The sequence below is a fragment of the Octodon degus genome, unplaced genomic scaffold (assembly GCF_000260255.1).
Source record: "Octodon degus isolate 3935 unplaced genomic scaffold, OctDeg1.0 scaffold00082, whole genome shotgun sequence".
In the NCBI taxonomy this organism is placed as follows: domain Eukaryota; kingdom Metazoa; phylum Chordata; class Mammalia; order Rodentia; family Octodontidae; genus Octodon; species Octodon degus.
This window is the reverse complement of record NW_004524658.1, coordinates 8,828,178-8,889,750: the sequence shown is the minus strand read 5'-3', so window position 1 is coordinate 8,889,750 and position 61,573 is coordinate 8,828,178. Positions and strand designations below refer to the sequence as shown.

General features: G+C 36.7%; 1 long non-coding RNA gene, 1 other non-coding gene and 2 pseudogenes across 2 annotated transcripts; 1 reads left to right on the top strand and 3 right to left on the bottom strand.

Moving 5' to 3' along the window:
- The first annotated feature begins 4,929 nt into the window (after positions 1–4,929).
- LOC101576249 lies at positions 4,930–23,451 on the top strand (annotated as a pseudogene).
- A 1,400-nt stretch (positions 23,452–24,851) lies between these two features.
- Positions 24,852–30,272, bottom strand: LOC111818176. Its single transcript, XR_002822233.1, has 3 exons — positions 29,982–30,272; positions 25,009–25,109; positions 24,852–24,928 (listed from the first exon to the last, which is right to left on the bottom strand). It is a non-coding gene; the product is annotated as an uncharacterized LOC111818176 (long non-coding RNA).
- Positions 30,273–36,895: 6,623 nt separating this feature from the next.
- Positions 36,896–37,002, bottom strand: LOC111818185. Its single transcript, XR_002822240.1, has one exon. It is a non-coding gene; the product is annotated as a U6 spliceosomal RNA (small nuclear RNA).
- Positions 37,003–43,508: 6,506 nt separating this feature from the next.
- LOC101575854 lies at positions 43,509–44,858 on the bottom strand (annotated as a pseudogene).
- Positions 44,859–61,573: the final 16,715 nt, after the last annotated feature.

Here is a 61,573-nt window from a genome sequence, read left to right as displayed (position 1 = left end):
AAAAAGACCAGGCCAAGACCTTCCAGGAATTGAAAGTTTGCTATTTACTCAACCAATTTTCCTTTTAAATGATCAACAGCAACACATGCTAGGCTTTGGCTCATATTCATTCAAAGTTTGCGCTGAGTCTTAGGAGTTTTTTTTTCAATTCTACTCTTTAAGATTTTGAGATCTCATTCTAAATTTACTATATCCCAAGAATCATAGCTTTCTGAGATATTCAAAGGATATTGAACTTGATGATATTCAGCTCTAATTCATTCCCTCTCCTAATTCTCAATTAGTACTCCTCTTTCTCCTTACTGCAATTTAAAATTCCAGACGTGTCTCTGTTTTCATAACTGGGAATCTGTGGCTCATCTCTTCCTATTTTTCCAGCATAAACTTCCTTCAAGTAATTTAATATTGTTTTCTACATAGTTCTAAATTGTGTAAGATTAATTATATCAGTTTAGCTCCTTGTCTTTTCCTGAACCATCCATTTCTAGTCTTAGTCTGAACTTACACAGCCCTGTCCTCTCCTGTTGAAGCTTTTATAAGAGCCTTCTACCTGCTCTTCCTCTGCAATGCCACACTGCAATGCCTTGTCTACAACCCCACTTTTTAAAGCCACCCAAGGTTGTTCTTCAGTGGTGTAAACCGTCTCTCTCCTTCTTAATCCATTGGATAGAAAATACAACTATACAGAATATTCTTAGCACAGTACATGAAGTACTTCAGTATCACTCTCCACAAATAGTTATCCATCTTGGAAAAAGTTCCACTTTTCAATATTCTCCTTTAATTTTTTGCACTTCATTCTGTGTGATATCTTCAAAATCTCATTGCCATAAAGTTATACCTCAACATGTACCTTAAGCATTATACTTTATGCCTATAGTGCTAGTTCATCCTCCTGGGTTTGACTCTATGGCTCATATTTGCTTCTGAAAGAAGAAAATTTAGTAATACCAGTGACTTCAATGTTAGACCTTCCTTTTTTATCTCTACAAACTGACAAAATTAAATTCCATTCAAGAAGTACAAAAATAAGCCACCATAATTTTTTATCTCAGGCTTGATGAAAAACTTCTCTGTAGGTTTAATGAAAGCTGTGTTTATATATCTCCTATTATAAAGAAAGAAATATTACAATTTTATTGTTCAATGTTTCTCCAATCATGGCTTTTGATCTAGAAAATTAGTATAATTTATAAGCTTTGGGTGTTAAGGAAACAAAATTATACTCTCTAAATTGTATCCCTGAGGGTGTTACCAGTTATAATTAGCCCCAAGGAGGACAGAGGGAATATTTTTGAAGATCCAGAAAGCACAGGAAGGATACTTCCAAGTGACAAAATGACTATCACACCTAGATTACTATGACACTATGAGAAAGCCCTAGCTTTCTCAGGCCTCAACTCTCTAATTGGATCATGGGTGACACAGTTGGATAGTAAGTGCTGAGTTGAAAGGCATATGAATCAGTGACAGGGTGCTAGACCCATGGTGACCTTTCCATCAGTCTTGAAAGTGGTTTGGGTCAGTGATCACATAACTAGCTGTACCTTGCACAGGACAAAGCTATAACTGTGGTGGCCATAGCTACGTGTCTAGTTTGCTTACCCTGGGTTATGGATATTGTGATAATATCATTATTTTATAAAAATGACAGATGTATTAGAGATAGAGAAGGGGATTGGGGAGCAAGGACTAAAGAGGACTAAAAATGATTGCAGTATGTTATAAACATGTAGCAATTACCCAAAGAGAATATAACTATTATGTACTGCACATGGACACTAATATATTTTTTAAACTATAATTGCTTTTTAAATATCCCCTCACACTTTTTAACGGTCCCAGTCTGGATGATAAGTTTTGTAAATATTGCATGATCTCTTACTTTTCCTTTGAAAATCATTAGAGAAAATATTTTTCTGGCTTTTAGTAAATTCACTGAATATGAGAAAGAGTGGAGTTTAGAGTTGAACTTGACAACTTTTCTTCTTTTAAAACTCCTTTAAAACATGTCTCTTTTTTCTGATTCTCAATTGCTTAATATTCAAAGGATCATAGAGCCTTTAAAACACAATTTCAGGTGTTATTTACATTGGATTACATTTATAGCTTCCAATGGGACCTTTTCTTTCTTCAAAGACTATCATTCTTATTGAACATCCCCCATGGAAGCTTCCTTGCTTAGGGAATTCAGCAAAATATATACATCATCTTCACCATCTGTAGGGGTGATAGCATTAATTAGGAAAGCAAGGAGTAGGAGAGGATGTTTTCAAAGCAGCACCTCAGGTGAGAGGCCCCCTCCCCACTGCTGCTGCTCCTAACGCTTCTGCAACTCATTTTCTGCTCATTGCCTCAGCAAAGCTCCCCCGGAGAACACGGAATTCAAATCAGGTGGATAGATGCTCACAAATTACTGTCTGACATACTGCAGCAGTCATGGAGGGGAAGATGGAAAAGACAAGACCAAGGAAGAAGCAGGCAAATATTCCTAAAAACATTAATTTCTGTGCTTTCCATCACTGCTTCTCATCTCAGCACGCCCTCCTCTCCTCTCTGCCCTAGTGCTACACATCAGGATATCATTTTCCCTGCAAACTCTCCATTTATGTATGCAGAGTTCTTTGCACACAGCCAGACAGGAGTGAGTCAGTGAAGGGCATTTGTTTTCAGATGCTAAAAGCCAATCTCTTTCCCCTTCCCTTCACAATCATAAATCTTATTCTCAGTGGCTTGGAACAAGGCCGTAAGTATCTAATCTTTGCTTCTAGTGGTGGAGGAGGGACATGTTTCAGAAATCAGAGACACTGCGTTCACCCTGAACAGAAATGTTTATGCAACAGGGCTAGTTTCCACTTTCTTCCACTTTGACTTTTTTTTTTCCTATATCCAAGTCACAGGCTTTGTCTCAGGTTTGATTGGGACCATGTAGGTTCACTTCACCTGTATCCTAGACTTCAACCACTGTGTCCCAGTTTAACACTAACCAAAAAATGCCACCTTCACCCGCTTATTGCACCAGGAATTTAATTTTCACCTCGGAAATACTTGAGGCTATCTAAGCTAATGTGCCTAATAATAATGTACTTTTGCGTCAGGAATCAAACTCAGGACCTTGCACTTGTGAGGCAGGGACTTATGCCACTGACCTATCTCCCTGGCCCACTATTACTTCTTTTGAAAACAACTTTTCTTCACAGGAATGGGTGAGAAATACTGCAAAGATTGCATGGTGCACTGCCTTTAGGGATTTTGTCAATCTGAACTGTTTAGCCAAAGTTCACCAGCCAATACTTTAATAAGTATAGTTTCTGTTATATTTTAATTTTTTTTCTATTTTATTCTCCAGTTGATATTTTTAAATGTGCCTGATTTTAATGAAGAATAAAATAGTTTATAATATTTATTGCAAAACTTAAAGAAAATCATAAAAATTCAAGTGTTTACCTGTGTGCCATCATTCTTCATTAAACAATATTTGAAGTGTCCGGAACTTGTTATTGCTATGTAGGTTATAGCCTGTCAGTTTCTGTCTCAAAGAGCCATTCCTCATCTGCCTTATCTGCTTTCAGGAACCTTGATTGTATCCTTGGCCATGTGATCACATGAGGTAAGGTCACTCCTGCTCATCTTGTCAAACTTGCCGTCGCCCAGAGGTGCCACATCACACGATTTCCCTCATGTACTCTTAGCAATTCTACACAACCGGAGTGTTGTATAACTCGATAGGTAAGATCATGTTCTCTAAACTGGGTGGTCATTCCACCCAAATTCCTAGTATTGCAAAATTGTGGAATACAAAAAAATAAACAGAAGAATAAGACAGTGGCCCACTTCATGTATTCTCTTTCAGTGTGCAAAATTCAATTCATAGTAAAGAAAGAAAAAAGTTGCTTTTACCGTGCCGGGGCTGGGAGCAGAGGGAAAATGATCACAAAAGCTGCATTTGCGCTCGCCATCCTGAAAACATCTTTGTTTACCATTGTCGTGTTGCCATGACAACGCTGGCTACTTCTGACATCATGTTGAGATGGCTGTGGCAAGCACTTTAGCACTGTTGTTCAAATGTTATTGTGATTCATGTTCCTTTTCTGTCTTCCCTATTCCTCAAGGGAAAACAAACTATAACTGGTAAAAGAGAGAAACCAGATTATAGGTTATATTTAGCTACATTTGGATCAATCCTATTATTTTTGTCATCAGTAGTGCAAAATTAATCGTTTGGAGGTTGACATGTACAGTTAAGACCCATGCCCTACAATTTCCCATGCCACCTCTTTCCCAAAAATCTCAAAGAAAAATATTACATTTTACATATATTGGTAGAAGAAAATAAAATATTCTAAACTTTTTTCCTGAATCACCTCAGATATTTAGGGGATACTGTGACACATAGGCTTATTAACATGGATTTTTTTCCACTATTTTTCTGGCCTTGGAGCCCTATGACCATGGAAACGTAAGTATAAGAGAATGTAACCCTTAGTATACAGCAGCGTCCATGTCCACGCATTCCACAGGTTTCCCTCCTGTGAATTAGATCAACTGTAGGTTGAAAATATTAAGTTGTGTCTGTCCTGAACAAGCACAATATATTTTCTATTGAAATTAGTACCTAAATAAAATAGTATTTCAACTATTTCCTTCACATTTACATTGTATTTGGTATTATATGCAATCTAGAGTGATTAAAAGTTTATAGGAAGACGTACACAGACCACATGTGCTATACCATTGCATAATATCCAGCTCCTCCATAATAGAGGATAGTTGATGTCCCTAATAGAGGCCATACACAGACACTGAGAGAGTGTCTATTGTCTTTCGCCACTTTCTTACAATACTCCTAAGGAAGACTTCTTGCCCACCTCCATGAGAATCTCAGAAGGACTTCAATTTGCTGCCAGAGAGAAGTGTACAGTTGTCGCGATGCCCACACCTAATACGTGGGACACAGACCTGGCGACGGACAGATGGAAATGCGGGTGGGCTCGGAGCAAGGCTCTGCAAACTCTAGATTCACTCCCCTTCTTCACACAGTCTTTAACACTGTCAGATTGCTTTAGACCTTAGGCACATTTCCAAGAAGGGAAATGTTCATATTCCTACTTGACTATGTGAGGAAGAACTAGTTGGTGTGCAAGAAGTAGTTTTCACAGTAGATTGGCAAGCAAGCTGGCACACCAAGGAACTGGTGTACTTCAGAGACTAGAGGGGAAGCAGATCAGTACTAACCACTCCCTGAGCACACAGGACGGCCCTCAGCTTTCTGAGGTAGCTGCGAGAGCATGGAGGGTGCTCAGCTTCACACAGGGCCTCAGCGAGAGAGCCTCAGGAGCGGCCTCCACACAAGGAGGGAGCATAGGTTCAGAAGCTTCAGACGCAGAGCAGAGACAGGTTTTGAGATCTTCTGGTGCAGCAGGATGATTAGAGTCAATAAGGTATTTTATATTTCACAATAATTAAGAGTATATTTCATGTCTCATTATAAAAACTTAGGTAATAAAGGAGGCAGATATGGTAAATAGCTAGATTTAATTATACCACATACACACCACACTGTGCTTCCAAACTGTGCACAAGTATTTATGAATCAAAAATCATGTGTTTAGTAAGAAAAGACCAGGTGGTTCCCAATGACATCAAAATTACTTCAGATTATTATAAATAAAGAAAACTGCTTAATTTTTTGATAATGTTTCTATAATTCTGATAGGTATCTCTAATAAAGACAGTATGAAAAGTGAAAAGTGACCAGGAAATTTAAATAAGAAATAAAGTTGGCCTGACAGGCATCTGAAACGGAAAATACTACTTCTGTGAGTGGCAGTTCCGGACTCTGTGGCTCCTTGAAGCATGAAGGCTCTGGGTGTGAGCTTTCCCTCTTCTGTACTAGAGCAAACCCCACTCACTGTCCCTCACCACTGTCTTCGCCTAGTGTGCCACGCCCCTGTCTCCCTCCTCTTCTCCACACACTTCTCACCCGAGAGCTGGTTTGCTTCCTTTTTCTGCGCACCGTGGAAAGAAGTCACGGGAGCACTCAGCACAGGGACAGCTGCCCGAGCCTAAGCAGGGAGCCCATCGGAACTCGGTGGCGCTGGCGCTGCAGTCTCAGACTTAGCGCTTCCAGCACTTGGAGAAAATCAGTACCTATTTTTCAAAGTAGCTGTCCTGTAGTACTTGGTATGATAGATGAATAGATGCACACTTCATGTTCTAATTTTGTCAGTCATTCTAATAATGGCCTTTGAATCTCCTTTTTTTCAGTTCAGGGTCCAATACAAGAATATTTATTTTGGGGCTGGGGAGATGGCTCAGTAGAATAAACACTTCCCTGGCAAACAAAAGGGCCTGAGTTCAATCCCCGGTTCCACCAAAAAAAAAAAAAAAAAAAAAAGAATGTTTTATGTCTATGTCGTATCTCTAGTCTTTTGTTTAGACTTTCCCTCTGTCTTTCACCTTTATGACATTTAAAATTTTATAGTCTACAGGTCATTTGCTTCACAGAATATGCCTTGATTGGGCTTATCTGCTGTGTGGACACAATTTAACTCAGGTCTCTTTTGCAGCACTGACGCCAGAAGATGGGCTTGTACTTCTGTGCATTAAAACTGGAAGTATTTGGCATTGGCAGTTCCAGTGTTTACTTTGATGCCTGTCAAGTTTCCCCACTATTTTTTATTCATACTTAATAATTTGTTTGAGATATGTGATCCTTATGCATAAGTCACCCACATCAAATTTTTATTCAGCACACTTAGCATCCACTGAAGATTTTCTAAGGCCACTAGTTCTTCAACATCTATTAATTAGTATTTTATTGCTAAGAAAAACAGCTTTCCTATCTCTATTTGTCCATTTTGAAAATCTAACCAAGAAAAGCCTCATGAGATCTTGCTTTCATACAATGAACTTTAATAATAACTATCATGGTTGTTTTATATTTTGCTGATCAAGTTATTCCCAAATCTGCCCAGTGGAATTTCCTTGCCTCCATGTCCTTTTGCCATGACTTTGTCATTCTTTGGACACTGTGTAAGTTAGCTTCCTGCAAGTATAACAAAACAATTGATATGGTTAATTTGTAAAGCGAAAAGGTTCATTGAGCTCAGGGCTCTAGAGGTAACCATCTATAACCGAGTGGTCCCATGACTTCAGGACTCTGCTGAGCATAGCATATGTGAGGGCTTTAGCTTGCACAACTGGGTGGAGCATATGGAGAAGCAAACCCCTCGTCTCCTGAGCCAGGAAACAAAAGAGGAAGCAGAGAACAGGATCCCTATTCTGTTTGAAAACACATCTGCAAGAGCCAAGCCCTTCCTCAGGGACACTACCCCTGCTCACCAGTGTCTACCCTGGGACCAAGCATTTACCAAGGTGGTGGCTAATTAATTGTCCCTGTGTGTGAAAACCACCAGCTCAATTCAATCAGCATGACTGTGGGCAAGGAAGTCCCACTTAAGGAGGACTATTGTCAGTACAAAAGAAGAACAGGACAGAAGGACAGAAGGATTTCAGCTGATCTTTGTAAGAGCTATGTTCCAGCTGTATGGTTGCTTACCTTTGTTTTTAATCATATGATCCATTTTTTATTTTAAAGATAATAAAATTTTAAAAAATAAAAATGATATAGAGTTTCAAAACAAGAGGATAGGAAATTAATAATGGTTGTTATGTGACATATCATTATCTTCAGAGTAGCTTTTCAGGATTAAAGGGCCACTTTTCTTTAGAGGGACATTCTTCCATTCCCAGTAAAAAAGAAGAAGAATAGAGGTACTCTCGCTATTCTCTCCCTTGTCTTTGCCATTGCCAAAGATGATTCTTCTTCTCTTTGGAACAGCTCTGGTCTTTCCTCTTCTCTTGGATTTTGGCAGATTCCTCAGCCTCAGCACCAGCCTTCAGGCCTTCTGGTGCACACTCTCTAGCCTCCAAAACCAGGTCAGGGGATTTCTGCTGTAAATTGTTCAGTCTCAGCACAGAACTCGCGGGCTCCTGACAGTCTTGCATTGGACATTGTCGTACGCTCCAGGCCTTCTACTGGATTCTTCAAGTCTGTAGCACAGGACAAATCTCTTGCACTCTTCTACATGTGACTTTCTGGGCAGAAACTGTCAGCTGAGCTTATAAATTTCTATGTCCTGCATTAAATCTATTTTGTTTGCAGATATTCACTGCAACATCCTTGGACCTCTGGGAGATACTTACCCAAATTATAGTACACACATCCTTAACTTCTGCCAAGACACGTTATTTCCCATTCAACTTCTAGAATCAGCCACAGCTCCCAGACCCTGGTTCTTTTCAAAGAAGACTGATTAGAAATCTGAATCATTTGGGTAAGATATACTTTTTGCTACCAATTGGGTTTTGCTTTAAGCATCTCAGTAGAGGTCACACACACACACACACACACACACACACACACACGCACACACACACACTGTTCCTTATTCTGTCCATTATTTTTTCATCTTTTCCTTTCTTTTTCCTTTCTTTCTTTTTATTTCTTTCTTTCAGGATTAAAGGGCCACTTTTCTTTAGAGGGACATTCTTCGATTCACAGTTAAAAAAGAAGAATAGAGGTACTCTCGCTATTTTCTCCCTGGTCTTTGCCATTGCCTTTCTTTCTTTTGCCATGTCTATTCAGAGTACTTTAGTCAGAGCCAAAAGAAATGAATCTCTGAATTTTCAGGATACAGAAATCATGTATCTCCTTCAGTGAAAGAAAAGTGAGCTGGACATTGCAGCAGAGTGGAAGTGTCTGCTGGAGGAGGAGGCGACATGCACCCACCAGCAGCCTGCACAGGCTGTGACTCCAAGTTCTTTGCTTTCCAGACAAAAGAAAGAAAGATACTGTTCCTGGCATCTGTGTTTTGTAGTGTCTTTAGTCTGACTAGAGTCACTGCAGCAAAATGAGAGGAATCAGGGTTTAAAATAATAAATACCACTGACCTAAGCCTCCTGACAAAGGTAACCATAGTTACAAATAATACTTCCCATAGGCTGGCGACTATGAAGATGCTATGTATGTAACTGGATGATGTTTAAAGAATAGGTGGAATGATTTCATGGACAGAGGAAGGAGATCAGTTAGGATACTATTGTATTTGTACTCTAAGTAAAAGTTAGATATGGGCTAGGAAGATGGCTTGTGGTCTAAGCCCCTGTTTGGCAAGTACAAGAACCCACGTTCAATCCCTGGTACTGCATGCCACATCAGCACAGTGCTGAGCTGGCCACCAAAACCAGGTGTGGTGGTGCATGCCTGTAATCTCAGTGATGGGAGGCTGAGACAGGAGAATCACTACAAGTCTGAGCTGCATAGTGAGACCCTGTACCAAATACATAAATAAAATAAAAGACTTTTTTAAAAAGGTAGTTATGATATCAACTAGCATGGTAAGTTAGCTGGATTTAGATATATTCTATAGAGCTGCTAGAATATGCCAATAAAGAGAACTACTAGAATGTGAATGGAAAAAAATAAACAGTCATTTATGACTTTTCTTTTTTCTTTTTTTTGTGGAGCCAGGGATTGAACTCAGGTCCTTGCGCTTGACAGGGAAGCGCTTATTCCACTGAGCCATCTCCCCAGCCCCTAAGTCATCTCCCCAGCCCCCATTTATGACTTCAGATTAAACTTGTTTTTGGTCTGAAAACTGGAACAATAAAGTTGCTTTTTATATTAACATATAAAAGGCAATGATAGAATATTTTGGGGAGGAAAGAAATCAAACGAGTTTTGTTGGCTTAACAACTTTGAGATGTGTATTACATTTTAAGTGTATATGTATGCATATCCCAAGTCAGTATGTTTTTTGGTTTTTTTTTTTTTAAACCAGGGATTGAACTCAGGTCCTTGTACTTCCCAGGCAAGTGCTTATTCTACTGAGCTATTTCCCCAGCCCCCAAGTTAGTATGTAGAATCCCATAGAAGGATGAATACTGGGAAAGCAAGCATCTTATGAACAGAATTTTATGACATCAGACTTGAACTCAAAGATACATTTTTGCCAACCATGTAGTGCTAACTATGTGTTAGCAATTATTAGTCATGCCTACATCCATTAACATTTTAACTCTCAAAGTAATTCAATTTGATGAGGAAAACACTTTGATTGTTATTGTTTGCAGAGCTATAAATGAGAGCCAAGAGACAACATTTAATGCACCCAACATTCTATTGCTAGTAAATTTGAAAGCAAAATTGAATCTTGGCAGTCTGATTCCACAGCCTTACACCTAACATTATGCTACTTATTTTAGGTAGTAACATTCTGCCAAAAAGATGTATATGGTTTAGCTGAACAAATGAAAGTAGCACTCATTAAAAAACTAATGATTAGTTAAGAATATGACATAGCACCAACTGGGTAGTAAAGAAGTTTAGACTATGTATGAATTTCCAAGATAATGGGACATAGGAATAATTAACTGCCTCATTGTAAGTAAATTACATACTTGAGATCCAAAAGAACTTACCAAGCTATATAGACAACCAATTTGTAGCCCTAGATTAGCTTAGTAATGGGTATTATCAAGCTCATAATGGCTACTGATTTAGATATTGTGCACACCTTGCCCTATTGCTTGGCACGTTTGTGAGATTTCACTGTCATTTAAGTGTTTCTTAATCAACCTTCATCAAAAAGCACTGTAGAGTGCTACCAGAAAGTTCATTTAATTAACCCTATGTCTTATAAATAGATAGTCTATCTATAGTCTATGAATATGTAGTTCATTCTACATGTTAAGCAAAAGTTCTGGGAACTCCAATTAATGCCAAAGGCATGCATTAGGCTTATATAATGACAACATTAAAGTCTTTACCTTGAGTTTTACAAACTTTATTCCAAATCTTAATTGATTTCCTCTTTTGAATACAAAGGACTCTGACTTCCTAATGAAGAAAGACTGCCAGTTTTCCTTACTTGAAGATGATGACCTAACTTCTAATTTCTAGAATCCTACTCAGTGTGCCTGAAAAATATGGTGAATGTGTATGTTTTTATGATTACAATAAGAGACACATTGTCATTAACTGCCCTTAAAATACTCCCCCTTACTTCAAAAACACTTACTCAGTTCTAGAAATCTTTTTAAACTTGTGATTGCCTTCATTTGTGCTATTGTGTTTGCCTAGATGTGCCAAATCTATTGAAGCCATTTACCTTTCATCATCATTGTTGCTTTGGCCAAGAGCCAGAAGTCTTATGGTGCTGGATCCAGTGAGTATAGTCGGTGAGGATGCTCCATGGTTTTTCAAGTCCTCCATTCCACGGAATGACACTGGTCAGCACTATTCACTGTATTTTCCACATACACAGCCATGAATAAGGACTTCTACAATTCCTTCAGAGCTGGCAGGAGTAATGGGAAAATATGTTCAGAGTTGAGGGAATATTTTGAGGAGAATTAATGACTCTGTGTCTTTCACTGAAATAATCTTTTTTAATTTAAGAACACACTGTAATTTCTGATCAACCTTCAAATAAGAGATTGTCTGCTTATATTTGTACTGAAATTTGATATTGTATAAAAAATTCCTTTGAAATACCTTTCTAATTCGAAGAATCATTTATACCAAACAGGATGTACAGAAGCAATGGACGTGCCACGCGTTCTTAGGTCAATGGACATGGGCCAGGTCTAGACTGCTACCTGCTTTGCTATGGCCATGAGCCATATTATTTTTTTCAGTTTGAAAACATATTTTTAAGGGTTATAATGTCATGGCATGTGAAAATCACATGAAGCAGACAGATCAGTGTCCACATGCACAGCTGAGCATTGATAGAGGCTACGCACCAGTGGTGGCAAACCGGTGGCACACATTCCATGGCAGGCTGTTTGTAATTACTGAAAACTCTCAGAGATTTACCATCTCTGGCATATGTCCTCCACCTCTTAGTCATTGCCAGAAATATTTATCTACCTTTGCTTTATATTTTGAAAAGAGGTCCTTTAGTCATAAAATATTCAAGAATCAGAACATTGGCTGGAGAGATAACTTAGCTGTCTAAGCACCTGCCTGGCAAGCTCAAGGACTCAGGTTCAATCCTGGGTATCCCATGCCCTGCCAACCCCACACTGGGCACATCATGCCAGCCACAGAAACCAGGTATTGTGGAACATGCCTGTAATCCCAGCACTGGGGAGGCTGAGACAGGAGGATCACTATGAGTCTGAGCTATGTAGTGAGACCCTATAACAAATAAATAAATAGATAAAAAGAAAAACAAATTTTAAAGAATCAAACATTTAAGAACCTATGATAAGCTATTTATTTTGTGTATTTGTCTCAAAATCATATTCTTATCTCTATGAAAGAGTCTAATAAAACAAAAGGATCATCTTTGTCAGTGAGCAAGAAAATAAAATGGCATCTAAACTAATTTATAAGTCATCATTAAAAACTTCATGTTGAAGAACAAAAGACTTTTTGTCTAAGACAGAGCCTTTGGATTTAAGAAAGGCAAGATTATTTTTCAAAAATTTATGGATTTGCACTGGGGAGATAGCCCAGCTGTCTTAAGAACCTGCCTGGAAAGCACAAGGATCCGAGTTTGATCCCCACTACTGTATGCTATGCCAGCCCTAAACGCACCCTGCTGGTCCCAAAACCCAGCATGGTGATGCACGCCTGTAATCCTGGCATTGGGGATGCTTGCCTGTAATCCTGGTGTTGAAGATGCTTGCCTGTAATCCTGGTGTTGGGATGCTGAGACAGAAGGATCATTATGCATCTGAACTGCATAGGGAAACCCTGTATCAAATAAATAAATATTTTTAAATGCTTATGGCTTTGATCAGTCCTAGTATTTAAAATGCAATAATCTCTTGTTATTCCTAAAACAACATCATTAAGTTGACAAAGTAGGTATACACTTGGTTTGAATTGAGGCAACTGAGGCCTAGAGTACAATTGTTATTTAATGAACAGAAGTACCAGCTCCTTCTCACTTAACTTTACAAGGAACAAATCTGGAAATGAAGGGCCGGCAGTATAGCTCAGCGGGCTAAGCGCTTGCTTAGGTAAGGTTCTATCCCTGGCACCTCATGCCGCGCTGGCTCCACCCTCGGGCATGCTGAGCCCGCAATGGAGTCTGGGAGTGGTGGCGCGCGCCTGTATCCCAGCGCTAGGGAGGCAGAAATCAGGAGGATTGTTATGAGTCCGAGCTGGGTATTGAGACCCTGCACACAGACACACACACACACACACACACACACACACACACACACACACACACACACACAAAATCTGGAAATGAAAGTGAGGACTTTTATCCAGCAATGGAAGCAACAGAGCAAGAGTCCTTAGCCATCTGGCTTCACTCAGATGTAAGGAGCTGAGATATATATGAACATGTTCCAAACAAATCCCATGAAGCACTTCTTTAGCATGAGGAAAAAAGACAAGAGAAGAAGTCAAGTGATTTGGCTACATCAGGCAACTCCTGGAGAGCTGGCGGGGTTCCGCTGCTTTCCTGACCTACGTTCATCCCATTAGCCAGCGTTGATAAAAATGGAAGCAAATACATTGAGCCACCAACTATTTTCAGGTTAGTATGAGCAACTGGTTCTCACATCTTTTTTTCTTTAGCATATAGAAATACAAAAGCAGTATATCTCCTGCAAACATGCCATCCATTTTAGATTTTGTTTTAGAGCACAATTGCGAATATCATGAGTGGCAGTATACTAGTGTTCTGGGTGTGCCTCAGCCTATGCAAAATTTATTAAATTTCAGATTTACTGTGCTGAATTATACAGTTGATAAAATCACCGTATCTTTGGACTTGAATGAATTTTTTGTGTGATGGCATTGTTCTTCCTTACACGCCTGAATGCACTCATTAAGCCCTTAGCAAACAATAAGACTAAAAAACACAAATCTGTGCAACTGAACCAGCAAGAAGTGTACATTTCAACCACCCCAGCATCTAGTTGGCATGAGCCTTGAGACCAAGAAAGGGCCCAACACTGCATTTAGATTTCGAACTCAAGAAGTGATTGAGCTTTTTGCTTTTCAGTGAAAAACAGCTACATGTTCTTGATTACAAATGTAAATTTGAGATATCAAGATTTTTAAATTAAAGTTTTGATTTTCCAAATTACTGATACAATTTGCCCACATTGCTTAAAAGTTTAAGCTCATTTCCAAATTCCTTTTCCCTCAGGCTGTGTGTATCCTTGCCTTAAAATAGCACCGCATTCCCAGAAACCTCTGAGGCTTTTGCATTCTCTCCCTGCTTCTACAGCAAGGGATGTGTGCAGCCAGGGTAACAAACAATGTGCACAGGATCTAAACAGTCCAGCTCGGCTGGAGAGGCAGGTTTTGAGCCCAATTTGGCTGACACAAAAGGTTTAACGAGCAGTTAATTGTGCAGAGGTTCCATGTTCAGACAAACCCTCACTAATTCATTGACCAAATATGTACTGACCTTTCAATAACTTGGGTTGTGGGGAGGGGGAGGTAAACAGAATAGGCAAAATCTGTATTCCTATGGTGCTCATATTGGTGGAAGTGGAAAGAGAGAAATGAATGACAGCGTGTATCATGATATGTTTATTTATGACATACTATTGTATAAGACAGCACAGGGAAATTCTAAGGAGAAATTGTAAAAGTGAAGAATGGTAAATACAGTTGGATACACTGTTTTATACAGAGTGCTCTTATTTCTTTTTCTTTTTCTTTCTTTCTTTTTTTTTTTTTATTTTAGGGAAGGGTCTACGGGGTGTTCAGTGTCTCACTCCTGGATCAGACTCATAGTGATCTGCCTGTTCACAACTTGCCAAGAGCTGGGATTATAGGTACATGCCACCACTCTCAGTCACAATTGCCATCTCAGTGCACCCCGGGGGCAGGGCTGGCACAGCAGGCCTGGGGATCGAACCCCCGACCCCTGTACCTGCTTGGAAGGGCTTTAATCTGCTGAGCTACTTGGCCGGCCCTTAAGAGTGTTCTTGTTCCCATCAGTAATAATCCCAAATAATGATTCTGTGTTTCCTATTTTCCCACAAATATAGAAGGGCTACATTACTTTAGATTTTAAAACTTAGGTGTGACCCTATGACAATGGTGGTCAATGAATTAAGAATAGAATAATATATTACTCTCAGGTTGAAGAATTTAGGAGTCAAATATGCAGTTCTCCCAGGCTTTTCCCTGTACCATAGCAAAGCTTTGAGTAGTATTATCATAAGAGATAGGTGTACCACTTCTGGTCTCCGGTCCAGCAGGCACGGATCTTAGACATCTTCAGTTGTGTGTGCACAATGTGAAAAATGCTCACCAAATTAAAAAGCAATAATTCTTCTTAGACTGCTTAGAAAACTGAGGTCACAGGGTAAACAACTGTCCCCAAAATTGGACATGTGTAGTTAGAAAACAGTAAGATTTATTGGACTTGAAACCTCCACAGGAACCTGTTCTGGGCTAGAAGCTCTACAACGCTCACAACTGAGGTGCACAGGCAAGGGGTCACCACCACAGACCAAAGCACAGAATTTTAGAGTGTGCTTCTTCACCACATGATGTAATACATCAATATAGTCCCTGTAATTAATACAAAGGAAATGACCACACACATTAGACCAGTGGTGGCAAACCTATGGCACACAGTGGCCCAACTGACATCAGTGGGCTCTTTGCGTCACTGAAAGCTCTAAAAGGTTCACCATCACTGCCTTAGACTGTATTTAAGAACTTTCTATGAAAATCTGATGACAAGAAAAGAGACAAAAATGAGAAGACCTGAAGAAATTGTAGCTCTGCCACCTACAGAGATGTATAACAGTAAACACAGCTTAAATCTTAGTCAGAATCACACATAGAGTCTGACACTGAAGTGCCTTTCATCCATCACATCAAGGCTAGTTGACAACAAAACATTACCAGGCACATTAAGTGACAAAGCACACAGTACACAGCTTGATGTCACATGGACAGCATCAAAACAGATGGACAGATGCAGCAGACAAGCAGAAATAGCAAATCAGAAATTTAAAACTATGATGAAGGGCTACCATATAAAAAGTGTGCAATGAGAAAAGAGATGCACAGACTCTAAGAAAAAATCAAAACTAAAACACTAGATATTAAAAACATTTCACCAGAAGTAAAAAATGCTTTTAATAACTTCTTCATTGGACTAGGTTTGCCTAAAAATAAGCAAAAATGAAGAAATATCAATGGAAACTTCCAAAACTGAAGTGCAAAAAGAGAGAGAAATAAAAAAGATGCACCATAATATCTAAGACCTATGCTATAATTATAAAATATATAAGTATTTGTGATGAAATATTAGAAGAAAAAGGAAAAGGCACAAAAGAAATATTTGACACAATAATCTATTTTAGAACATTAATATTAGACACCAAACCAAAGATCTAGAAAGCTCAGAAAACACCAGGTGTATGAAATAGATGATAGATAGAGAGATGTACATGATATATAGCATTATACGTATTCACACATATCAAAATATGTATATTAAAATACAACTGGATTTATTATATAAAAGTAGAGAAAATGAAAGGAAAAAGAAAAATCTTGGGGAAAACTACAAGGAAATAAGACCTATAGAACTGTAAACATAATAATTACAATAGATTGCACTTCAGAAATCTTAGTAAGAAAAGAAAATGCTGAAAGTCAAAGCAAAGTAACTGTACCAACTTAAATTCTGAATGAAGTGAAATAAACATTCAAAAGAGGAGAAATGCAAACTTTCTCAAACAGAACATGAGAAAGTTGTCACTAGTAGACCACCTTTCTAGCATGATATTTTTGTCAAAAAAGAAAGTTATGTCAGAAATATGTCTGCATAAAGAAGAGCCCTGAAAAATGAATAAATGAAGTAAATACATTTTTAGTTTTTATCTTCAGTTGTAGTAACAGATACAGAATAGTAGAATATATTAGGTAATTATAATTTATGGATACAAAAAATAAATGACAGTAATACTTGTTTTGATACCACTTCCACCATAAAGTCGCTTGCCTACCTGCCCTTGTTTTTTCCTTCCTTCCTTTCCCTCCTTTCTTCCTTCTTCATTGCTTTCCTTAGCTGTCATCCCTCCTGTCTCTGATTTCCTCTTTTTCCTTTCTCTCTTTCTTACCTTCTTTCTTTCTTTTTTTCTATGTTTTTTCTTCTTTTCTTCTTTCTTCTCTTTCTGGTTTTGTCTCTTTAATCTACAAGCTACAAATGAAATTATCAAATATTGAAGCCCAGTAAGACTTCATAAGAATTCTTACCCAACTAATTTGCATACCTAACCAAAGCAATTACTTTTATTTTTGTAACTTTATGTAGAATTATAAATAGTTATATTCATTTGTAGTATGTGATGTTTCCATACATGTATATATTGTGAAGTTATCAACTCAAGCTAATTAACATTTATCAACCCAACAATTTAACATATGTTTCCAATAAGAAACATTTAAAATTCTTTATGTATAGGTGACTATCATCATCTTACATAATTAAAGAACTTATTTTTTTATCTAAATTTAATTTTGTATCTATTGACCAAAGTCACCCCATTCCTTATACTCCACAGTAAGTAAAATCGTATGCTGCTTGTCTCTCCGTGCCTGGTTTATTTCACTTAGCATAATGTCTTCTAGATCCACCAGTGTCACAAATAATAGGATTTTCTGGGTCTTTTAGAAGCTGAATAAAATTTCATTGTGTGTATATGTGTCACATTTTCTTTATCCTTGAATCCACTGCTGAACACTTCTCTTGTTTCCTATCTTTGCTGTTATGAATAACGCTGAATTGAATACAAGAGTACAGATACCTCTTTAGTACAAAAGGCTAATTTGTTCCATGACTGAAGAAAATAACAAGTCTATCCGGCTTCTAGGTCTTTCTCACTGGCTCACTGGATTAGCTCCGTTCTATTCAGAATCACTTACCTTTTCATTAGCTCAAGTTGAAATAGATGCAGATACCTTAATTACAACTGCAAAATTCCATTTGCTATGCAACTTACTAGTCTCAAAAATAAACCATCATCACATTTGCCAGTTCTGTTCATGACTACAGCACACAGTCTGTCTACATGAAGGAGTTGGGAATGTTGAGCCATCTTAAAATTCTTGCTACCATGGAAAACATCCATTAATTTAGAGGATTGGTGGGACACAAACAGCATGTCTTAAATCAGACATGCCTAACCCAAGGTCCATGGGCTGCATGTGGCCCAAGATAGCTAGTAATGGAGCACCTCAAAATCTTAAGCTGTTAGCATTATTATGTGACTTTTGGTGATATTCTTGTGGCTCAATTGGATAATGTTTGAGCACAGACTCTGTAAGTTATGACAGAACCCCATGTAGGGCAGGGTGCAGCCAAATGCTATCTTTGTCCACTGCACCCATGACAGAGGGGAGCCAAATGGAAACCCATGGGAATCAAGCACCACACACTTGTACAGTCTGCCAAGTAAAAAGCAGTATTTACTGATAATAGGAATTCAACTCACGCATTCAAGTGTGTGTCTCTGAGTAGAGGTGTTCATTTGTTATTAAGAAGACATGAAAGTTTTCTTATTTCATTATTAAACTTGAGCTTGTGTTATTTCCTGATATAATATCATAAGTTAAAAAATAGTTCTGTTGTTTTTTTATATACATCGACTACATTATATATTATGTGCAACACAAAATAATTCCTGTTCACTCAGTACAGCCCAGGCAAGTCAAAAAGTTGGGTGCCATGCTTTAGCTGAATCACTCTGGCTGCTCAGTAAGGAAATCAGACACGGGACATACACAAAAGCGTGCAGACCAGTGGAAGCCATTTATAATCGTCAAAGAAAGAGGTAACAGCTCAAGTGCAAGGTGAGTAAATGAGATGGCAGTGTTAAAGCTAAATATCTGCATGGAATATAATTTCTCCTATGTAGTCATGAAGCTATGGACAGTTCAGCAATATATGTTCTAATTCTAAAACAATATCAATGAGCAAATATATTTTTGTGTATAACCTCACAAAAAGTACTGAAAGTTAACCATCAATTCTTAGCTTATTAGCCAACAACTGTCCTCATCAAGGTCCCTGAAAGATAAAGGCTGAAGGACCAAAACAGAGATTGTGCATCAAAGGTGTCCTGATTATTTTGGCAAGTAGCTAAGACCCAATATATGCTGGGACTCTCATGAAATCAGGCATCCTCTCTATGTGAGGGTACCCAGTGAATTTGCTATGGATGTACTATTAAACTTTTTAATAAGGTACACACAGTGTAAATACGTTCACATTGTAATTTCAAAGAAATCTAACAAATGTGTGATATTAATTGTTACTCAAATGAAGAAACTATTTCCTTCAGCCTTTTATTTCCTTAAAACTACCATGGAGATAGAAAAGCCTGAAAGCCTGATGCTAATGAGACTAGGCATAGCTGAAAAAACTTTGATAAGCTCTAAAGGAATAAGGTTTTCTAACTTGTCCATAAGTTATCAAAAAATATATAAGCACTGAATTTTTAAAAATCTTACATCTATTAAAATTCCAACTATAATGGAAAAATTTTTGCATATACTTTGGTCCCACTAAGCTTTCACTAGACATTTTTTATTGCATGTTCAGTTTTTTACTTGTTTCCACAGTACAGAGAAGTTACCTAGATTTACAGCTAGAATACTTTCTGGAATTAAAACCTTGATTTCAAACTTATTTCAAAGTTATGAAAAAACTTAGTTCTCTGAGAACCAATAAATGGAGTCCAACAAATACAGAAACAGACACAAATACATCTATTCAGAAGGAAAGAAAGAGTTCCTTGAGCTTATACATGAAAACTAGCCTTCCCTTTTTGACAATTATTTTCCTTTAAAATCTTCCCTGTAGGATGACTACAATAATTGTGGCCACTGCCTCCTTCAGATGAGAAAATGACAAATGGAAATGTAAGCATGGAGGATAAGCAAGTTGAAGTTTGTGTTGTCTGGTATATACATTCCCACCAGTAGAAAGGGCTCGGTCTAGTGTGTGATGGGAAATAGTGTTTCAAATCATGACTTATATAGTAAAATATTCTGAATAATATCATCAGTTCTATTCAAAATTTTTCTTTTTGTGAAAACAAGAACCTAAATTTTTCTTTTTTATTTTTATTTATTTATTTATTTTATTATTTTGTATCTTAGGGAAGGGTCTACAGGGTGTTCAGGGTCTCACTACTAGATCAGACTTATAGTGATCCCTCTGTTTACAGCCTCCCAGAGCTGGGATTACCAGTGCGTGCCACCATGCCCAGTCTCAAATGGCATCTCAATGCATGCCCCAGGGGTGAGGCCTACACAACAGACCCAGGAATTGAACCCCTAGCCCCTGCGCCTGCTTGCAGGTGCTTTAATCTGTTGAGCTATTTGGCCAACCCTCCAAATTTTTCCATATGTAGGTAAGTTAAGTACTATAATTTTCCCAATATACAGGTTCTTTTTTAGTAACATGTCTTGAGTATTTTGGCAATCTTTGTCATACATAAACATCAAAGTGTATTTAGGCATTAGCTGTCCTTTTCTCCATGCTTTTTCCTTTTGCCATTGAAGAAAACATTTCGTCTCAGTGGAATAAGCGCTTCCCTGGCAAGCGCGAGGGCATGAGTTCAATCCCCGGTTCCACCAAAAAAAAAAAAAAATTGGGATTTTATTAACCCTTAACTCCTAAAAATTATTGCAGAAATCAAATGAAGTTTAAGATGCATTCATGTACTTACTTACCATTGGCCTTGATATCAAGATATAATTTGGCTATGAAGCACTGATGATCTAGAACTTGTCACAAAACAGAAAGATTCAGGCTCTGTTATGAACAAATATTTGGAAGTAGTTCATTTCCTGACATTGGTTTTGTTCTTCACATACCAAAAATGAATGAAGACTGGTCCCAAGCCAAGGCCAGCTGCCACTCTTCTCATCCTCCTAAAGAACTCCCCTACTATCATCTCTTGCTTAATGGTGTCCCAGCTTAGCTTGTCCAAGTGTGTGCTGAAGGTTTATTTTTCCTCAGTGAGATATAATTCCACTAAAGAGTTACAGAGAAACTAAATTCCTAAGTAATTATTTCTGCTTTCTGACTAAAGGGGAAAGTACAATATTAGTCTCAAGGATTTCTCCATTTAAAAAACAAAGCCCTTGGGCCAGGAAGATAGCTCTGTAGAGTAAGTGCCTGCCTGGCAAGCACAGGATCCTGAGTTCCTTCCCCAGTACCACAAAAAATAAATTAAATAAATAAATAAATAAATAATAAATAAAAACTGAGGCCTATACCTGTAAACCCCACTCTCCTGAGCTCCCAACTCTTCCAGTTCTCCACTCCCAGCAGTCCTGTCTTGCATGGAAATGCAGCTTAGAGCAACAAGGAGAGTTCTGACTGCTATGGAGTACCATCATTTCTCACCGTCTATGAAAATAGACCAGTTCTGTGGCTCTTTTATAATAACATGCAAAATTGTGAAACACTTCCACCTCTCAGGAAAAGAGTTTTTCTCTTCTCTAGAAATTTAGAAGGTCTCAGAAGAAACTTTCCACCTATTTTGAAATCTCCATTTACCTTATTTATAAAGTAATAGTAGTAGTGTTGTGGTGAATAAAAATATCTTGCTATCAGTGTAACGTGATGAGATTCAACTCCTTAAGTTACGTTGCCTATGCCCCTACGTTTGTCTTCATCTCCAGACTTTCTTTTGTTTTCTTCATCCTGTGAGCTAAAGTACCTCCTCTTAAGAAAATAAATGAAGTAAAACTTAGCACAACACTTTTAATGAAAGATAAATCCAGCCAACAGAGTGATTCTAAATAACTTACATGAACAGTGGTAAAGTCAGCCCTCTATGGATAAAATTTTATACTATGAAGAACTATGTGGAATATAGAGATAACATAAAGTACACAATAGGATCATAAGTTATATGTATAGCTTATGCTATTTTATAAACAGGATTTGAACATTACAGATTTTGGTATTCAGTGCCTCTCAAATATGGAGTAAAGACTATAAATTAATAAGTACAGAGTAACTTTTAGTCCTTTGTCTATTACTTGGCTATATACTATAGGATACTTGCTACTTATAATTTATCCAAAATGTCTTGTAGATAAGAACACTGGGTAAAGTGATTTGCCTAAAATCCCCCAGCAGAAAAACATTACACAAACTATTACAAAGAAATAGTGCCTAGAAAGAGACTCAGGGATGGCCTAGCTGTTCTTGAGTCCTTTGGTGTTACCACCTCAGTTACAACCTGTGCTCCTTGAGGAAGATGCTCGCCACCATCTCCGTGTGCTGTCCGGCGCTGCCCAGAAGCTGTCAAGCGGAGTGCTAGTGGTGTCCCATAATTTTGCAAATGATGCTACACTTGAAATTAAGAAATGTGATCTTCATCGGCTTGAAGAGGGCCCACCTGTCACCACAGTGCTCACCATGGAGGATGGAGGATGGAGGATGGAGCATAACAAATACTACAGGATGATGCAAATCATGTACTGAATGGAGCTAAATGCAGGTCAACTCTATAAGCAGATTATTCGTGGTTTCTGCTACTTGTGTGATGGTCAGGAAGCCTGCTGTGTGGGACTCCAGGCTGGCATAAATTCTATGAACCATCTGATCACAGTCTATCGGGCTCATGGCTTTACTTTCACTCAAGGTCTTTCAGCCCAGGAGATTCTGGCAGAGCTAACAGGACAAAGAGGAAGTTGTGCTAATAGGAAAGGAGGATCTAGGCACATGTAGGCCAAGAACTTCTATAAGGGTAATGATATTGGAGCTCAGGTGCCCCTGGGAGCTTGGATTGCTCTGGCCTACAAGTACAATGGAAAAATGAGATCTGTTTGACGTTATATGGTGATGGCGCTGCCAGTCAGGGTCAGATATTTGAGGTTTACCATATGGAAGTGTTGTGGAAATTACCTTGTATTTTCATCTGTGAGAATAACCACTATAGAATGGGAACATCTGTTGAGCAAGCTGCAGCCAGCCCTGATTACTATAAGAGAGGTGATTTTATTCCTGGGCGGAGGACAGATGGAATGGATAACCTGTGTGTCCAGGAAGCAACAAGCTTTGTAGCTGCCTATTCTAGATCTGGGAAGAGGCCCATCCTGATGGCACTGCATACTTACTGTTACCATGGACATAGTACGAGTGATCCTGGAGTCAGTTATTGTAGATGAGGAGAAACTCAGGAAGAAGTAAGAGTGACCATATTATGCTTCTCAAAGATAGAATGGTGAACACCAATCTTGCCAGTGTTGAAGAATTAAAGGAAATTGTGAGGAAAGAAATCGAGGATGCTGCCCAGTTTGCCACAGCTGACCCTGAGCCACCTCTGGAAGAACAAGACCATCACATCTACAATAGCGACCCACCCTTTGAAGTGTGTAATGCTAATCAGTGGATCAAATTCAAGTCAGTCAGCTAACAAGAGATCGCATGTAATGGATGGGCTGCTTATCAACAATTGTAAGGAACTCTGTTTTCACCTTTGAGAAATAATACCCAAAAAAGTTTGGTGTAAGTCTTGGACTCTTTTTAAATAACATGTAAATTATACTAAGGAGGAACTACATGCAGGTTATACATTAGTTCTTAAGTGCTTCCTGTGAATATATAAAAACAAAAGTATAATCTTCCCCCCCAAAAAATTATTTCCTAGAATAGTTTAATCTGTCTAAACAGAAGAACAATTCCTTGTATGTCTATTCCAAAGCTGTCACCTCTTTGGGTGGAGATCACTGGTTGAGGAATCATTGCTGTATTCTCATCAGACCCCTCAACCTCGCAGGTAGTATGGGTGCAGAAGACTGCACTGCTTACTTCTCCAAAATGTTTATGATTATAAATAAGATTTCAAAGGCCAAATTGTCTTTTCATTTATGTATTCAAAACAAACATGAATTTATCTCAAGTTACATTCCTAATAGATAATAAATTCATTGTATTTATTTATCTCTCATATTTAAGTGCTATACTAGTAAATAAGGTACACCCTAAAGCAGAGGTACTTGGCTTCATTTTAAAGAGTTTCTTTCCATCAACTACTGTAGGGTGTGGTGACTAAGATTGACTATTCTATTACATATCCTTATACAAATCTTTAAAATATGCTTATAAATAACAGACTAAAAAATTTCAATGAGAGCAGTCTTTAAAACTTTAAATTCCTAAATTAACTGAATGAGTCTTTCTTTTGTAAGAATTCGTTGTGTGGAAACTGAGGCTCTAACCAGGTCAGCTACTTGCTCTCTCTGTCTTCTGATGTAGCTGCAGCCTCTGTAGACGCTTCAGCCTGTCTTCTGTGCTGGAAGATCGCAAGCCAGATTTTACAGAGGATATCACCACTGTGAAATAAATAAAAGAGTTGTAAGAAAGGCAAATTTCAAACTAAAACTCCCAAATGCCTGTCTAGGAGTGTTTCCAGCAAAAAAATATAGTGTATGACTCATAAGAGTTCACATTTGCCATCTACTCTCAGAAGTGAAGTCCCTAAATTAAGTGCCTCATAGAAACATTCCTATATGAAGGTGATGCTCTTGCCCTAGCATCGGTAGGCCATGGCTCTAGAGACGTGTACAGAAGTACTGAGGGGTCTGTGTGAGGCTACTAAAGTGACATGGGAACAAGATGGCGGTTGCCAATGAGAACTGAGTATAGAGTGTAGTACCTCAGGCCATACCTTGGCCTTTTCCCAACTTGAACCTAGCAAGAACTCCAGATTTACTCCAGATTTAGAGGGGACAAGTTACCAGCATTATGTTTTCTACTTTAACATATATTCACACAAAGAAAGTTCTATTATACAAACTGTATTGAATCTCTTCCTATATTTGAAGGTGCTTTAGGTCTTCCTTAGTGATGTTGCTAAGAATATCAGCAAGAGTATAACCCTCTTCAACAATCTGAAACAACGATGAAGAACATGAGAGATAAGTAGTTTTCTTCCAATGTCAATAAGAATAGCTTTTGGTTATACATATACCTTTTCAATTGTACTTGCATCCACTCCTTGCAGTTACAACCAGGTCCTAAGCTCTTTATCTGTTCCCTCTGACTGAAGGCATGCGGGGATCTCTGCAGTACCTGTAATGAGGAGAAACTTGTATATTAACATGTTTTTCAAAAGTAAAATGGATGTAAGAAACTATCCAGAATGTAAATGTGATGTGAAAAGATGCATTAAACCTGTTATTCAGCTGCCCTAAATATACAATTTGTAATTCTTGTTTTAAAGAGAGCAGAATCATCCTCACTTAACCGTACATTTAATAAATGTTCAACTTGACATGGTTTTAAAAAAAAGAAAGAAATAGTGCCTTACAGGACTGTAAAGAAATTTCCCTTAAGTAGCTTAGGTAATATTTGTACATTTACTCAAACTCTCATGGTCAGAGAGACAGATCACTAATGAACTCCCTTCTTGAGGATGAGCTAAAAATAATTAAATATAGAAAAGGGAGCTATTACTTTATAAAAGTTCATAATAATGTATCTATTATTTTAACAGTGAAAATTGATATTATATATAGTTGTTTATGCCACATTATGTTATAATAATCTAACTTTAGAAAATAGGGTGCTTTAGACAAAGAGGAAGCTTTTTCCTTTACTGGAAGCTGAGAAACATGGCACCAGTCTCAAGACAATTCTCTGGCATCACTAAATTGGACTTCCACAAAACATGGCTGTTTTGGGAAGGTTCGGTGAGCAACTCCACAGATAACAGAGATGGAACCAATGGTCAGATCACAAATGATGACAAGAGGCTCTATTATTTCAAAGTAAATTTGTGATATTTTAACCATTTTTCCAGTCATGGTTCTCAGTTTAATTTCCTGGATTCAAACACATCATGTTGATAATTCCTCCAGCCTTGTTCAAGCAGCAGATAATCTTCTTGAAATGTTCTACCAGAGAGATCCCAGCCCTAGGTAAAATAGCTTAATTCTAATAAAGAAGAATCATTTTCTGGGAGGAGGTATGTATTCTTTAGCCCACTTACAAAGGCATGAGTGTAAAATTCTTCTTTTAGGGCTGGCCAAATAGCTCAGAGGATTAAAGCAGGACTGGGGGCTCGATCCCCAGGCCTGCTGTGCTGGCCCCACCCCAGGGGCATGCTGAGACTGCAATTGAGACCAGGTGTGGTGGCGTGAGCCTGTAATCCCAGCTCTTGGGAGGCTGTAAACAGGCGGATCAATAAGAGTCCAATCTAGAAGTGAGACCCTGAACACCCTGTAGACCCTTCCCTAAAATACAAAAAAAAAAAAAATCTTCTTTTAGTATGTGAAAAAGATTTCAAAATCCGGTCTGTCTAGACAACAACCCTTAGAAAGATCATTATCTAAGAAAACAACTGTCCAGTGGATCACCAAAACTTTATATTAAATTTAATTAAATCTACTTAAGGTTCAATTTGATTCATTTAAAATTCACTGAAACTTTCTATAGCACAAATATTTTGTAGAGTTTTTTCATTCTACAGTAATAGAAAACATATTTTTTCTTTAAGTAAGTCCTGAAAATCATTACAACTTCAGGTGTTTCCTCCTGGAAAATTTCTGAATATGATATATTGTTTTATGAAAGCAACAAATCCATGTATGTTTCATATATACATCTTTAATTTTCAGAATATCTTCTAACTCTTTTAGGTTCATCTCATCAACTTATAGCTAAAAATAAATTATAGAGGCTACAATGATTAGTAGATACAATTTTTAATTTTATAAAGCTGGATAACCTATAGAATGTATCAAATTCTATACTTAGAGGAACCTAAACAAATATCACTCTACCATTTTCAGAAAAAGTTGACAGGATTTCTTCCAAAATTTTGAGTTTATATTCATTTACTAAATTCTATATCAGAGAGTGAATGCATAAAACTCCAAGTTTTACTCACAACTTGAAACTATAAGTTTGTTGATAGTTGATCAAGGACGTATTCTATTTAACTGTATTCTCAAGCCCACAGTTGAGCTAACCTCTCAAGAGAGTTAAATGATCATACTTCACAAAAATCTATTATATATTTTATAAAGAATTAAAAGAGAGATATTTGAACATCTAAAGAACAAACCAATGATAAATTACAAAGAGGGAAACACTCTACCATGATTTGATCATTATACATTGTATATCCATATAAAATTGTCACACTGATAATTTTATGTGTCAATTTAAAATAAGTGACTAAATAAGGAGATAATGAGATTTATGAAAACTTTTGAAAAACACTTGCTATCAATTAGTTTATTTTCTCTAGAGGATATTGTGGCTATGAATAAAATATCATCTGTATTGATTGCTTCACCTCAATATTTATATCGTTCCTGTGTGCTTACAAATCCATTTCTTAATCATGGTTGCTCTGTGTATGTTTTTGTTCTATAAATAAGTTCTGAAATTCATTGCAACCTCTGGCATACCCTTCTGGAAATTTCTGAATGTGTTATATTGCATTGTGAAGGCAACAAATCCAGACATGTAGGGATGGGTTTTACAGGCCTGTATACGCTGTCTTTTAAGAGGGTTTAACCTTAAAAGAAGGACTGACAGGAGACTTAGATGATTGGACAAGTGAAGATGGGGAAAAGGAAGAGATCAAAACTTTTTTCCTCTTTCCCTTCCCATGCAGTAATTCTGGTAGCATGTATAGCTGAAGCTTCTACCAAGCGAGTATACCAGATGGCTGGGCACCATGTTCTGGCAACATAAACCTAGAATGGTAGCTGCTTCCTACTGCTATTGATTCCTAGATTCCTCTGTTCACTGTTAAGTCTCCCAGCATTTCTTCCACCTATGTCAAGAATTACCCAGAATAAATGTTGTCTATTTGAAGCATCTAGTGTGATCTTTGGTTTCCTACTGAAGTTCTCAATGCTACCGATGTTAAATAACCTGCTCCCAAATGTCAAATAAGAAAAAATTTGAGGAAGCTTACAAAAATTGGAACCATTAACCCAAAAGGATTTGAGGCAGTTTATAATAAAAAGGTTATAAATCAAAAGAAATTTAAATCTGTCTGTATCAAGTGTAGACTTTCATAGCTGAAAGAAAGAGAAATAGATTTAAAATGTCTGAATTATTTGCAGTAAGATTCCTAATTGCAGCCATTTCCTCTTGAGTCTGAATATTTCATGATATGAATGGGTGTAAAGTACCTGTTAGCATCTTGAAAAGAGACAGAATAAATTTTAAAAACACAAACTAACATGTTTTGTATAGACACAAGTATCTAATAAATTCTATATTTCATAGAGCCATGAAAGGAATCCAGTTAGTGCTACAACTGATTAGTGTATGTATTAAAACAAATAATCTCGGTGTCATAAATTCTATCTTGATAAACTAACATTAATGTAGGACCTAAAATTAGGCAAAATCTGTCAACTTTGTCAAAAATCTTTATGGTTGCCCCAAGTAAATCAGAATAAAGAACATATGTGAATAAACATGACCAGATCGAAATCAATAGAAAAATATATTGACTATCCGAATGGCTGAGTTATTCTATCTTTTCCTTTTTTAATATTAAGTACAGCATTAAACATTTCCCCATTTCTTTACTCCACGAAAATGAAAAATTCATGCAAGGAGAAATATTTGTGTATTTTAGTTTTGTGTGTGTGTGTGTGTGTGTGTGTGTGTGTGTGTGTGTGTGTTTACAGGGTCTCATTACACAGCTCGGACTCATAGTGATTGTCCTATTTTCAGTCTCCCTCATGCTGGGATTACAGGTGTGTACTGCCACACCCTGACTTGACGACTGGCTCAGCGCACGCAGGGTTCCAGGGCCAGAATAGCATGGGGTGCCAGGGTTCTAACTGTGGCCTCTGTGCTTGCCTAAGCAAGTGCTTAGTAAGCTGAACTATCTCTCCAGCCCAATAGTTGCATTTTGTTCACTTTTTCTTATACATAGTACCTGATTTCTGCCATTTATAATATCCTCAATAAATATTAACAAAATCAATAAATAATCTTAACATTCCAATTTTAATGACACTCATTAAAATATACTGACTGTATAAATTGCTAACTTAATGGAAAAATTATTTAAATTAGGACACATGGCAAAGAAAAAAATCAAATGGAGACTCGTTATAGACTGCTAGAAAGTTAAATCGCCACCAGAGAGTCTCTCATTTGTAAAAATATTTTCCCCACTCTAGCATATGTGATAAGGACAGTTAGATCTACTTGTGGAAGAGAATGTTTTCTATTTGTTGAATCTCATGGCAAAGAAAAAAATCAAATGGAGACTCGTTATAGACTGCTAGAAAGTTAAATCGCCACCAGAGAGTCTCTCATTTGTAAAAATATTTTCCCCACTCTAGCATATGTGATAAGGACAGTTAGATCTACTTGTGGAAGAGAATGTTTTCTATTTGTTGAATCTCAGTATTTATATCTTTTTAGACTCTTACTCAGGATTTTAGTCCTTGCATGAAGAGTTAATAGATGATAGTATTATAAGAGCAAGTAGAACAATTTCCACTACTGGACATGCCTTTTGGCGATTTACGATAGAACCCAGGAATCCGTGTGGTTTGGCTAACCAGACTTTCCTGGAAATGGTCATCAGGCATAATAGAAAACTGACCTTGTTCCTGCCAGTTTCGTTCATTTCCAGGAATAAACTCAAAATGTGCCCCTAAGCAAACGTTCTCAAGCGATTCTCATCCTTTAACAATTAACCTAATTCTGTTTCCATAAAAAGTGAGGAAATGCCAGTCCTATAACCTTTAAGAAACTGACCACAATACCAGGATCATTAAGACAATACATCTTGGAACATGTCCAAATCCTAAACTTTTGCACCTTTCCCTTCTGCTTTAATAATCATCTGACCCCTACTCAAATACTTGGTAGAAAATGAATTATGTTGTTTTTTCTATTTGTTCTAATTAGGCACCAACACAGCAGCGGCAAAATATGTCTACAAATAGCACTTACATAACAGAGACGGGGGGATTGGACTTCAAAGGATTCAAATGTGTGCAGTCTAAGCATTTGCCTGTTGTCCATCTTTCATCAGCTGCAGAACTGAAGGCTCCAGTTGGAAGTGATTGTCACAGAATAAATATCATTTGAGGATTTTGCCAGAACTACAAACAATTACCAATCCCATGGTGTGCTCGTCTTCCTCACTTCTCTCCTTCCATGAAAGAGACTAAGGCAACAGCAGGATATACCCAGCTGAGCTCTCTGAGGAGATCTCTTTTCCTATAATCAAACTCAAAAGAAACAGGCACTTGCTTCTGGGACATCAAACATGAAGAGGCTGCTTTTGTACAGAAAATAAATAAGCAAATATCAAAGATTTATAGAAATTTGAATTCAAAAACTTTCTCAATATTTCCACACAGTAGACACTGAGTTACTGGCATATTTGAGAGCTAGAAAAGGCTATGGGACTTTTATTTTTGCCTTTGGATCTTATGCTATTAAACTGGATGCAGCAATGATAAACTAACAAATAATGGCCATCGTGTAAAGCTAGCCTTAGAATCAGTCATTTCCATTCAGGTAAGAGTATGAAGCTATCTTTGTCATTCATTTCTTTCAAAATTGAGGTTAAAATTCTCTAGAGAAGTTGAAAAATAAGCAATATATAATTAAAAATTATTTTTCTCTAACTAAAAACCAAGGCAAATATTTTCTTGCTTAAGTTCATTATAGCACTCGTTACCACAATAAAGAGTGGCTGAAAAAGCAAGAGAAAAAAAAGAACAAGTTGCCACATTTTTTTCATCTGTTCATTTAAGTCTAAGAAATCAATGAATGACTAAACAAACTTCAAGGCCATGCACAAGAATGCAAACACCCACGCTATTAGACTCATATGGATCCTCTTCCTATCAAAAATATTTGCATATAATTCTATTAAAAAGTCAAAACTATAAAATAATTCCATAGAAAGCAAAAATCAATATAGGAAATGAACTCACAAAACTTACAATGTTTGACTCATCATTAACTGATCTAATTTCCACTTTGCTTTGATGGGGCTGACTTTACCTACGAGCTTTCCTTCTCCCTTTTTTGTGGGTGTCATCTTCACTCCGTAAGCTCTGTATCCCATTATCATGGATCTTTTGGAAGCAAATTAGTTATTCCTGAAAGCTAGAACTTGAAAATGGGCACATTTCAGGAAAGAGTAATATTGAGAAGAGAATGTTCCCATCCTGAATACTTTAGCCTTCACTACATAATTATTTCTAAAAAAATATGTTAATGATTCCTTTCCCAAAGTTTATGCATATACTTGCCATAAGTCATCATCCACTTCTTCTGCAGATCTCATATTAACTAGAAGATAAAACAATTAAGCTGAGGAATTATTATCCTTAGTTACAGTCACCAGCCAATGTCACATGAAAGTATAAGGAAGAAGCCTGACATGGCGGCACACATCTGTAATCCCAGCACTTGGAAGGCTGAGACAGGAGGATTGCCATAACTTCAAGGACAGACTGAGCTGCATAAGCAAGTTCAAGGCCATTCTGATCTATATATCAATACCCTGGGTCAAAAAATATGTAGAGAGGGCCGGGGAGATGGCTCAATGGAATAGTGCTTCCCTGGCAAGTGGCCTCAGTTCAATCCCCGGTTCTGATAAAAAATATGTAGAGGCATGACCCCCAAATTCTAAGCATACTCAACTAACATAAGACATTTCTTTAATAATTGACAATATGATTTTTAACAATAGTTAGACAGTCTGAGATTACTCAATTTATAGCCAATTTATGTTTTAAAAATAGCAAATAACCTCAAAAATAAACTAGGTATATGAGGTACAAAATTTTAATTTATTGTTTTCCAGTTAGTTGACTTGCTGTATTGATAGTAGTATGAGTTGTTATTGAAATACAAGCTTCAACTCAGAATATCTTGACTCAAATTATACATTTAATACTAACTATACGTATTTTTTAAGTGTTGAGCTAATACTTCTCTAAAAGGTATTTTTCTTCTCTGTAATGAGAATCATAACACTCTCTTCATAAAGTTGTTAGGAATGCTAAATAAGACTATACATGTACAGAGTTTATGCGAAAAACAGTAAATTCAGCAAATTGAGCTATGACCATTTTTCAAGAATATACTTGATATTTACTGAAAAATATGTGTCTAGAATATAGGATAAATAATTGAATGTGGGAATAATTTATATAGCTTTATATGTTTTGTAACTTGAAGTTACATATTATCTATAATATATTCCTTAATGAGCTTATTAATTTATTCAGATTTTCTTTCTGTAACTTCACGGTATTTTATTGTGTGATCTTGAGATTGTATAATAAAGAAGATACCTTGAGGCATTTACACATTATTTTGCATTGCTCAGAGAACAACTATGGTACCATAGAATGACTAAAACTAAATGAATCTTCACATTTTCTTAGCTCCCATTTTATCTTTTATTTATTTTACTTAAGATAAACCAAATACCATCTATTTCATTTATACATTATCTCTTCTAGAGCAGTATTTGTGAAGCCAAACAAATAATTCTTTATAAAATTAAGATAAAAATTTTGTGGAAAAGATAAAAGCTTTTGCTAACAAATGCTCAACTCAGTGTTATAATTCAATAGCCAGTTCTATTGCTTGGAAACTACCTTTTCTAACTTTACTTTTAAGAGGACCCAGACAATAACTGTATACTTATCGCCTCTCAGAGGCTGCAGTATCCACAGATGTTAAACAAAAGCCACCATCCTAGAGTCTCAGCAGGGCTCACACTATGGAAATTACAAATGCACTAAGGAATGCTTTAAAATTGACTTTCTGATGACAAGATCCTAAATCAGGCCATGCCACACTTTATTGTGCAATGCCATACTTCTTAACTCTTCCAATCCTAGCTCATACTATGAATTCAGTGACATACCTCACAAACAGAAGTGCTCTGCACAATTGAACATGATGGATATCGCTAAGATGCTAGTGTTTCTCAGCTGTCAAATCAGGCACTGACAAGTGAAGCAGGCTGAGCCACCTGAATCCACTCAGTCTACATACAGACCCGCCTGTGTATCATGTGAATGCTGAGTCTCCTCTTGAAAAACTTGGAAATTTCAAAATAATGATTAGCTGAGAAGTTCTCCTTCTAGCCAGTGCCTGGCGTTACCTGCTCAGTCAGCTCTTCGCAGACACAGATCTTTTCAGGTTGCATTTATCAGCAGCACTTTATGGGCTCTAGGCATTCCTCTCATACCATCAGCTGCTTTGAAGCTGTATGAGGGCTCATCCTTAACTTAGATAAAAGATTTGAGTGTGTAGATTTTTGAAATATAGCCAGGAGAAGGGTGAGTTCACTGACTCCTTAGATCTATTCCTCATTCACTCCTAGGTTTTATAGGTAACATTTAAGCCAAAGTACTTTCAGCTCAAGGTTCAAGGATGAAAGATATTTCACTGGTTTCTGTGGATATAACTCAGACTCTGAGCTCTTGGATGCCTATAAACACATAACAGCAGGTACTGGTATCAGTCGGATATAACAAGCAATATTCAATCAAACTAAACTGGGAGGCCAAAGCAAATCAATAAGGCTGTGAACAAAGGACAACTTCCCATAGAGCAGATACATTTACAGCAAGTCACTAAATCAAGCCAATGTCCATAGCAAATCACTAAATCAAGCAGTACTAAGGGACATTTATAAGACAGTTTAGTACTGACAAAAAGTTCATGTTTCCATATGTTAGGTTTTCTGGACTGGAACTCTGAATCTAGAACCACTTCCTATTGGCTCATTCAACCTGAGGAGGTCAGTTTAGACACCGCTTCCTTAAAGGAGGCTTCCGAAACCCCCAAACCAGATTAGACCCTGTGCCTTAACAATTTTCATTTTTCCTAGCTCTCCTCACAATTAAATTTAGCAATTAAGTTCAATTATGTATGCAAGTATCTCCTTAATTTTAATCTTCTGTGTTGGATTTAACAGTTTGGGAGATAGGCACAGTATCTATTTTGTTCTCTGTTATAAAAGAGGTGTCAAATATTTATTGAATGAGTGTTTGTTTATTTATTGAATATTTAGTATTTGTTGACTTAATTTCAAAATTAACATTTTTCAAGATCTGTAATACTAGAGAGACCAAAATCAGACCTAGTTGGTCCAATCTCTGTTCTGATATAGGAATTCTCATACACAGTACTTCACGAATGATCATCTAGCTGCTCCTTGAATACTTCCACCATGGATCAGGAAGTCATTTCCAAGTTACACTATCATTCACTCCTTGTTAGGAATTTCTTCTGCTAAATGCCTCCTATAAAATCAGTTTCAAACTCAAAAATAAAAAAAGAACCCTAAGTAGAGTGTGTTCCTTCTTCTATATCAGAGTGCTTAAAATTTAGCACAGTAGTCATAATTTGCTCCAATCATTATACCTTTCTTCAGGCTTAAATCCTCACTATTCTAACTATTCTTTAGAAAAAAAAAGACCAAAAATAATTTTTAAAAAAGCATTAGAAATGATACAGAATTTCACTAAAAAGTGATAGGAATTAAACAACGGTTGTTATATTGCATATTGTCTTATAATTAGTTGTTCAGATTACCAGATAAAAGCATGCAAAATGGGTCAAAAAATTAAAAGGAAGGGAAAAAAATTAAACGTCAACTGTTCCTTGCAATAGACCAATAGAAATCAGTAGTATTATTCTCCAAGATATCCTGTATATATGTGTGTTTTCCCTTTTTTCTTTCTTGTCTGCATTTGCTCATCTCAGTTGTTTCTTCCCCTTGAGCAGTTTCTTTCTGTGTCACAGCATCTAGTGTACCTTTCAGATTTTATTTACTGTTTCAGGTTCTTGCACTACGGAAACAATACATATAATCTGTTCTTTATTCTCCTTATAATTATTGTTTCCTTACTCATCTTGTGTCCCACTTTCACATCCAAATGTCAAAGTACTCATCATATGGTGTGACCCAGGCACTGTGCAGTAAGACCATTCCCTTTCTTGTCTGTATCCTGTATTTGGTCACAATAGTTTACCCTTGCATTGTGAGTGGTATGAGACCCTACAAAATTGAGTTCTGTTGGGCTTAGAAACTGTGATATCTCCTAGATATGCATAACCTTTTTGGTCATCTGTGAATAAGTACTATATTTTTAATACTCATTGCTTTCACATATAATGTACATACATAATATGTGTGTTTCAAACAGGGCCCATCCCACAGTGGGCATGAGAAAAGATGTTGAGGTTGTTGGGTATTTTCCTCCGCACTTCCTTACCCTTGCTTACATTTGCTCCTGCCATAGCATGTCTTTTAGGGTTACACGATGATCACTCCAAGTGGCTGAGCCTTAAGCAATTTTCTTATCTGCAAAAGCCAGCAATTAGTTCTTGCTTCATAGGTTTAGGCTTTTAAAAGTGAAGTTTAATGAGATCCTAGCATCTGTCACTTCTCTAGACAGTACCTCTCAACATTACTGCACTGGCAAAAGCCCCAGTGCAATAACCCCAGTGCATAAGTCCTTGGTACATCCTTCACACATAAACCACAACACTCCTCTACTCTCCTTTCTCAGATATTTAAGGATTTATTGTCTTCATTTCTGATGTTCTGAAATTTCACGATCCATTTCTCTAGTATTTTTTATTGATTTTTTTTCTTTTCTGGGCTGCTGGTATACTTCAATCTAAGAACCCACCCCCATCCATTTAGGAAATGTGTTGCATTGTTGACAAGTGTTCTACTTTGTTCTGTTCTCTTTTTTGGAATTCATATTGTTAGAGCTTCTGGGGAAATCATTTTTCCTACAGTTCCTCCAATTTTCATCATTTTATCTTTTGCTGTCTCATTTGTATATTTCAGGTACTTAATTAATTTTAAGTCTTCTGTTTGTAGTCTGTTAAGACTTGTTCTTATTGCACAGATGCTCTTATGCCAAAAGACTCCGTTCTTCATTTGAATGTAATATATTACTGAGAAATTTAATTGCAGTTTGCTTTCAAGTTTTATTCTTTCCCATACCAAATTGGTTCCTCCTGAGTTCTCCTATTCCTTTTCTTTACTTTGGCCTTCATTTTCTACATTAAAGATTTTCAAGTGTCTTATCTTCCCTAGCCAGGAACTTAATATAGTCTTAAGAAAAAATTAAATGGGCCAGGGTGATAGTTCAGTGGCATAAGCACCTGCTTGGGCAAGCACAAATTTCTGAGTTTGATTCCCAATGCCAAAAAAAAAAAAAAAACCAGACAAAGAAAAGAAAGCAAGCAAGCAAGCTTCATTAATACAAGCTATGATCAAAATATATGATATGGAAGGGCCAGGCTACTTCACTTAAGGTTATTTCCTTATGGTCTAACACTTGTTTTTGAGCCAGACTTTCAACTCAACAATAGTTTAAGGCATTTCCACACATGATGTACATGATACGTCAGGGCTTCTGCTAAATTGGGCTGTCATCAGCATTAGGGGAGTCAAAGAAGGAGCAGGGACAGCTGGCATAGCCTCTGGGCAGACTATAAACTTTACTTAACCTTCCTAGTTCAGTCTCACATTCCACTTTTAGTTTCACCTGCTAAACATACCTGGATCCTTTTCAAGAAAGAAAATGGAAATATCTTTTACTCTGTTGTGGTGGGACAGGAAGTTCTGCTTGGGAATCAATAGTTAAAGAAGTGATCTGATTATCTAGCCCTTTCTTTTTTTTTTCCCTATAATTTTATTGATAAACAAATAGCAATGAGACAGTTTCAAATCAAATTAGTAGGACAGTTTCAATAATTAACACATTGCATACATTCTTCTTAGTGGTTAATTGCTGTACAAGATGCGGACATGATATCCTATTTACAAACACCATTAGAACAAATCACTTTATTCATTAAGAAAAAATATGGAACGCTTCACGAATTTGTATGTTGTCCTTGAGTAGGGGCCAAGCTAATCTTCTCTGTGTCGTTCCAATTTGAGTATATGTGCTGCCGAAGTGAGCACATAGCCCTTTCTTAAACATAACTACTTACCAACTTTATTGATTTCAGCTACAACTCTTAAGACCACTCTAGAGATATCTGGTACCCCACATTCCTAAGGCTTTTGAGGGCAAAGCAATACAATTTCATTGGTTTCTCATTGGTACTACTTCAATAAAGTAATGTATAATTGCTTTTTGTTTTCTACCTTGCTTATAAAAATTAATATAAATATCATATAAAATTGAAATAAACATAAAAAATAGTTATTGCTTGTCAGAAGTTGAAATTTCAATCTTGTGTTTTACCATACAACATAAATTGGGGGCGAAGCAGGATAAGAAAATGTTAGGAAATCTGATGATCTCACCTTGCAGTGTGGACAACCAGGAGATGAAATATGGATTTACTTAGATTTTGAAAGGGAAAGTTCATATTTTAAAAGGTAGCAAAGTTATTAACTGAACATGTTGCAAGAAATATGATATGAGAAATTGTGAGACTAATATATTCAGCTACTATGACTGAAAATCTCCAACTTCCTGCTAACATTTAAAAATTGAGAACTAAGAAAAGCAGTTCAACTTGAAGGCAGCCACTTGAAAACTTAGGCATAGAAACAGTTGAATGATTATCTCTGGGTACCGGAAAGCGGGAAGAATGACATACAGAGAAGATCATGGATTTTGTTTATAACCCTGCTGTACCTTCCCAAAAATGATTTTGGAAGATTAAATTTTTATTTATTTATTTATTTATTTTCATTGTACCTTTCAGATTTTATTTACCCTTTCAGGCTCTTTCACCAGTGAGACAATACAATGTTTGTACGTGTAGGTCTCAGTTCTTTCACATACCAATCCAGTCTCTAATTACTTCCATTTACCTATTTGCTTTTAGAAAATATTGTGTGTAAATAATTTGTCTCTAATACATTATTTATTCTGTTAAAAAGTAAAGCATCATATCCATAACAAGTGTCTGTAGTCTCGATTTCAACCTTCAATTTTCAATTGTTAGAGTCAGAATAGCTTAAGCTTCAAGAAGAGAAGACTACTTGGATTTCTCTTTTCCTAGTAAGAAAAGACCTTTTACCACAAAAAGTGTTGTGTGTAAAAGCAAAACTCCCAGCAGGTGATAATAATTTTACTTTCATGAAGGAGCAGTCAAGGAAAACACACTCATTTGTCTACTTCCAAAGTGTGCTGCAGTTACTGTCAGATATCTGAGCAATGTTCCCATTTTCAATAATGATTAAATAAGTAATTGTTTCATTAGTCTTAATCTTGAGGTTTACTGTAATCTAGGTTTCATGAATAAGCATACTAATTTAGCTGATTAATTTCCTTCTAGCAGTAATTTCAGTTAATAAGGGTGATAAAGGCAATATACAGAAAATGTAACATTCCTGTAATTACTAACTAAAGTTATGAATATAAAAATGTGCAATTTCCAAAGTGGAGAAGAATGAAAAATAATAGAGTAGCATAGATTAAGTAAATTTGCATAATAATATTAAATAAACTTGATACATAATGTATGATCAATGAATCTACTTCAAATAAAACTCGCTGGCCTCACACAAAATATGCTGTTGTCAATTCATACTTGATATCCTAAGCTGTCTGGCATTAAGAAAACGAAATCACTCCACATCCACCATACACCATAACCTTATAAATAATTGGTACTTCTAGGGGAAAAATATATTGTTTTGTGGATATCCAAATCTAAGGTGAAAGGAATATCTATGAAATATTGAAAGCAATTTCCACAAAGCACACATAGAATTGAGTCTTGTCACTTTCAAGCCACCCTGCGGATGCCCCTTCTTCGGAGTCATATTTGCAAAGGCACACACCAATGAAAGGACGGGAGTGATAGCAATGCATTGGCTCCAGCGAAAGTCAGGATTTGCATGAATTATTTATGCTTAAAGGTTTATCCTATTTAGGATTCATAATATACCTTATTTTACAACAGAAAAAGAAATTATGGCCCAATTGACTAAAATAATTATAATCATAATCACATCTGCTCTTGAAGACTGCCAAACATCTCCTGAGTGCACTGCATACATTTCCGTTACGAGATTCCCTCTTTTATGAGTTAATTAAACAATTTCACAGCCTTATTTGTACAACTACCCTGCATAGCATATTGTTTGTGCAGCACATTCCCTTTAATAGCTCTATTCTTCAAACAGATGTTCATTTAAATTTTTTCACAGATTTTATTTGAAGAACAATTAGTGCATTTATCCTACTACGCTGTCACCTTCATTTGGATTTGAAGCAGTTCCCTCTCTACCTTATAGAAAGCCTAATGTAATCTTTCAGTTTCAAAGGAAGAAAAAAAATAAACACTTAACAAAAGTCTCAGGTCAGAGTAAATCATCCCAAATGGTGGCTACTCAATGTTACCTTGACATTACAGAAAAGTTAATAAGAACTTCACCTAAAGGTGTGGAAAAGTAGAAACAATTAATTTTCCTAGTCTACCCTTTGTTTTTATTTTTATTTTCTTAAATCTCCAGGCAAATTGTGCACACTATACACTGAAATAAAATGACAGAATGAGCAGAATGAAAAGAATGCAAGACGATTTAAGTTTATCAGAAGACAATTGAATCACTCATTCCCTAACACATATTTTCCTGCGGAACATGATGCTATACATTAATACTCGGCTTATCTTAACAAAATCTCTTAAAAGGAGAGGCGATTGCCTTCTACCGTTTATAAATACTGGGAAGTTTCCTTCTCCATTTAACAGAACTCAAGTTCTAGAGGGCTGACTTCCTCCTCAGGCTCCTTGTACGCAGCCCCTTCAGTGGTTTATGTCCTCTCTCTTCTGCCCTAAGAAGCTGTAACAGGGAACGCTGCACTCACTGACATGAAGGCTGGATCTGTTGCTGAATTCTGGTCCCCTTCTTAGCAAAGTTCTGTATCATTTCTAGCATCTTGTTATTATGTTTTGTTCTCTTTAATTTCTTTTTTTTAAAAAAAAGGTTATATTTTTCTCTTTGTGAATAATCTCACTGCTGTAATTCAGATTTATGCTCTTTCATACTTGAATTTTATTTACACATATGGGATACAGAAATATACTTTTTCAGACTTTTAATCTACAAGATAATAAATAATGGACATCTATCTACTGCTTTAAAATTTGCAAATTCACTTATATAGGAATGTAATGTTGAAGAAAATGAAGAATTCATATTTCCAGAGCTATTGTTCTCTTCTTTTCCTCCTTTTCCCCTCCCTCCCTCTTTCCCACCCTCTTTTCTTCCTTCATCCCTTCTTTCTTTTCTTTCTTTTAAACTGGACCATGTTTCTAACTAACCTAAGAAAATCTGAAAATTTTGAGCCAGATTAGAAGTTTAAATTATGCTCACAGAAAGAAAAAAATAAAAATAAATTATGCTCACAAAAAAGACATTATTTAGGCTAAAAATATTAATTTTAATAATTTTTAAAAGATTAGAACAATTTCTCCACGGTTTTCCCAGCCTCCGGAGATACTAATACAAGAGAGATTAAATAATCCATTTTAAATTAGCTCTTTATGTAGATCTCCTAAATTTTTCAAAGAGGAATCATCTCAGAAATATTATTTGAGAAACTGTTTTGGGAAACAAGACCTTTCAGATGATTAAGACCCACAGCCACAGTGGGAGGGCATTCCTCACTGCAGCACAAGTGACAGCAGAATGGAACTCTAAGCCAGAGTGTAAGAAAGGTGGCACTATTGTCTTTTTCTATTTATTTTTTTTCTAAATGAGAATATTTTATTTGTCATGCAGCTGACAGAGAACTGTCTGAATTTAATATGTACAATCTGATGGATTTGGCCTTAGGAACAAACACAAGGACACCACCATCCAATCAAGGGAATGCACACCCAGACACCCCCTTCAGTCCCCTCATGTCCTTTGGGGTCGCTGGCTGACTGGCTGGCTTGTCAATGAGTATGAAGGATGTTGCTGTAGGTCTTCAGGATCCATGGTGCCCAGTTTCACACCATCCCCAGTACCTATCATTTTCTGCGAAGGCTCTTTGCAGCCCCAGTGATATGACCCTTACTTGCGTACTTCAGATTTTCTCCTGTTAGTGAGGAAGGCAGGCTCTTCTGGCCCCATTTGTGGTATGTTGCCCACTTGCTTGATTCTTTTTTTTTTTTTTTTTTTTTTTTCTATTTCTTTCGCTTATTTTTTTCACAATATTGGAGGTTGGACTCCAGGTCTTAGAAGTGCTAGGAAAGTGCTTTACTGCTAAGCTATATTCCCAGCCCTTTTTTGACAATTTACTCCATCTTGAGATGTAGTCTCTCGAAACTGCCCATGCTGTCCTTGAACTTGCAACCTGCCTACCTCAGTCTCTCCAGAAACTTAAATCCCAGGCATGTTTTCCCATGCCCAGCACTTAGGTCCTTCTAAGAGAGTACATAGAGCTACTACTTAGAATGGCAACAATTTGCACATCTCCTGCAGTGTGTGGGTGAGTGGAATTTCTTAAAAGACTAGAATTATATCCATATGATGAAATGTTTTGCATGTTAAAAATTTTAATATGAATTTTTACTTTTAGCACTAAAAATGATTATGATTTAATAATATTTTCAATACATGATCATTAGAATATGTCACTGCAGGCAATTTAAAAAAATTGTAATAAAATTTTCCCATTTTCTATGCATGCAGCTAACTAAAGCTTTCTTTTTTTCATTTTAAAGAAAGAATGAAACTATCAAAACAGGATAGTAGAATAAAAATAATACTTAATACATTGCATATTGCTATCTTCATAGTAGTTCTTTAAAGCACAAAATACAGGCAAAAAATACTGTCCAAACAATATTAGTATAAACGTTTCTTTAAAGGAATTAAGATAAACTAGCTGTACAACTATTTTAACTATATAGTATGCATATATACAATATTATATTGTATAGATAGATAGATAGATAGATAGATAGATAGATAGATAGATAGATATTTGTTTTCTTTTTTTCTTCCCTCCTTTTCCCTTTCCTCCACCACAGTTGCTCTTTCCTTTTGAACAGGTTCTTCCCATTTCACAGTATCTATTGTACATTTTGGATCTTACTCATTCAGCTTTTCATGCTAGGGAGACAATATGATATTTACACATGCAGGACTGATTTATTTCACTTGTGAGTATGCTCTTGGGTTGCACCCATTTATCTGTAAAATTTTCAAGTTTATCCTTCTTCATGGCTAGGTAGTACTCTGTTATACTGAAAACAAATCTTTCTTTATCCTCTCCTCTGTTGATAGGCATTTGGTTGCTTTCCAAGATTTAGCTGTAATAAATTGTGCTACTACAAACATGGATGCACATATGTTGCTGTGGCATGACGTTCTTAATTCTTCTTAGAAGAAACCCAGAAGAGAAATAGCTGGGTGAAATGGGACCTCTAGTCATAGCTTTTTGAACAATCTCCATATTGATTTCGACAGTGGTTGTCCCCGTCTGTATTTCTACCAACAGTGAAGAAATGTTCCATTTTCTCCCCACAGCCCCTCCCGCACTTGTTATTGGTTCATTTCTTGATGGTAGTCATTCTTACTGGGGTGAGATGGAACTTCAGTGTTGTTCTAAATTTGCATCTCTCAAATGACCAATGATATTGAATATTTTTTCATAGATTTATTAGCTATTTGTATTTCTTCATCTGAAAAGTGTGTATTCATCTCAGATGTCCACCCTTTGGACTGGGTCTTCGAATTCTGTGGGCTTGATTTTTTTCAATTCTTTATATATTCTGGACAGAAGTCCTTTGTCTGAGGGACAATTGGCTAAATTTTATCCTATTCTATGGGTTGGCTTTGCATTCTCTTGGCGATTTCTGCTATATGCAAAAAAAATGTGACCCCAGTTGTTGATTCCTTGTAGTATTTCCCATGTGGTCTGGTTTTTGTTCATGAAGCCTACACATATATCATCTAGATGTCTTTTTTAAAAAATAATTTCCAGAAGGGTCTAAAGTTTACTAACATCTTGAAAAAATAGGAGCAGAGTTACAGGACACAGCCACCAAATACACTTATTTACAAGTTTTATGGTGAGAGGCAAATCTTAACCATTAAAAATAATGAAAAGAATTTTTTAAAAATATTAGTACTTCATTCTCCAGGGAAGAATGATGAAAACTAAGTCATTGGTCCTTTTAGAAGCAGACTATGGGCTGGGGATAAACACAAAGTGAGAGTACTTGCCTAATATGTGTGAGGCTGTGGGTCCTATTCCTGGCACTGGGAAAGGGACAAAACAAAAATATAAACTAATACATTAAAAATGTATTTTACAAAAGGCAATTGCTAAACTAGAAGCTTCAGAAAATTATTCTTGTAGCTAATCAGAGAATTTGTTAGAAAAGCTATCCTAAAAAAAAACCAACAACAACCCAGCAACACAACAAATGTATCTTCATTTAAGTACATATTTTCTTCAGCTTTTTTTGAAAAAAAAAAGAAAGAAAGAAAAGAAAAGTTAAGTTGAATTATGGTTTCCAGAGCCTTAGAAGTCCATCTTCTCTGTAGGTAGCAATGAGATTATGATGGGGATGAGGTGCAATACCAATGACAGCCTTTTCATAAACTGTCAAAGTTCTCTCAGCTTGCCAGTGACAGTGCTGACACAGTAGAGCACAAAGTCCTCTCCTACGCACTCAATCCATTCACCATGGGAGACAGGGTGCAGCAAACAAAGTCACCACCTTCTCTTTTACCAGAGCTAAAGCTTCTGACAATCTGCCCCTGCATATTTGTGATGACCACTGTGTTCGATCTGTTGCACACCACGAAGTGCTCTGGGTTTTTAGGAAGCAGAATCACACTGTTGACAGTAATGTCAGTCCCCACAGTGATGCTCAAGGATTTAAAGGTATTTGAACATTCTGTGGTCTTCATATTCCAGATCTTTACAGTGCCATCAGAGGATGCACTAATAATATAATGTCCATCTTGTGTAAATGTTGCTTCATTCACAAAGGAGGCATGACCATGGAATTCCTTCAGTTTTCCCAGATTTTAAACCATGAATTCTACTTGTTTGGTCAAAGGAGGCACTGAGGATCTCACTGCTGACCTTCAAAAAGCTCAGGCACGTGACCCCTCTACTGTGTGCCCTTTCAAATCTCCTTAAACACTGTCCACCCTGAATTTTCCAGACCTTGATCTTTCCATCTTGGGCACCAGTTGCTAACATTTCTGTATCTCTGCTGAAACACATACAGAAAACAACACTATCTTTCATCATGAAGTTAGCCTGGCACTTAAGATCCCTCCTAATTTTTCTAGTAGTAAAGTTCCATACTTCAATGAATCCATCAACAGATCCAGTAACCAGATACTGGATTGAGCACACTCCACATGAGATTTCTGACCAAACTTAATATGCCTGCTCAGCTGTGTAGGAAACTTTTCTTCTTCCACATCTTTGACAGCAGCTTTGCCTTGAAACAAATCTATGATCATACCAGGAGGCAGCAATCCCTGGTGCTGTTGCCATTTCAGTGTCTATCCCAGCAACAGCATGAGACGAGATGGAGGCACTACACTGACTTCCCCAGCTAAGGACTGGGCAATTGCTGCTCTTTTTTTTCCTCTTTGCTACTTCCATCAGTAAGTGTTTTGTCTGGCAATTTTAATGACTGTATAGCCTGTAAAACAGTAACCCAATGGCCACTATTGATGACAGCCACAAAACTCTCAATACTGTGCTTGGTATTCAGAGACACAGTAGCTTCCTCCTGTAAGGTAGCCAATGCCTGATGTAAACTGTTCTCCTCCAGGTACGGCATCATAAGATAGATCACATTCGAGGACTCAATTTCAATCGATACAGGCATAAAACACCACTGTCAGCCTCAGCTGCAGAACACACGGACGACACTTCCATTGGTCTAACATCTAGATTTCTGCCTACTTTCTTTTTTAGTAAACTTCGTATTTCTTTTTTAATATCTAGATCATTGATCCATTTTGACTTAGGTTAGTGTGAGGTGATAGGTATGAGTCTAGCTTTAGTCTTTGACATATGGAAAGCCAGGTTTGTTTTTTTTTTTTTTTTTTGGTTTTTTTTTCAAAGTTTTATTGATAAACAGATAGCAATGAGACAGTTTCAAATCAAATTGGTAGTACAGTTTCAACAAATAATACACTGTATATATTCCTCTTAGTGGTTAATTGCTGTACAAGATGCGGATTTGAGATCCTATTTACAAACACCGTTAGAACAAATCATTCTATTCATTAAGAGAATGCAACTATATATCTATCCTAACCACTTTGAATACACAGATACAAAATGGACATTCATCGTTATACCCCTTTTTTTTTAGTTCTGTTATTGAATATTATAGGTGTGTAAACTCAGCAAAATATTCTAAAAGAGTCCAGTAGCCCATAATAGCATTGGGTCTTCTGTTTAACTGGCAATGTCAGAAATTATTGACCTGAGTCCCCCACAGCTCAACATAACAGCATGGTTTTATTTCCTATATTTCGTCTTCATACTTTTCTACTGGATGGTTAAGACCAAGATAAAGCAGGACCTATGCAACAAGAGTTGTAGTGGAAAGCTAGTTTTTCCACTACCATTTATTAAAAAGACTTTCTTCCTGTGAACTTATTTGGCTCCTTTGACAAAAGTAAGGTGGCTGAGTGTATTTGGAGTTGTGTGCACACTCCTATTTTCTTCCACTGACCCTCAGGTCTTTTTGCCAATATTATGCTGATTGTATCACAGTAGTCTTATAGTATAATTTCAGCTCAGAGATTGTGAAGTCTCTTGATTTGCCTTTGTTGACCAAAATTGCTTTTGCTATTCTAGATCTCTTCTGGTTCCAGAGAAATTTTAACAATGTTTTTTCTAGATCTGCAAAGTATGTTCATGGTATTTTGATCAAGATTGCACTAAATTGGTATAACAGTTTTGGGACTATGGCCATTTTCATAATGTTCAGTCTTCCCATCCACAAGCAAGGAAAATCTTTTTATTTTTTGATATCTTTATAGGCTCACACCACCATGCCTCATCTCAGTCATTGTCTCAGCACGCCCAAGGGGTGGCAAAGTACTATAATTTTTACTGCATAGATCTCTTACTTCTTTTGTTAGATTGGTTCCTAAATATTTCCTTTTTTAATTTTTTTAATTTTTTATTTATTTTTGTCATAATTTTATTGATAAACAAATAGCAATGAGACAGTTTCAAATCAAATCGGTAGGACAGTTTCAATAATTAACACACTGCATACATTCTTCTTAATGATTAATTGCTGTACAAGATGCGGACTTGATGTCCTATTTACAAACACCATTAGAACAAATCATTCTATTAGTTTCACTGATTTCTCTCTGTGAGTTTATTGCTAGTAAACAGGAATACTATTGAACGTTGAGTGTTAATTTTGTATCCAGCTGCACTACTAAATTTGGTTAAGTCTACAAGTCTTTTGGTGCAGTTTTTTAGAATGTTCTATGTAGAGAATCATGTCATCTGCAAAGAATGATAATTTTTAACTTCCCCTTTCCCTATCTTATTCTTTTTATTTCTTTTTCTTGTCTAATTCCTCCGGCTAACAATTCCAGAACTATATTGAATGGATGTAGTGATAATGAACATCCTATCTTGTTCCTGATTTTTGAGTGAAAGTCTTCAGGTTTTGAACATTAATTATGATGTTAGCTGCTTGTTTCTCATAGGTAGCTTTATTAAATTGAGGTAAAGTTCTTATTTTCCAATTTTCTGTAGAGTTTTCATCATGAATGTGTGTTCGAACTTGTCAAATGAATTTTCTGCATCTATTGAGATGATCACGTGATTTTTTGTTTTTAGTTCTGTTAATATGGTCTATCACACGTATTGATTTGCATATGTTACATCATCCCTGCATCCCTGGTATAAATCCTATTTGATCATGATGTACAATCTTCTTGATAATTTTCTGCATATTTTATTTGCTAATACTGATGAAGATTTTTCATTCATGTTCATTACAGAAATTGGCTTGTAGTTTTCTTTTAGATTGGGTTCTTTTCTAGCTTTGGAATTAATGTAATACTTTCTTCCAGGAATGAATTTGAAACTATTGTTTCCCTTTCAACTTCTCTAAAGAGTTTCAGTATTAGTAGCATCAGTTGTTCTTTAACTTTCTTGTCAAATTCAACAGAAAATCCATCAAGGCTTCAGCTTTTCTTTGTTGCTAAATTTTTCATTATATTTTCAATTTCACTGGCTATTATCAAGTTATTTAGAATTTTTATATCTTCTTGATTTAGTTATGCCAATTCCATTGTGTCTAGGAATCTGTCCATTTTTTCTGTGTTTTCCGTCTTATTAGAATAAAGGTTCTCATAGTAGATATTGACGATCTTCTGGATTTCTGTAGAATCTACTGTGATATCTCCCTTTTCATTCCTAATTGTTTTAATTTGTGTTTTTTCTTTCCTCCTTTTGATGAGGTTAGCTAATACTCTATCAATTTTATTTGTTCTTTCAAAGAACCAATTTTTTGACTCATTGATGCTTTGTAATTTTTTTGTTTCAATTGCATTAATTTCTTCTGCTATCTTTATAACTTCCTCCCTTGGACTAAAGTTTCCTTTGAATTATTTTTCAACTGTGTTAGTACCCATATAACCATTTCATACTTCTGATATTAGTAGTATTACGTTATCTCTCTTTATTCTGTGTTAGTTTTATCAGGGATTATCAACTATATTAACCTATTGAATAAATCAATTTCAGATTACTGAGTTTCTCTGTTTTATATTTTTCTATTTCATGGTTTCATTTTTTATTTAATCTTATGCTTACAAGAAAATTATTTCATTGATTTATTTTGTTTTCCTGCTTTCAACTTGTTTTTGCTTAGACTTGATTATCTCCTTCAATACTCTTGACCTAGATGTTCACATAATACATTTTCCATCTTCTTTCCTCCCATACATTTCAAATAAGAAATAAGGTTTCTCTTTTACATAATTTGTATTTATGCTACAAATATTTAGCTAGTACATTTTAACCACAAAAAAGTAGAAATAATGCTAATATCAGGTACCCTATTAACTTACATTTCATTGAGCTGTCCAACAGATGTATACTAATAAATTTAAACCATAGATAAGAAGGCAGACATAGCAGCAAATGAGACACATACCTCTTCCTCATGAAGCTTGTATTCCTGAGGAATTAGAGATAACTATCACATAAACAAATATATTAGATAATGGCAGATATTTAAGCTGTTACTGAGTACCCACTATTTGTCATCAAACTTTAAATTGTTGTGATTTTTATTTTGAATTAATAAGGATCAAGGTGAACACCAAGATGCCAAAAATAAATATTTTTGCTAGAAATGACATTATTGTCTATGTCTTACAAAAGAAACAGTTAAGATTGAATAAACAAGTATATAACTAAGAAGTGAATAGAATCTTCAAATATCATATTCTCTGCATTTCATTTCATTAAGAATACCTTACTGAGCCATGTATTCTGTTAACTCCGTCATGTTCTATGGCTCAAGGTCACTTGTGAATAGCAAACAAACACTTCTAACTAGCAAATATTTCCCAATGAATATTGAAAAAATTTCTCTTCATAGTGAGACTAACATTCTGGATTTGATGTGCAAAATCAAAATGGAAGAACGCAATTATTGGAGAATGTTCAGAAAGAATGCCATTTACTTCTGTTATTTGTAGATTGATTATATGCAGGAAAAGCAATAAGCATGTAAATGGTTATTGTAAAGCTACAAGAAAGAAAGAGGAGATTGGGAAGATAGCACTGCAGTCTAAGCTTCTGCCTGGAAAATGCAAGGACCAGATTCCTGGTATCACATGCTGTGCTGCCCCAGAACCCTGCTCATGCTGCGCCAGCCCAAACAGGGTGTGGTGGCACATGCCTGTAATCCCAGTGCTGGGGAAGCTGAGACAGGAGGCTCACTACAATCTGAACTACGTAGCAGACCCCATATAAAATAAATATTAAAAGTTTTTTTAATAAAAATACATGCTTTAGCAGCTATCTTCATGAAAACTCACATATGAATATGCATTTCTTCAGGCCACAAAAATTGAAACTATTGCTAAATAACTCTTTTCCATCTTTCTTAAATGGGTCCTTGTTTCTAACTCCTTTTCATGTATATCCCATCTCTTCTGTATAAAACTCTCTACAAATAAACAAAAGACTGGATGGGTTCCATCAACAAACAAGCTCCTAGCAGGAATTTCTTTCCACTGTTCTGTTGTTTGTTTCCTTTTGCATCACAGCTCCAGGCAGACAGCAGACAGTCTTTGCCTTCAGCAGAAGAGAGGGAACAAAGAAATCCCAGAGCCCAAACTGTTCTTCAAAAGCTCTGTAGATACTTCAGGGCCAGTGAATTTTGTCCAAATGTGACTTTTGCTTCAAATTTAAGAAGGGCCAGGGAGAACACTAGACAGAATGCTGGAGGGCTGAAAGAGAATAAGGATGACTGAAAAGACACACAGTTCTGCAGCCACCTGAATGGCTTGGAAGTGGGGGAGGGGCCCCACTATGAGGAGCACTGGCAAGAGGAAAGAGCAGAGCTGGCACTTCTCTGGCATGCACACCCTCAGCTATTTGGATTTCTATTCTAGGGGGAGCTCACCTAATTTGACAAATCACACAAATGGCCAAAACCCAAGTAGCTCCCTCCCATTTTAGTCTATGTGGTGAGTGCTGTTTATAAACCATCAATGTGACAGAACCAGGCCTAATTAACACTCTCTTAATGCCCAGGCAAATAACAAACCTGCTGTGGGAGAAAGACGTTTTCACACTTCCTTATCAAATTAGGGCCCAAAAAGCGCTCCCAATTAGCTAAAATCAATTAATGTGACAGCAACATGAATGAATTTCTACTGTCCACTAAAGGGACAGTCAGGCAAGTGGGTCCTGAATAAAGAAGCTGTTGGAGATGCTTGAAGCAGTCAGTGAAGAGCTAGTGCCTGGAGGATTTAATCCTCAGTACCAGAATTTGCAGTACTTTCACCTCAAGAGCAGGTTGTGCTCCTCAACAGCAAGCACCCTAGGGTGTTCATATAACATGGGAGGAGGTCGGGTAGTTAATCAATGATAGTCTAGCAAACTAGGTGCTGTTTTTTTTAAATTACACATGCACAATTACTTAAGAAATGCAAGAGCTGCTTCATAGCTAGCAACTATTTACCATTCTTTTCCTCTAGGACTATGTTCAGCTCAAGGCTTGAGATGTTGAAAGGACAGAAACACAGTCCTTGCCCAAAAACTTAGGCTGGGTGTCTGTGAGGTATCTTGTTTCCATTCTCCAAATGTGTGTTTCAAATAAAGAATATTGGGAAAATGAAGTGGATTAAAAGAAATGTCTGATGTAATAATCAACTGACAGTGAAATGCCCACCTTATGATTATTGGCTAAATTCAATCTAAAATAATAGCCATTGTATTTATCATAACTATGTTCCATCTTAGATCAAATATTTTAAAAGGTCAAGAGGCATCTTGGCAAAATATACAAGATTCAACACATCCCTAATTACACCTCTCACAAAAATCATCAAGGATTTCACTGATTCATCTCCTCATCCTGGACATTCTCCTCTATATGTAAATGATGTCCCTGTCTTGATGTGTTTGTTTGCTTAATGAAGTGTCTGGAGGCCTCTACTGGTGCTTAGGAAAACATCAACTAAGACAGAACAATAATCTTAAAAAGAGTCTAAGCAGAAAAATCTTCTTTTTATGTGAACATCATTACAAAATCTCAACTGTACAATTTTTATCGCACTTTCATTACTGTAAACACTGCAAGCTGATTATTATCATTTCCCAATGTCACCTTTCCTGAGTGCACTGTGTAGCTGCAGGTTACCCACGTTCCCCGCTCTGGCAAATGCCATCCCTGCACTGCCCATCATAGCTGCACTAACTTATCAGCCTGAAGATTATTTCTTCACCCTCTGTCAGCTCATATCACATCTGAACTTGCTCTTCTCCTGGGATTAGAGGAGCTTTTCCACCGAACCAGCTGTTTGCTTTTTTATTTTTCAGCCATAGCAAAACAACTTGGTTATAAATTAACAGTGTCCAAATGGGGGGGAGGGTGTGAGTGAGCTTCTGTTTTGTGTCTGCTGTATTTCCAATCTGGTACAAATGATGAACACACAATCACAGTTAGATATTGCCAGCAAGAGAAATAGATGAGAGACAGTAAACCATGAACAGGCAGACACAGAAGCTATTATAAGATCACTTCTAAAACATAGAAGAAGAAATATGATTACTATTAATTATTAATTATAACCTTCTTTGTGTCCTATCTTTAGTAATTTCTTCAAAAATACCAATTACATGAAACATAACTTTACAAGTTCAATTTTATGAAATTCATTTGTAATTCATTTATAATTCATTGTAATGATGCTTACAATACATAATTCCAGCATTTTTCCACCACTTTGAGAAAAGGAAAGAGAAAAGAAAATCAAGCCAACTAACACAACCTGAAGACTTAACAAATATGTAGCCATACCTTTATCTCCAAACTAAAGCCATAAACACCTTCAAAGTCTGAGACAAAGATTCTTCTGATAATTATCTTTTAAGGGAATGTTCTTAGGAGAAATCAGTAGGAATAAAGAAAGCAAAGTGTAAAAGCAGCGAAGCCAAGCTAAGAATTAATTTCTGGTGTACCTATTCTTGTAGGATTGTTCCACTCTGGTTCATAATGGAGGCAAGGCAGCGGCTATGTGGCACCTCTAACAGTCAAGAAGTGGCTCTGAGATATCCCTAAACCCTTCATATGAAGTAGCTTCTTTTTTTAAAGTATTTAGTACAGGGTCTACAGGGTTTCACTACATAGATTGGACTCATAGTGATTCTCCTATTTTCAGCCTCCCAAGTGCTGGGACACCATGCCCAGTCTCATTTGCCTTCTCAGTGTGTCCCAGGGAGTAGGGGCGGGGCTGGCAAGCCAGGCCAGGATCAAACTGCAGGCCCTTGCATCTGCCTAAGTGAAGTAGCTTCTGTAGCCTAAAAAATTTTCATGTATGACTCATTAATTATCAACAGCAACACCAGCAGTCTAGTAAAATACCAGAAGTTGTAAGGGACACTAGCAGAGTGAGATAAACTGCATGATATTTTACGGCATTTATTGAGAGTCTGGGATACAAAGGAAAGACCATTTTGCATTTGTATATACAGAATAGTTAGGATAGATATACAGTTACTTTCACTTAATTCAATGAGAAGAAAGATTTGTACTAATAGTGTTTGGACAGGATATCCTGCCTGTATCTTGTACTATGGATAACCACTAAGAGGATAACAATGTACAATGTATTAATTATTAAAACTATCCTATTAGTCAGTTTTGAAACTGTCTCATTGCTATTTGTTTCTCAAAAAAAATTTTTAAAAAGGATAGGATATTGAGAGTCTGTATTCAACTGAATATGGAAAAAAAAAACTTTTCATCTACTCGGTAGACTGAAATGCTATTTGAGAGCGCTTAGGCCAGAGGTACCAAAGGTACCAGGGACTGATACCAGTTTGTGCCTGCTAGGAATGAGGCAGCAAAGCAAGATGTAAGTACCAGGCCAAAAGCTGAGCTTCACGTGCATCTACAGCTAACTTCAGATTAGCCTCTGAGGTCCACCACCTGTCAGATCAGCAGCCGCATTGAATCCTCACAGAACAAAACCCACTGTGACCTGGGTCTGCAGGACATCTAAATTGTGCACTCCATATGGGAAACTAATGCTGACGATCTGAGCTAGAGCTGTGGCAGTGATGCTAGCCAGTACTGAAGAATGGCTCTAAATTGTACTGATTAAATTAATAGAAAGGTTGAATGCCAAGAGCCTATAATAAATCAATTGCTGACAGACTCGTATCCAAACATATCAATGAGTAGCAAGTGATAATTAAAGTAAATCCAGTGGCAGACTTTCTAGCAGCAATTAAGTTGATGTACTTCATTTATATAGATACATGTGGTAGCAGGTTTTTAAATTAGAGTCCGATCCTTACTTTAGTTCTCATATCCCACCCAGTATTGCCACTTCTGTGGAAGCCTTTTTTCTGCAGTGTGTACATCTCAGTCACAATTTTGGTAAGCTCAAAAGCTTACACTAGAAAAATGAATAGAGAGAAAACAACCATCACTGAGGAGCTTCTTTGAGGAAAAAGGGAGGAAGATAGCAGAATAATGAAAAGCAAAAAGGAGGATACATTTAAAAGAGAATACAATGAACCCCACTTAAACTGTAGCTTCACTACAGTAGGTGACACAATCTCCAAGCCCACTTCGTATAAAACCGTATGTCACAACTGGCTACCCACTGAAGCCAAGAAAGCTTCAAGACCACCTCACCATGTGAAGAACTAGTACTGTGTGTTAAAAGCCAAGACTTCAGAGTTTTTCAAAAGAAAATCAAAAGTGATCATGAAAGAACCAAAGTAGTTCTTGAAGTCCACCATTTCACCAAACGTGTGGGCACTGACAGCAGCATTCTTAGTGGCTAGCTGCATTTCTAAAGCTAAGAAACACATTACTATTGGTGAAGAGTTGATTCTGCCCACTGCTAAGGACATTTGTCATGGACTGTTAGGTGAGCTGACATTCAAAAGGTGGCATGTGTTCTTCGGCTGGTGTCTTAACTAGAGGAATGATGGAAGTGCAGAGGACACTGAGGAACAGTTATTAAAGAGGATTAATGAGTCACCATGGAACAGGTTGACAAGACTACTGATGTTGACAGCATGGCAACAATGTTTGCTCTTGTACATAATACTTTTCCAGAGGATATGCATGGGGATGTCATGTGTACTTCTGTTGTCAAGCAACAACATCTGGCAGAAATGTTTAAGACTTGAATAATTATTTATCATGAAAACAGAATGACTTAAAGTCTTTCTGGTTTCACTTCTTAGGTCTTTCTGGTTTCACTTCTTAGGTCAAAAAGAATGTTCACTTCTGAACATCAGTCTATACTGTTTCATCCATAAAGAAATGCTGGCTAGTGGAAAAATGTCACCTGGACTTAACAACATTGTGCTGGGGTCATTAAAATTATTATTCATATTAAAGCACACATACTTACATATGTTTGAGTTGAGTAACACTGTAAAGACATAGACACAGATTTCCCAACACATCGAAGTGAGATCAGTTTCTGAAGGTGGATCACTAGGGAGAGCTTTTGAGTCATGAGAGGCATCTCAGAGATTTCTTTAAAAAATAGAATAACAAGGGCTGGGGAGATAGCTCAGCAGCATAAGTGCCTCTCTGGCAGGCACAAGGTTGTGAGTTGGAACCCCAGTACCAAAAAACAAAAAAACAAAAAGTTACCAATGGCATCACATTTCAATGACACAGAATGAGTCACAAAACTTTTTTTTTTTTTGTGGAACCAGAGGTTGAACTCAGACCTTTGCACTTGCCAGGCAAGCGCTTATTCTACTGAGCAATCTCCCTGGCCCCCACAAAACTTTCATACTTGTGATACAGAATCAACTTGCTCAACAAACTCAATCTGCCACTTCAGGGAGAACAACAGCTGTGTGAAGGTGAGCAGATAAATTGGATGGGTTTAAAGCCAAACTATATTGTAGGGACAATGAGTGAACATTAGGATTATTGATATATTTCAAACGTTATCAGACATTTTGAAATAAATTGATCCAGAGCCTTCTTTCTTTCAGTTGGTATATGATATCCATTCTCAAAAGAATTTGAGTATTGCTTTCTTTTTTACTTTTTTTATGTGGTAGCATGGATCAAACTGAGGACCCTGTGCTTGCCAGGCCGGCCCTTAAGCTGCTAAGCTGCATCCCCAGCCCTTGAGTATTACTTTCCAACCCTAAAAGGCTCCCAAACTGGACCTGAGGCCTATTTGTGAGTAAGCTGGGTAAATCAACTTTTTGCCTGTGCTAGAAGATAATCAACTGCTTGGAATAACAAATGATAATGGCCTTAAAAGTATGTTTGAGACATCAAATCTCCATAAGTTCTGGATTAGAGTCAAAGTGAAATATCCTGAGACTGCCTCCAAAGTACTGGCTTCCATTTTCAACATCCTCGCTTTGTGAAGCTGGGTGTTTTGCAATCACAGCTACCAAAATGAGATTACAGAGCTGACTGTACATAAACAACATGCTTTAGGTAATACCAAATCCCATTACCTCTGGATGAGACCATCTACTTTCAGGAAAACAAACTCAGGGTTTCCACTACTTCTGCATTGTAGTGAATTGTATGACTATTTCATCAATAATCATCATGCATGATTATTTCTAATAGTAAGAAATGATATACAAATGAATGTAATGCACTTAAGCCATCCATCTTCAAATCATCACCAATCTTAGAAAACTGTCTTCCATGAAGCAAACTCTTGTTGCCAAAAAGGTTGAAGCCTGTTGTTTTAAGTAATTAAGACATGGAGTTAAAAAATAGATTGTAATTTTGTTAGCTATCCTACTTATTTTATATATAATCCTGTTTTTCTACATGATAACAGGTAACAAATTCAGTATTGTCATGACTACAAATGATAATAAGGATTTCTTTTAGCAGTGAAAGTAAAATAGAAGTTTTAAGTATAAATGTGAAATTGTTGCCTATTTTATCCATGCAATTGTACCACTGCCCTAAAAAACATAAATTGTAGCTGATATTTGGAAGTAGCTCTTACTATTTTTAAGGTGTTAGAAGACTATAATTTTATTCTAATCTTGCTACCTTTGCATGGAAAAGAAAATTGGAGAGTTGATTATTTACAGAATATATTAAATGTGCAGAATTTATAGAATTTTAACTGGATGGAAAAGGAAAGCTGAAGTCTCACTTGTGCTTTCAAAGTTGGGTTCAGAGGTCTCCTAACTCATGAAACTAGCAAAATGCCACTCTCTTTACAGTCACATGTTTAACAGACATAGCTGAACACTTGTCATTGCCATCAATGTCACAAAGATTTCTGAATAAATCCTGACAGTTTCCTAAATGTCGTATGAACTATTGCTGTACAGAGCATGGCACTGCTTCAAGTAAACCTCCTCTGGCACGGGCAGCCGACCATGCTGACTGCAGTGCAATACAAGATCATGACTGTACAGCCAAATACATCTCAGATGTAGGATGTGATCTTCTAGCTATTATCCTTATGATCTGGAATATGTCACTTAATCTTTCCAAATTTGAATTTCTTCCCCTACCAAAAAATTAAAGTACGGATAACATTCTCTACCATCCAGAGTTATTGTGAAGATTAAATATGCAAATATAAAGACATCAATATAGCGATTCATCTATTCAAATATAATGAAAGGACAGAAAATCCATATCATAAATGCCCAAAGCTAATTAAAAAATAAATATTTAAATGAGTAAACCCTAAAATTTTAGTTACTCTTGAAGCATTAAGCACATTTATGTTATAGATCTCTCTGTGTTCCCTCACTCACAGCAGGAGAAGGAAGGATGACTCTGAGGAAAATGTCCTTCTCTGCTTGTGGTCTGCAATGTCCTCCCAAAGCACCTGGGCCACTCTTACTGTGACAGTGTTTAGAAGCTTGGCATGGGGAGGAGTGACCAGATAATGAGACCCACTGACGGACTCGCCTGTTGTTGGACTGGGGCTTTGATGGTGCCTAGGAAGTAGCTCCTGCCTTTGACAGGCTATTGGGGCACCTACCTCTTGTCTCTCTGTCTCTCTCTCCACTTTTTCCTTCCCTCACTCCCTCTCTCCCTCCTTCCCGGGCACCATAAAGTGAGCAGCTATGTGCTCCCCTGCATGCTCCCCCCCATGATACTCTGCCTCACCTCATGCCCAGAACAAATGGAGCCAAGTAATGGTGGCCTGAAACTTTTAAAATTGTGAATCACAATAAATCTTTACTCCTTTAAGTTGCTTTTCTCAGGCATTTTATAATGGCTGACTAATATACTGCTGTTCTATTACAGTTCCTCAGAAGGTCCAAGGAGATGCAAGGTTTAATAACAGCAGATTCTGAGCCTGAGCTCTCAACACAGTTATCCTGCTTTACCTCACGGAAGAGCATTTTAGATCTCATTAGATTATGATACCATTCAAATCATAAAATGGACGTGGAGGGCACACTTACTGCAAGGTGAAAAGATTTCAAATAGAACTTTTTGCAAAGAATAGCCCTGCAATCATTAAGGTCATTAAATTTACTTAACTGTTTAAAAATAGCCTTAGTCATTTTCTGAGCAAAGGGTAACAATTGAAATGTTTAAACATGATGGAAAAATCCTAATGCCTGATTTAAATACTAAATTTAAAACAATTGTCGTGTTTAAGGATTCAGAGAATTGTACCATTTGAATCAAAGTCAAAAAGAAGTAAAACCAGAATCTCCTTGGGTGACAGAGCCAGGGTCAAAGAATAAGTAGTCATATTTCTTTGTTCTAAATATACCATATTTTTGTAATAAGAAAGACTTTTTTTCTACTTTCTTTGGAGATACTGAAGGTTTCATACTCATCCTTTGTAAAATGCTTTCACTTCTCTAAAGATGAAAATTGACTCTCACCCCATTGTATAAATGACTCACAATAGTTTAATAAAATTAAACCATTAGGAAAAACAGGAACATGTTTAAATTCTTCATGGTCACTTAAGTGTTTGAGTAAGGAAAACATAAACAAAAATATATTTATGGTAGAATGCCTAAAGAAGCTTTACTTTTTAATTTAGATCTTTTATTTCAATGGACTACTTACATATATATCTACATATCGACATATCTATATATAGAGAGATAGATAGATTTGAACACATTTTAGGACTGTAACATTTAATTACCTTAACTGTAGAGCCATCATGAATCAAAAGATTGTAATTCAAATGTACACTAATTTATTCTTGACCTTGGAGTTAATAACTAACATTCAGCTGCTTTAATTATTACTGGAAAGTTGGGAATATATCAAAAGAAAACCTGCTGAAACAAGACATAGCAATGAGGCACATGATCACTAAGAAGGTCCAGAAAACTCAGGAAATGCATAATCAAGTATTATGTTCAAGGATACTGAAAACAAAGAAGAGAAAAAAAAATGATACTGTAATACCAAATCCAATATAGAATTTTTTTCAAAATCTACAATTCAGTATCACTTGTAAAAATGCAATAAAAGCTCTAAACAAAATTTTAACAGATTTATTCCAACAGTGTGAACAATTCAAGGCATTATGACTAAGTGAAGTGATTATGCCAGAAATCTAGGGTGAGTTTCATTTTAAAAATTAATTAAATCTACTGGAAGAGAAAACAGGTAGAAATCTTGAAGATATAAGGGTAGGCAGAAAGCTCATGATAAAATAGCAAACAGCGTGGGATGGATTTCAAATAATCAACAACTAGTGTCTCACCTTATTAAAAAGTTGTTCCATATCAACAGAAATCACCACAGAGTGAAAAGACAACCCACACAATAGGAAAAATGTTTATCCAACTGTCCCTTAGACAATGACTTCTATCTAGATTATATAAGGAATTAAAAATAATCAGGCCCCAAAATTCATAGACCCAATACAAAAAAGAGGGCATCTGAGATGAATATGCACTTTTCAGATGAAGAAATACATGAAAATAGATACATGAAAAAAATATTCATCATTGTTCATTTGAGAGATGCTAAGTAAAACAGCGCTGAGGTTTCATCTCACCCCAAGAAAGAATGGCCATCAGCAAGAAAGCCACCAGGAACAAATGCTGGTGGGGTTGTGGGTAAAAGGATTCCTCTTCCACTGTTAGTTGGAATGTAGACCGGTGCAACCATCATGAAATCAGTGTGGAGATTCCTCAAAACATTAGAATTACAGGTTCAATTTAACCCAATTCTTCCACTTGTGAGCATTTTCCCATAAAAATTAAAAGCATCATACCTCAACAATATAGGTGCACCCATGTTTACAGCAATAGCTATAATAGCTAAATCTTGGGATAACTCAAACGCACATCAGTGGAGGAATGAAAAAAGGATATGGCACTTTTATACAATGCAGTACTCTCCCACCATAAATAAAGATGAATTTGAGACTGTTACAGGTAAATGATGCAACTCAAGAGCATGCTCATAAGGAAAATAAATTAGACTCACATGTGTAAATATCATATTGCCTTGCTAGTGTAAGAAACTGAAACAGTAAATAAGATCCAAAATATATAATAGATATTTTGAAAGGAAAAGAAACTGTTCAAAAGAAAAGAACTGGGATACAGGAAGAGGAAAAATACACACACACACACACACACACACACACACACACACACGATAGCTACTACTTCTATTAGCACATTGAAAGGAACAGTTAGTGCTTACACTGTTTGATCAATGCTGCATGCCTGTATTTTGCAAGCCAAACAACTTCTTTGAAGATAACAATATGCAGTTTAAAACCATTGTTAATTTCCTAATATATTTTGAAATTCTATATTTTTGTAGAAATAATTATTAAATTACCTTAGCAATTTAAAAAACTAAAATAAGTCATATAATTATGTCAGTAGATATTGAAAATACACTTCATAAAATGCAACACAGGTATGGCTTTTTTTAAAAAAAATCTGAACAGTTACAGCCAGATAGCTCAGTGGATTAAAGCACCTGCTTAGGCAAACACAAGGGCTGGGGATTTGATCCTTGGCTTGCCGGGCTGGCCCCACCCCCGAGGCATGCTGAGACAGTGATTGAGACTGGGTGTTGTGGCACGCGCCTGTAATCACGTGCTTGGGAGGCTGTAAACAGGAAGGATCACTACGAGTCCAATCTGCGTAGTGAGATCCTGTAGACCATGAAAAAAAAAAAAAAGAAAAAAAGAAAGAAAGAAAGAAAGAAAGAAAGAAAGAAAGAAAGAAAGAAAGAAAGAAAGAAAGAAAAAAAAAATAGAGGGAAATTTGCCCAACCCAATAAAAGACATTTATGAGAAATCAACAACCTTTGTGGTGAGATTGTAGTCCATGGAAGAAAACAAAGGACAACTTGGATAGCATGAAGCTTACAAATTTTAATTCTTCTAGAGATACCATCGGTGACTTCCAGTTGCAACCGAGGTAAATTAGCGCCTTTCCTCCCAGGTCCTTCCTCTTGCCACTGACACAACACAGCAGGCCCAGACAAGCCCTGAGAGCACCAGGAAGAAGAGTACCCGGATTTCCTTATGGCTGCCTGTGGTTCTCAAACAGAACAATGCAAAAGCCTCAAATCCAGAATTTGCAGGCACAAATTCTAATAAAATTTTTATTGAAAGCCTATTCTTTTAGTCAAAATACTAGGGGAAAAAAGATAGTTAATAGAACTAAATGTTTTGGTTTTTTGTTTTGTTTTGTTTTTTGGTGATAAGCATCATACTCAAACCATATATCTACAAGTAACAGGATTTCATTCTTCTTTGTATTTGAGTAATAGTCCCTTGTGTAGATGCTGTCGCCCTTTCCTTTGTCCGTTCAGCAGTTGATAGGCACCTGGGCTGCTTCATCAGCTTAGCTATTGTGGTTGCAGGAGATATGTGGACATCCAGCTGTATCTCTGTAGTAGGCTGTCTATAATTCTTTAGGCAATGGACTAAGGAATGGTATGTTGGTCAGCAGTTCCATGACTAGGACGCAATACTTGACACCCACAATTTCAAGGCAAAGAGGTTTAATTTGGCACATGGTTTCAGGAGATTCAGCCTCTAGACAGATGGCTCCAGGGGAGAAACATGAGGGCAGAAGGCCATGACAAACAAAGCTCCTTAGTCCACAGTAAGGTGGAAGCATAAAAGGGGAATAAGCCAGAGAGGAAGAGGCCAGGGCCCACATACCATCTCCAGAGTCATCACTGCATGAGCCTCCTAGACACACCCAAAAGCATGCTTTATTAGTCCTCCAGGTGACTTCTAAGTCAGCCAAATTGATATAATGGAGCTTCCTCACTATAACTGGAATAGCCACATGAAATGAAAACTCTAGCTCAGTATTTTGAAGAATCACCATACTCATTTCTACAGTGGCTCCACTAATTTACATGCCTACTAACAGTGTAAAAGAGTTCCTTAATGCCTTCATCCACACCAATATTTATTGTTTTATATGGCCTTGACAATGGTCATTCTGACTGCAATGAAATTAAATCTCAATGTGGTTTTCATTTGTATTTATCTAATAACTAAAGATACCTAGTCTTCATATACCTATTGGCATTTGTATTTTTCTTCTGAGAAGAGTCTCATTAGTTCATTCCACTATTTGTTGATGGGATTATTTAGAGGTTTGTTACAAATTTGAGTTCTTCATATATTCTAGATATTAACCTTTTATTAGAAGAATAGCATGCAAAGGTTTTCTGCCATTCTGTATGTTGTCTTCGCTTTGTTCATTGTTTCAATAATGTCTTGCAATTTCATATACCAATTATTGCTACTATATTCTGTGCAAATATAGTCTTATTCAGAAAGTCATTTTCTGTGCCTATGTGCCAAAATGTTTGCAATTAGTTTTCTTTCAAAGGTTTTAAATTTTAATTTTTATGTA